The following is a 72,089-nucleotide window of genomic DNA, read 5'->3' as shown; positions in this document are numbered from 1 at the left end:
GAATCATAGGATATTGACGTCTGAAAAACGTTGTTGCAGGTTATTTCTCGTTATAGTATGGTTATAACGACTCACATAGGGAGTTAACAATCTTTCAAGTTTACAGGGAAAATTATACTTTGAAAAGGGGTTTTATCTTTTTAAAACTATAAACACGTTATAAGTATAAAACACGCTCAGACTCTCGGTCCTGGGATTTAGGACTACATGTCTTTTATAAGGAAAATATTGGATTATCTTTGGAAACACATTTCTATTAAAACTACGTTTCATCTAGAATTGTTAGACTTCAGCTATAATTGCTAAGTGTACATGTTAGAGTTATATATGAGTTTAGCCGCAATCGACTTAGAATTGGTTGGCCCCCCTTACTTCATGTTCCTTGTTTGGTTGTGGACCTAGGGAAGAACCATTATATTCGACGGTTTATTTAACTTAAATTTTATATAACTTATATACGCTGGGTGATTATAGAAGGAATCTACGGGTCTTTCTAGGGTACATTATCGCACAACATAGGAGCGTTCATTTCACACTTAATAAAGAAAATATTGAATTTTCTGGAATCATACTCTATCTCTCTTACAAGGAAAACGGCTTCTTTCTCAAATAAAACTCTTGTATTATCAGGAAATCAGTGACACAGGAAATCAACAGCATTTTGAGGATGGGACGTTAAATCGTCAAACAGTTCATTTTGTCATCATAATGTAATTGATTTTGAAACATGTAACATATACTATTGTGTAATCTTTTCAATTATATTTATGATGGTTGTATTTACTTTGAGCACTATTATACTCGTTGTTGTGATACTATACATGAAGTCCTCCACCCCCGGACGTTTCCGCCATCCTTGGTTTGGGGGTGTGACAAATTGGTATCAGAGCATTGTTTATAGTGAACTAAGTATATCGAACCACATAAGATATACAAACTATAAACGCATTGGGACTAAAGTCTCTGATTAAACATTTTCAAATAACTATACTTTTAGAAATAAATAGTTTCTTGTTAAAAGTATTCATGCATGTATACATACTAAGGTCAGCATCATACTAGAACAAAACAAAAGTGGTGATTGTTGAACGACACAAGTAATCTTGGGGATGTATAGTCAGGTCTGGGAATGACATAGCCTGATCAACTATGTCTATCCCAGAAGTGATTAGAATATGCCCGGGAATGGTTATGGTGTTGCAACAAGTCTAAAAACTTACCAACTCTATTTACAATACTATAGGAGTATTTGGTGATACTATAACCAACTTATGTGAAAACTAAAGACGCCTATTAGTAGGTCTATAATGACTGAGTGCATACGCTAAGGTTATACGTAATTAACGATATTATAGACTCAGAATCTATGACTATTGCTCTACTTCTTGTTCCTTGTTTGGTTGTGGACTTAGAGTAGAGTGTTTTATTCGAAGGTCTATTCTATCTCATATTATGTATAATCGGTATGCACTATGTGATTATAGACGTGACTAATAAGGATCACCCCCTATAAGTAATTATAGGATTAGACGTCTATTAATTATCTCTTCTACCCCTATTCTCGCACGAGCAACGTGACGGGAGCTCAACTACCAAGAGACCCTATTCTTCCTAACCAGGAAAATGGTGGTTGGATTAGAGAGAAATTCGAAGAGGATCCTGAAGAAATAATAGAGGAAGACCCCGAAGACAATTTGGAAGAGGAGCGAGAGGAAGAGAAACCGAAGGAAAACAAAGGAAAAGAAGAAATGGGAGAAGACCCCGACGAGGCTTCCATGGTCCGACGCCTCGAAAAGCCGTAGATTTACAAAGACGGAGTTAGGAACAAGGTTAACACCCTCCCTATGACATGGATGAGGCTTCTACAACCTCAACAGAGGAGGATTGGTAGACAGGGCTCTCCTTGTCATAATACGCCGCATCACTCACTTATGTGTACAAACACGAGCAACGGTCAGCCGAAATCATGGAGGTTGGCGCGACCACGAAGATCACCGCAATTCGCCTTCATGGAGGCCACAAATGGAACAAAGAACACATCAAAGCCTTTAGAAGGAAGTGACCGCAACTCGAGCCGAGATTAGGGAGTATCAGGAACGTTAAACAGCGTTAGAGAAAACGCGTGGTAAAATCAGGACATCAAATAACAGAAGCCAGGGCAGAGGATAGGGCAATGCAGACTTTCATCTCTTTATTCTATGGCCCACGAAACATCACCCGCCACGAGTAGTGTGTACACTACTGCCATACCATTACAGACTCAAACTCCTGGCGTGCGTTTGAACACTGCCCCGTCATATACATAAATTCGACCTTCAAATGTAGAGACTACACTATTCAAGGGGTCGTGCCTCCGTCAAAGTTTTTCCTTACATTAACGAAATATAGACCTAATATAAGGTCAATCTTTTCTGAACTCAATGTACTAGATTATATCAATGAAATTGGCATGCATTTTGTTTCACTAGGAGTTTACCACATATTTCATAACCTGGTATTACAAACGATTTGCTTATGGTGACTCTACGATTGCTTAATGTAGACCTCAAGATTATGTGTAATTAAGAGACGATCGAATTAGAAATGATGAGTCTGCCTCAGGTCCTGTTCCTTGTTTGGTTGTGGACCTAGGGCAGACTCATTAAGTTCAACGCCCTATTGGACCTTAATTATACACAACTGGTATATGCCAAGTGATCTTAGGAGTGGATCAGGCGTGGAACAAAGATTATAAGATTACATTCGAGTCATTACTACTAAATTCATAAGTTTATTTATATAGACCTCTACTATGAATTGTTTGCCACATTCGAAAAATTAGGAAATACTATACTTGAAAACTAATAACGTAGTTTTACGATGCCCGACTAATAACCCTTACTAAAAGACTTATACTCATTTCATCTTTGAAATTCTATAATAGAAAGATGCCGCCTCGTAGGTCTGCTAGACGCACTGGCGGAATGCAAACAAATCCACCACCGCCGCCTCCCCAATATGATCCTGTTATGTTCCAAGGTGCGGTCACGGCCGTGGTAACAGCTGCTATGTCCCAAATCAGCACTGATGATGCCAGGAGGACAGGGAGAGGTACTAATAACTCCACTCAAGGAGATAGCCAAGGGCCTTCGAGAGAGTGCTCCGTTAAGGACTTCACCAATGGAAAACCCGATTCGTTCAATGGTAGCGGGGGAGTCATCGATTTGATGCAGTGGTTCGAGAAGACCAAATCTGTCTTCGAGATCTGTGCGTGCTCCGAAGCGAACAAAGTCAAATTCGCTGCTCGCACTTTCTCCGGCCGGGCCCTTACTTGGTGGAACAGCCACGTTAAGTCACTGACGCTTACAGTGGCTAACTCGATAAGCTGGGAGGACTTGAAGGCAATGATGCTGAAAGAGTATTGCCCCAGAGACGAAGTGCAAAAGCTAGAGCAAGAACTGTGGGACCTCAAGATGACAGGCTCTGACCTTGCAACCTATACCGTCCGATTCTGTGATCTAGCACTCCTTTGTCCCGCTATGGTCACCCCGGAAGACAAAAAGTTGGAGCGATACCTCTGGGTATTGTTCCCCCAAATTTAAGATAGTGTGTTGGCCTCAAGACCAACTACCTTTGACAGTGCCAAGGAATTGGCACAACAACTCATCGACCATAGTGCCAGCCATGACACTACGACAGCCACCCTTGATCAAGCAAGAAGAGGAAACAACAAAAGGAAGTTCTGGAACAACAAGAAGGACCAACCAGCCCAGGACTTCACTAAGAAGCAACAAATCGTTGCTGTTCATGCTGCCACAACCCACACCACGCCAGCACCCATAAATCGATACGCTGGAACCCTTCCGAAATGCAACAAGTGTAACTTCCATCACACTGGGGTTTGCCGGGAGATGCATTGCAAAAATTTCAACAGGAAGGGGCACACTGTCCGTTTCTATAAGGCACCGGTGCAACCTATCAACCAGGTCCCTGGTACTAGAGTAAGCCCAGCCTGTTACGAGTGCGGCGAAACAGGACACTTTAAAAGAGACTGCCCAAGAGCAAGGAATGCTGGTGATGGTGGAAGGGTGCTTATGATCACCGCAGGAGAGACCACCCCGGAACCGCTCGTAAATATCGGTACATGCTTCTAACAACAACGTTTAAATTTTTTTTTTTTTTTAAACTAGTGTCAATTTAAAGTATATCAACCATAAATCTCGAGAACACGGCAAAACCCGAATAAGTCTTATCTCCTATATAAAAACACAGGGTTTTTACTAGTAAATCTATGATGGCTAGTGTAAACTTTATGGTCATATATCATTAAGATTCTATGGACTTAGAGTGTGTAATTCCGCCTTATTTCCTGTTCCTTGTTTGGTTGTGGGCTTAAGGCGGGGTCACTCATCCGAATGCCCTTGCAATCTTAATGATATACGACTAGTTTACACCAAGCGATTATAAAAGATCTGGTTGGACTTATATTGCAAATTTCGTCATTAATTGTCGAAGCACTCGTAATACTAGTACTCGCTAACTACATTATAAAATATTCGTAGTAGTAATAGCAAGAATAAGACGGAGAGCATAAAGGCATATTCATAGAACACACCATCACCCCGAAACAATCACTTGTAGTTTTTAATCAACCTAACACCAGTTACATTAAGATGTCCAAACGTCGTCAATTAACGTAAGATGGCTTGGTCCTCACCATATCAATTCCATGTGCTATGAAAAGTACCCACATCTTTTCCCCAAACTCTCGTAGTCCCAGTAAAAACGATAATTTCGGGACGAAATTCCTTCTAACGGTGGGATGATGTGACAACCGTCAATTTCTGGTCAAATCAAAGTCAAATAAAGTCAACAAGTCAAACCGGTCAACTCAATTAACTTTGTATATTAGGGTTTACATTATGTTACTACTATACGACTCGCTATTTTAATAAGAAGTTATCACTTGGAAAATCCATATGTTCAGAATTCTCAAACCCTAATCAGGATAGGTGATGAAACTACTTGGTAAAACATTATTTCGTACCCCTCGAGGGCGTATAACATTCATAACGAGGCTTAACGAGGTTTACAAACCTTGCATAGCGAAGCTAAACAACCAAAAAGGTCTCATACGAAGTCTCTCCTAGATCTCTCTCGCTCTATCTCTCTCTACCTCAAATCTCTCCCAAATATCTCTAAGTATGAGAAATCTCTCCAAGAATGTGAAATCTCTCCCAAATCTCTCAAAGTATGTGAAATCTCTCCCAAATCCCTCTAAGTATGAGAAATCTCTCGAAGAAAGTGAAATCTCTCCCAAATCTCTCTAAGTATGAGAAATCTCTCCAAGAATGTGAAATCTCTCCCAAATCTCTCTAAGTATGAGAAATCTCTCTTAAAATCTCTCTCAACTTTTTTATGATCACTCAGGGCATCCCGACCCTTAATTTAGTCGAAAACAACACGAAACGGGAAGATAAACGGAAAAACAACCATTTAGAGTCGAAACCTCTTAGGAACCGAACCCTCTTAAGAGCCGAAACCTCTTAGGAACCGAACCCTCTTAAGATCCAAAACCTCTTAGGAACCGAAATTGCTTAGAACCGAACTGCTATTTGAACCGAGACCCCCATTAGAATCGAAGTCACCTTCGGGTTCGGCTCCTTGCACGCCTCTCGGTCCATTTCGCTCCTGCATAGTTCGGTCTATTTCGCTTCTTCCCCCCCCCCCCCACCTTCGGTCCTAGTCTTGCAACCGAACCCATCTCGGACCGAGCCTGCCTTCGGCTGTTCAGCACCATGGACCGAACCTCGCCTCCTGACTTCGGCTGCTCGCAGCTTCTTCCCGGTTTTTGACTCAAACTTCGTTTTAAGCCCGTTTTTCATGATTTTAACGCGGGATTTTCACCCAAACTCGTATTTTAACATAAGAAACCGTAAATATTCATATTTTAATTATATTTTGGGGAAAATCTTTGTCCAAGAATAAAATCTATTAAGTTAGATTTTTTGATAGAGTGTTGACTTTATCTAGAGTATGACACAAGTTAACACCCATACCCTCATAGGACAACCCTCAGTCACTATTCCTCTCTACCTAGTGTACTATTTGTCCTTTGAAACCCCTCCTCCAGCTGCATAGCCTCATCAAAAGCTGGAAACACCCATATCACTCCCCACTTTACTCACTCTCTCTCTCCAAAAAGCAAACACCCTTCTCTCTCACTTTCCCTCTCTAGAACTCGAGATTGCAAGGCTGTTCTTGAGCTTTTCACTTCAGTCTTGGTAAGTATATTCATCCTGCATTCAAATACTCTACACTCCTTCACTCAAATCATGAATATCTTATACAAATATCGTCATATTTGTGCTTAGGATCTTCGAATCTTCAAGTATCTCACAAGTGTTCTTGACTTGGAAACCTTTCTTCTTCCACCTTCATCTCAGGGAATAACTCAAGGTGAGTTCATACCCCTACATTTTCATGTTTTCTTCAAGTTTTAGGGGGGGAATACAAGTTAAAAATACCAAAAACTTAACTAAACTCAAACAACAGCATTCATCAGAAAAGTTGAGTATTATTCACGGACTGTTTTGACAATCGTAAACTTAATATATTTCAAAACTGTTTAACATTCAAATAGCTTAGGTTCATAACTTTAAAATGACTACTTGCACATCTCCATACGATGTTTCTACAATTTATGGTTATTTTTACAAAACTGCCTATCATTTCAGAAACGAATTCGGACCAGTCTGTGAATATGAACGTTTTCACACAAGTTAAAGACTTCTAAAAATCATAATAAAAATTATGAATAAACTAGACACATTTTATGAACTCTCAGAGTTTACGGATTCAGTTTTCGACTTCGTATGAGTTTTCTATGATATTTTTAAAATAGTGCAGAAAGGTTAAAAACTAGTTACATAGCTTACAATATTAACAACACTTTGTAGTATGTTGAGCAAAGTGCATAACCATAAGTTCTAAATGTTGAATGTATTTCTTGTTATTTTATCATCATAAACAGAAATTTAGTCATTCATGATAAGGATTCTTCATTCATTTCGAACACATATAATAAACTACAATAAACATAGTTTATGGATTTTACGATAGAACCATACTACATGAAAAAGGTTTTACTCTAAAAAAAATTAGTTTTTCATATAGTACTTGATAAACTATAATAGTAATAGTTTATGGATTCCTATCACTAATTTATTTTCATAAAAGGTGATTTCACTTCCACCACGGAAGGGGTTTAATACTCAAACTATATGTAAACTAGTTAATGTAAGTTGTGAGACAATTCCTCCATCGTACTCTTAGAGTGCGGGTTCAAATTCCTGTAAGTTATAACCGGAGTCTCTTGTAGGGAGAGCGTGATAATTGTGTATAGATCTGTATTGGGATTGACACCCCACACCTCGCTGCTAGCTACAGCCGGACCGGCAGGTCTACGGGTGACAAGAATCATAGGATGTTGACGTCTGAAAAACATTGTTGCAGGTTATTTCTCGTTATAGTATGGTTATAACGACTCACATAGGAAGTTAACAATCTTTCAAGTTTATAGGGAAAATTCTACTTTTAAAAGGGGTTTTATCTTTTTAAAACTACAAACACGTTATAAGTATAAAACACGCTCAGACTCTCGGTCCTGGGATTTAGGACTACATGTCTTTTATAACGAAAATATTGGATTATCTTTGGAAACGCATTTCTATTAAAAAGTACGTTTCATCCAGAATTGTTAGACTTCAGCTATAATTGCTAAGTGTACATGTTAGAGTTATATATGAGTTTAGCCGCAATCGACTTAGAATTGGTGGGCCCGCCTTACTTCCTGTTCCTTGTTTGGTTGTGGAGCTAGGGCAGACCCATTATATTCGACGGTTTATTTAACTTAAATTTTATATAACTTATATACGCTGGGTGATTATAGGATGAATCTACGAGTCTTTCTAGGGTACATTATCGCATAACATAGGAGCTTTCATTTCACACTTAATAAAGAAAATATTTAATTTTCTGGAATCATACTCTATTGCTCTTACAAGGAAAACACCTTCTTTCTCAAATAAAACTCTTATGAACTCACCAACTTAATTGTTGACACTTTTTCAAAACTACTTGTATTCTCAGGAAATCAGTGAAACAGGAAATCAACAGCATTTTAAGGATGGGACGTTAAATCGTCAAACAGTTTATTTTGTCATCATAATGTAATTGATTTTGAAGCATGTAAACATATACTATTGTGTAACCTTTTCAATTATATTTATGATGGTTGTATTTACTTTGAGCACTATTATACTCGTTGTTGTGATACTATACATGAAGTCCTCCACCCCCGGACGTTTCCGTCATCCTTGGTTTGGGGGTGTGACAATGTATGTCATCATATCCATGTAAATTTGTCATAACCATAATCACAAGACAAGGTTAGTGACAAATCCAAACTCATATGGACTGAACTTGTTTAATCTTAATTTCTTGCCTCCTGGCAGCTCAATAGCCTACCATTGCTTCCAGGTTGTTATGCACACAATTGAGAACTCATAGAACTCACAAGCATAGTCAACTTTTAACTGGAATAGACATAGAAATTAGAATATGTCAACACGATAGGTTACAAAACTCAAGTCGTGGGCTAGTGATTAACAATACTCTTGATTAGTTCTAGAAACTATCTCAAGGTCTTTTAAGACTCCCACTGACCTCTTGACATATAAGATTTTCTTTTTCAAGAGCCATAAAACAAATATTCAAGAGTTAGTGCGGATTCTTACCAAGTTAAACACTTTATACAATTGGTCTTCGTTGGTCTTTGTTTTATCCAAAACATCACAACTTACCAATTTCAAATGTACCAGAGTAGAAAACATTTTACTCTACATTTGACAAGTGTTTTAAACCTTTTTAAGATTATGTCACTCAAGGCTCAATCTTGGAGTATGATTCTAATATTTGATTTTGGAACGAAGTATGATTGATCTTTTGATTTAACCATTTCAACAATTCACGATTCCTCTTCTTAGCCATAAAATGCACTAGGATGTCCTCAGAGGATCAATTGTGATATGGTTTCATAATCACTAAGATAATCATAAACCAAGATACTAAAGTACTCTCCCTTCTCTTCAGATTGGAGAAACTTGTATCTTTCTGCCTAATTTGATTCTTCTCATTCGTTCTGCCTTGCATTGAAACTTTTCCAATGTTTCAGAATTACACTTAAACCATATTTACTAAACTTTAGTAAATCATAACGAATAATCTTGTCATTCCTTGTGGTGGATTTGACCAGCGCACAACCAAGTGTACCCAATCCTTTAGTCCTTCACTGTACTCACATTTACATGTGAACAAGGACTTAGTCTTAATTTCCCAAAGATGAAAATTCTCATTCATCAAACAATACAAGTTTCATGATTCCAAGTTTCTATCCAACTGAAACTTGGGTGATGAGAATCTTTCCTTATTTGGTAAATTATGACACTACCACAAAGGAAAGAATCAAATCCATTTTCCAATATTGCTATCAATGGAATCATATAAACAACAATTTTCCACTAATGCCATTGTAAGGATACTTAAAATAAATAAAATCAAAATTTTTTTTTATTTTAAAACTTGCAGAAAAACTTATTCTTACAACGCAAAAACATATGAAAAAACATGTTGTTATCTATTCCTAAGCAATAAATCGTAACTCTTAAGCAGCAGCTCAAAATTCTGATCACCGAACCATGCGATCGAAATCCATCTCTTCGCGATCAGAATCAGCTTACTCTTTCTTTGAGCTTCCTTACTTTTCCTTGATTCTTCAAAACATCAAAATGTAATTACATTACATCATGTTAGATAGTGGACTTTACCTGAAGTAGAGTCAAACTTTTTGACTTTACTATCTTTTAGATATCTCAGGTACTCAGGGCAGCTTCGCTTCCAATATTCCTTCTCTTGGCAAAAAAACATATGGACTCTTTGGAAATGGTACACGAGACTATCTCAGACTTTAGCCTTTCTCTTTACCATTGGGTCAAATGACTTGACCATGGTCGATCCCTTTCCATTGGGAAGAGAAAGCTTTTTCTGGACTTCTAATGTTACCATTGTAAATGTCCATGGAAGTTTGGGAAGTGGACCTTCAAATCAAATTTTCTTTAGCAGTGCTCCAAATCATTGTTGATTCAGTAGCAACAAGCAAATAGGTAAGATCGATAAGGTTCATGTCGTGATATGTCATCAGGAAGTGACTAAAGAATCCAGTCAACAGCCAGCTTCCTCGAGACTTCGACACCCAACTCTCCCGGCCTGTCAATGTGTGACTAGATCTCCAAGACCCGAGCACATATAGACTTTACTTGCCAATAGGGATTGAGTGACCTTGAACTTTTCAAGTCTTGAAACTTGTGGGATAGGGAGAGTAATTGAAGGAGGTGGGGGAAGTGAAGTATGATTTGCAGTCCCATTAATGCACAACAAAGGGATCAATCTTTCACCTTGATTGCCATGTGGGATATCATCTTCACTAGGAAGCTTGTTCCTAAAGATTTGGGAAGACCATATTTGTCTGAAATAGACATCTATTAGGGATAATTTCAAGTTAAGTTGATTTAAATCCTTAATATAACATCCAATATGAAATATTAAGGCTAGGATCCAACATAATATTTTATAATTTGGAAGAGGGATGTCGTAACCCAAGTTACAAAATATTTGAAGGTAGGTAAATGACGATTTACCAATTTCCACCATGAAAAAACGAAATTGTTCATTAAGTTTTAATCGGATTGAAACTCCCAAATCCTTTGAGATTAATTGACTATTCAATGGCATGTTTAAATCTCGATTGTGGCCTTCAAGTTTGTGACTGGGATGCCGAGGATCACAAACAAGGAGTGAATAACCATGCAAATTAACTTGGTACACTTAATGTTACAACCACCTAATCAATGTGCCGGTTAACCACACACACTCCATTGATCTATCGATAACATCAAGCTACCCTTTGCCACACATTGTCAGTCCCAGATTAGTGTATCGGTTAACCACACACGCTCCACTAACGACTTAACTAGGTGCAAAGTGCAATTTCATGGGTTAGCACCAAATTCACATTTTCCTAAGATAAGATTAAGAATTTATAAGTGTTTAGTTACTTAGTATTTATCATTATACTTTTAATGAAAATTATAGTCCTTGTCCTACCCGTTCGGCTAACGACCCTCCACCAGTCAAGGAAGCGGTGGGTGAGAGTGGACACCCATTAAACTACCATTTTATAGGCAGTAACCTTGTACCCCCTTATAGATCGGCTTCGTGAGTGAGGCCTACTAACGGTAAGACTGACTTTATTCTTATACATAATAGTATAAGAGTTGAATTTTAAACTTTTAAAATTCTAGGGTTTTTGTTTGAAATTAAAGTATCAATGTGTGTGAGACTCTATAAATTCCAAAACTTGAGGGCAAGTTTTGAAACTATTCAAAACCTTTCATATTCATAACATATGAGCTTAATGTTGAGGACAAGTTATGGAGTTCATAAAACTATTTATGGAGTTCATAAGTTATGGACTCTTGAAAATCCATAAGTTGAGGACAAGTTATGGAGTTCATAAAACTATTTATGGGAAAAGACTCTTCAAGTTTATAACCTATGGCTTTAATAACTTTTTAAAGGAAAAACTTTTGGTTTTCCATAACTTGAGGACAAGTTATGGAATCTATTAAAGGCCATTTGGATCATCTAATAAACAAACAAACATGTCAAGAAAAACTATGATCTAGATTAAACTCATATGAACAAGGCAATTCAAATCAAACAATTTTCATGTAATTAGCCTAACCATACTAATAAAAAAACATGAAACTTTTAACAATTATCTTTGGAATTGGATTAGCATGATCATTACCACATCAAAAACAAATTTATAAGTTCAAAAACAGCTTAGGGTAATGATCCTAGACAAATTCCAGCCTTAAAACTCGAAAATATGCTATCAGGGGCTCCAACTCGTCGAGTGTATGAACAAACTCGGTGAGTTGGATGAGTTTGTGAGTGGACTCGGCGAGTCCATCAGTGGACTCGGCGAGTTCACTATCCAGAATGCACAAAAACGAGTTTTTTCAGCCTTTTCAAGCAAGTAGCATCAAGCATAATTGAAAACAACCCTAGGCTCTAATACCACTGTTAGATTTTGAGCATTCTAACACTCCTAAGGTGTTCATGAAACCCTAAATACCTTGGAACTATGTTTTCTCTATTATACATGCAAACTTGAAGTTTCCAAGGTATTACCCTAACTAGCATATAATCATATGTATTTGTATTACAAAAACTAGATAGAATACATACCTTTTCTTGTAGTTGATTACTTGGAGCTTTAAGAGCCTAGCACCAATAATGTGAATGCCTCAAGTGGAATCACAAATCACCATCAACAACTTGGAAGACTTGAGAGAAAGCGAGTTGCTTCACAAAATCGGCCAAGCTTCTTACACACACACTAGTGCCCATTTTATAAGCCAAGGACTCCTTTATATAGTATACATGATTAGGGTAAACCCTAATACCCATGACTTTCCACATTACTTAGGATCCATGGGTTAAAAGCTCTATGGACTATCCATGGACTTCCATGTAGGCTTAGCCCATCCTAAATATCATTAGCCCATACTATATGAGTCCATATTTAACTAGTCTCTTTTGATCACTAAATTAATTCCAAATTAATTCTTGATCAATACTAATTAAATAATATGATTTTATATTAATATATTAGAACTTATAATATATTAATAAATCATAAATATCCTTTTCTCATAAGTCTATCCATACAAATTGTCCCGGTGAAGTGCAACCCAAATGGACCATGGTGGGTCGGGTCAAGTACATAACAATTATAGTTTTGGACTTAGACACTAATCCAACAACCTCCCCCTCAAAGTAAGAATCACGGTAGACAACATTCAAAGGAACATCAGGCACAATCATATTGTGGCATGAATCCAAGATCAAGAAACCCTTCATAGTCGTCGGTCTCTGATTGATCACCAGTGTCTTGAATGGGCTGATCATCAATTGTTTCATCAGCATCTGAAACAATTTCCTTTTGAAGGTCAGCTTCAGCTCTTCCAGTTTCAGACATCTCAGGCGGAGATGGAGTTGGTGGAATCACTACCATTTCTATTTACTGATCAGGACTCCCTTGATTATTTTCCCCTTTTTTGGCAACATCAGATTGGGGAGGAGAGCCAGGATGTGGTGAAGGAGTGCGAGGAGGAGGATGATATGGTAGAGGTGGTGGTGGAGAAAGATTTGATGAGGTAGGTGGAGGTGGATGAGAATTATCACATGGAGAGTTTGGTGGGGTGGCATCGACAACCATATCATCAACATCATCATCACCCAGGGCCATAAGTTACTTCAGTGTAGCCACATCCTTTTCAACTTTAGTCAACCTTTGTCCCAGTGATTTAGTTATCTACACTATTAGAAAGAGTTAAGAAAGCATAGCAGTTTCAAAGTTGGACTTGGATACTTCCTGATCATCCTGATGAAAAGCAATAGTCTTGATATGATTTGGCATATGAGGAACAATCTCAGCTTGAGGAGAAGGAGATGCTGACTCATCTTGGATCATTGGCTCAGCAGTTTCCGTAAAAGGAGGGGTTGATCCACATCGTAGAGCATCATCTGGAGAGGGAGTGGATGAGGGAGTAGATGGGAATCAAATATGCTTGTTCATCCTTGGAAGAGAGTTCATTCCCTTAGCAAATTATTTTCCCTTATCAACGGCTAATTCTTCTTCATCTTTATTAGTGTCTTCTTCCTCATCATCCCCTTCGTTATTATCCTCATCATTCTCTTCTTCAGAGTCAGAGGATTCACCAACATAGGGTTTGTCAATCCACTTTTACATCTTCTCAATAATACGCAAGTCACCTTCAGATGGAGCGGCATTAATAATCTTTGAGAAGAGGGCAAGAATTGGAATAATAATCCCATGACTTTCAACATAGCCTTCCTCACGAGATAAGATCAGTCCAAGCCAACGTGAATAGGGAACATGCATTGGATTTTTGTTCCCAGTGATGCAATCAATCATCTGATCAAGGAAAAGTTAAGCAAAATCCAGTCTTTTGTTGTACACAAAAGAGAACAAAATCCTTTGCTCAAAGAGATTTAGTTAATCCAAACTTCCAGTCTTATATCCAAGATATTTTCCAATAAAACCTCTTAAATACTTCCAACCAACATTAAAACACTGACGGAGAGGGTTTTTGTATGGATCACGAATGACGCCCTGAAGTTTGAAATTATACCCTAATTTATCACGAATGGACTTACAACTTTCTTCCGAGGGAGTTTCAGAGTAATTTGCAAATCGAGGAAGAAGAATAGTAGTTCGAAAAGCTTCCACATCAATAGTAATCCTATATTAACCATCTCCAATGGTTCCAGTAATTGTTCGAGCATCAGAATCAACATAACATGAATAGTAGAACTCACATACTTGTTTAGGGTAGAATAGGTTTGGGAAGTCACATGATGCATATCTAAGAGGATAGCTTCTGACATAATCGACAAAATCTTTGAATCCTGAGTTGGTGAACTGTTTTGGGATGTTGTCGTAGAATGAAACATTGGTTGCTTAAATGTTGATGGGAGAGTCAGGGGTATGAGGACCTTTGATGACATTAGTGTTGGGGGCAAACTCGTAGATAGATTTCGACAGAGTGAGAGCCTGAGGAGGATGATGGTTGGGAAAGCCTTTTTAGAGAGAAAGGAATTCAATTGCTTGAATAGCTTCTAAAAGTGACCTAAGACAGGAATCGCCAATTTATACCAAAAAAGTTTCTTCCTTTTTATGTAATCATGACTGAAGAGATCTTCTCCGTAAAAATCTCATATCCCAAGATAATGATGGACCTTTTAGACGTCATCCAAAACGTTACCTTTGAGATAAGAAATTTACATCAGTTACATGTCATCAACGACAATAAATATTAGTGGAAGCAATCAACATATCAGGTTTTCAGCTTGTAAACTAGTAAGATTGTGATGTCTCCTGATAGTATAGGTTTGAAGTACCCTTCACTAACATAGTATTGAGAGATCACATTAGTGTGTGGTTTCATACCCTGACTCATTGATCAATTCTATTAGAAGAAAAGGGAAAGAGTGGTATGATGCATGTAATACATTCCGGTATGAAATGTATCCATCAACAAAGAATTTTCGAATTCTCATCAGCGTCTGGTGTCATACGCTGAATCATAAAATTCAAAAGAAGAATTTATGGAAAAAATGGTTTGATGCATGCGATAAGCTATCGTGTTTTAGCTTAATCATTGGCATAGATTTTTCAAGCTCTCATCAGCGTATGGTACATTATGTTGAATCATAAAGCTTTAAAGAATAATATACGGGCAATAATGGGTTAGTGCGTGTGATAGCCTACGGTACATAGACTAACCATCGACACAGAGTTTCAAACTTTTATCATTGTGTGGTATATCACAGTGTATCATCAAGTTTTATTTAGAAGAAATGAAGGAAATAATGGTTTGTTTCAATCATGCTTAGGTGGAATTAGCGCGAATCATAAACAAATATAACCCATCATCAAGAAATGTTTTAATTCTTGCATCATAGAGTTTTAGTTGCAGTCTAGAATCAAAGATTCTCCGTTAACTCATAGTTGTACCATGTCATACCTCAGCCTAGGAGGTCGAGCACATGAATAACCCTTTTTCATTTAAGGACGAGACAAGTATCTCTTACGCTGATAACTGTGCAATCAGTGTAAGCAATTGGGTTATGCTTAATGTTTCAGCAGAACATGACTTGATACATACAACAAGCATGCTTCCAGGAACAATGTCAGGTAAGATAGTTAACAAAGAATAAACACCCAAACCTTTCTATCAATTTTTTATTTGGACCAGACAATCTCACTTAGAAAGTTTAGACAATACTAGATAGCCAGCATAAGGGGGTGACTCAATGTTCTCAGCAGATGGTCTCGTTGATGAGAGACTTAGAGAGATTTAGTCACATATATCAGCATGCTTCTCGGGACTATGATTTGTCAAAAGTTACATACTAGGCTTAGAAAAGCCTCCATCAGATCCTTTAAAAAATGGTTGTTAGGGTGCAAAGTCATGCTTGGATGTCATGTGTGATTACTCCTTTGTATGTGTGTAATGAGTTGTCTTTCCTTTATAATGAAGTGAGTGACACTCATTTTATGCAAGGAACATTTTATAAAAATATTAGTTTAGAGAGAGAATTATTGGAAACCCATTTGTACTCTTTCTAAAAACTAATGAGAGCTTAAACGAGATTTATTTACTCTTGTGTTCTTCATGTTCATGATTCTTGTATGATTCACTAAATCATTTCATCTTCCGCATTCGTCAACATTATCAACACCATAACAATTGGTATCAGAGCGGGTGTTCTTGATTTTCTCAAGAATTGATCCATGATGACATTTTTGATTTGGTGATTCTTCATTGGTTTTTTATCTTCGTGTTTAGATAGTTTTTGGATTCTAGAAATCGAATTGTTCCTTGATTAAGTTCATGATTCGATTTTCTACACTAGAATTCAAGTGATTTTTGCTTTCTCTCTCTAGAAAACCCATTCATAATCACTTTCTCTCTCTAGAAAAACACAAGATCTTATCTATTAATCAAAGAGGGGGTACTTACAGTATGATTCTTGGGTGGTGATCATTGAAGATGTTAAATACAAAGTCAACAAATATCAATTCTTTGGATTGTTGTTGAAAGGCAGGTTGATTTCATGGGAAACTTTGGTTTCTTATGGAGGTTTGAAGTATGATCATGGAAGATTGATATTTCAACCACTTTCAAAGATTGAATGCTTGTTTGGACTTTCCTGTCTCAAGTTATTTAGTAGTCAAAATAAAAAGGAAGGAGAAGAAAGAGATTTGCTTAATAAGAAATACATTTCTCTTATTAAATACCCAAATGATCTTCATGTTCTTATGTTTGTTGAATTTCAAGACTATGGAGTTCAATGTGATGTTCTTGATGTTCTTGAAGTTCATGACAAGAAGATTCAAGTTGATTCTCATGAAGATGAAATAGTTTTTTGCTCAATTGGAGTTCAAACCGATGATATTTTGTGTTCTTGTGATTCGTTTGAAGGAATGATTCCTTATCGAAAGCCATTAATCCAAGAAATTCACAAATATCAAACTCCAAAAGATTTGATTTAAACTTGCAAAGTTGAAGTCGTCAAGAATGTAGTTGTTCTTGAATTCAAATCTTCAAGATGTAAAAAGATAGAAAGAAAAAGAAGAAGAAGATCAAACGTAAGAACAAGTGGGTTTATTCACAAAAATGTCAAATGTTGTTGTGAAGCCGAAATCCATGAAGCAAATTTGGATTCCAAAGAAACAATATCCAAATGTTGCAACGAACTTGAATTCAAAACCCAAAGGTGTTGATGGTTCTTATGAAGATGGTGTTAGATCGTTGAAGAACACGAAGAACGAGTTGTACAACACGCATCATGGGTGGTACAATGCTCAAATTGGAGATTTTCTTGTCCCAACAAAAGAACCAAGATCTTCAAAATTTGATTCGTTCGTTGCAAATGGAACTCGGATCGTCAAAAAGGTATCACAAATTCTCAAATGGATTCCAAAACGTTCATGATTTCAATTCGTGTTTTGCGTTTTACATTTTTGATCGCTTTGTCTCCTTGGATCAAATCCGTTTCAACCCCATTGTTGATCCAATTATTTTTGTTTAGCTCCAAACCAAAATAAAAATCTTATTCTAACATTGTTTTAATCAATTTTTGTTATTGTTTCAAAATTATCATTAGCAAAATATTTCGAAATTCAATACTGTTCATCTTCACTTCACTTAATGCCCAATTATTCAAAATGTTAATTGTTCAATAAGCATATTTTAGCAAATCAGATACTGTTCGTTTACCTAGCTCAATTCGAATCAAAGGAATTTTGATACTCGTCATTATTTGAGATCCGATGATGAACAGTCTACACAAAAGTCAAAATCAACTCTTGTTCGTTTCTGGTTTCGAATGAAACATATGTCTTTGAAATCGATTTTGATTTTGGTATTGCTTTTAAGTTGTTTTAGATTTGAGAGACAAAAGTAGATTGTGTTACAAGTTCTTAGAGTCGTATTTGGTCCAAAGTCGTATTGTATGAGTTCGACTAATTCTTCAGTTTGTTGTTTGAAATCGATATTTTTTGATGATATTGTTCAAGCTCGATTTTTGATTGATTTGCATATGTTTGAATCGATGATGGATTGAACTATGTTTTGTGGAGTCGAACTGATTGCATTTTGGAAGAAAAAGAGTCAACATTGAAAGTCAAAGTTCGGTTCTTATGAATCCAGAATTCGAAATCGAAAGAGAATCCGATGGGTTCTCAATGAGTTCTGGGTTTGCTATTTGATTTCAATGATTTGTGGAATCGAACTTGTTAAGGTCGATAGTCGATATTTAACATCCTTATTCGACTGGTATAACGTTTTTGGGTTTATTTGTCTATGTCAATGATTATTGACTGGAGAACGAAGGTTGTGATTCGATTTGGGATTAATTGCTTTGATGTCGAACATGTGAGGCTGAGAACGAAGAATTTATTGGGAAGGTGATTTCGATTTGTGAGAGTTGAATGAGATGCTTTACTATCGATTTCGAATGGTTACATGTCAAGGGTCGAGGTTGAGTAACTAAAAGCGAAGTCTGTGATTTTGAAATCAAATGGGAATATAAAAGTGTAGAGTCGATGGTCACTTGTTTGCTTTTGGGAAGGAGTTCGATGGCTATTTATTGATTTCGAAGGCTTGGGTCAGTCGATCGTCGACATCGAATGGTATTGATTCGATTTGGAATTGAATTTAAATGTCGATTTTGGTTGATGGATTGATTTCGAAGGCTGAGAATTGATGGATTTCAAAATTGGTGTCTTACTTTTGGGAAGGGTAGACTTGATTACGAAGGCTATGTATTAGATGGTCGAATACCTTGGTAACAAAAACGAACTGAGAATAAAACTTGTTTGGAGTCGAGCTTAGGAGTCGATAGTCGAAGTCGACGAGTGTGATCAAAAGCGAAGGTCATAGTTGAACTCATCAGGAAAGAGAAGTGGCAGTTGCATTGACTTCGCTATGTGAAGTACTTCCGTTCATCTCTGGGTAGCGAAGTGGGGAAAAAAACAAATATCTTCAATTTGAGTCCCTGAACTTCTAACGAAATGGCAGAAAAGGTCCAAATTCGAAATGATGTAAAAATTTTGTGAAGAATAAAGAAGTTTCGCATTTAGTCCCTGATGTTTCGAAATGTTGGCAGAAACTACTCAACTTCTAATTTGGGATAAAATTTTTGAGAAATGGTGAAATTTTCATTTCAGGCCCCTGTAGTTAATGCGAATTGACACTTTATTCCCAGTTTCACAATTGGGGTAAAGTTTCGCATCTTAGACTGTTTTTGGCACAACGGGTCCCTACAGAATTTTGATATTGGCAGTTTTTACGATGGTTTTTGAAATTCTTGCAACTCTCACCCAAAAGTCGGAAATTTTCACAAAAATTGGAAATTTTTCATGACTTTTTCGTGATTGTTTTTTCATGCAAGTTTTTCCCAGTTTCATTTTTGTCACACGTCAAGGGGGAGTTTTGTAACGATTATTCATCGGGCGCTTCTCAACCTTAGTGGGTTTTATAATCATTTTTTGATTATAAAAAGGGGGAGAATGAAGAGTAGGTATTCGAAGCTTCTCGAGTATTCATTTGCAGATTTGAAGACCGGTATTACTTCAAGGGGGAGTTGGTCTTGATCACGCAAGCTCGTAGGATATTGAAGTCGGGACATCCAATCCTAACTTTGAGGGGGAGAATGTTAGGGTGCAAAGTCACGCTTGGATGTCATGTGTGCTTACTCCTTTGTATGTGTATAATGAGTTGTCTTTCCTTTATAAGGAAGTGAGAGACATTTATTTTATGTAAGGAACATTTTATGAGAGATTAGTTTAGAGAGAGAATTTGAAAACCCATTTGTACTCTTTCTAAAAACTAATGAGAGTTTAAACGAGATTTATTCACTCTTGTGTTCTTCATGTTCATTATTCTTGTATGATTCACTAAATCAATTCATATTCCGTATTCGTCATCATGATCAACACCACTACAATGGTACAAAATAATAAATAATATAAGAATACAAAAAAAGAGTTAGTCAAACAAGGAAATATTCTAAAAGGTGATATTTTTGCAGCTTTTTCAGAAGCATGATAAAGACTCAACCCATCAAATCCATTGAAATGAATGGTCATAAATGAACTTCCATTTTTCGAGATATCTACCCCTTGAATTCTGGCTATAAAAGAGAGAAAACAAGATCAAATATATCAAACCAGAAGGACAATTCATAGTAAACAAAGAGGTAGAATGCCTTTAATCGTTAAGATTCTACATATTGATTGCAAGCTTCATGTTCATCAAGAACGAAAGAAGAACATGAACCAGTCGTTGTAACCAACGAGTTAGAGGGATCCAATCTTTGTAACCTTCAACTTATAAGAGTCACCAAAACAATACTCAAAGGCTCCATTCATTGTGATCCATGTAGAAAGAGAAGGTGGGATCGATGTCTTGTTGAAGACGCCTTTAGATATTTGAGGTGATGGAGTGGTAGTGACAGCGTCAATTGAAATTAGACATGTTATGTCACCTAACTTCACTTCATCCCACTGCATCCGAAATAGGTTGTTCAAGACTGAAGAGATATGTGTCCAAAAGAATACTTAGTGACACAGTTATCCCCCATCTGGTCTCATCAACAGGATGCAACTGATAAATCAGCGTGAGCATCAGCATAAGGGAGTGAGTGGTTGACGCTGAAGAAAAGATGCAGAGACATCGTCATTTAGCTCCACAAGGAATCTGATGTATTCAAGGAGTGACACGCTGATCTAAACAATCAAGATCAATGTCAAGATGGAGACAGTAGGTCCTGGCACATATACAGGGAAAGAGAAGAACGAACATTGGCAATTCTAGTAGAAAAATGTATATGTACGATGTATACTCCTTTGGTAAAATAAAAGTTAAAAAGAATTTTTTGAAGCAGAAAGTTGAAGAAAATAAAAAAAATAGCAGCTTATGATTATCAATTTAAAAGTAGCAAAGTATACAGCAAATCTTAGTAGCAACATCTAAACTAACAAAATCAAACCATATAAATGTTGTTGTCTTTGAGTGCAATACGCACAATTTTGTTTTCGGAATCGAAAACCTTTCCCACTTGAAAATCAAAAAGTACTTTATAACCAGCGTCACAAAGTTGAGTGATGGAAATGAGATTTCTCTTTAGGCCTTTGACATAGAACACTTCCTTCAGCTTGAACGCCCTACACTCAAAAGTTCCAACTCCAATGAAAGTTTCTTCATTGTTATCGCCAAAAACCACCTTGGGACCATCTTTCTTCACAAAGTCTTTTAAGAGGGCCTGGAGACTGGTCATGTGTCTGGAGTACCCACTGTTTGAGTACCAAGTATGTTTTAGATGTAGACTTGATTCTTGGCAACATGATAAGTATCAGCGTCACACATGTCATCAGGGGAATCATTGATAAGAGCCATTAGACCCTTAACGTTTAGCCCCTGATCTTCAGATGTCTCCTCTTCTTCAGCCTATTCTTCACGATCCTCTTGTTTTGCAAGGAAAAATCTTTTCAGAGAGATGTTTTACTTCTTCATATGGGCCACCAACTTCTTGTACAAAAATTCATAGTTCTTAGGAATTTGAGCTTCTTTCTTCTCTTTGCAATCCTTGGAAAAATTGTCAAGCTACCATATTTAAAACAATTACATGAGTTTCTCTTCTCTAAAGAGGATCTCCTTGTTAAACTGCTTCCATTAAACTAAGCTCGTCAAACTCTATTTGATCTACTTTCTTCATAACGTTTACAATAAGATCATCGCTGGAAACAAGTTCATCAGTGAGATCTTCATCACTTTCTTCATCTAGATCTGACTTATCTGAGTCGCTGATGTGCTTCATTGCTTCCTTTCGAGAAACCAATGCTACAAACTTTTCCTTGCTTGATTCCTTCATGATATCTTTATGAAGTTATTTGGTCTCTTCATAATTTTGCAGATTTCCAAATAAGAAGTTCAGGTCCTTGGCATCGATTTTTTCAGTACTCTTAAGGACATCAGCATGATGTTCCTAGCTTTTCCTGAGAGATTCGAGAAACTTCAGAACCAACTGAGATGAATGCTTGACGATTCCCAGCCTGCACATATCATTAACTAAGCAGTTAAACCAATTGAAGGTTTGGGTAAGCAACTCACCATGTTGAGCAAAGAAATGCTCATATCTCTGATTAAGGTTATTGATGGTTTTGGCCTGGACTTCTACAGTGCCTTCATAAGCCACTGTCAGCGTGTCCATCATTTCTTGAGCTGACTCCTAATTTTATACAAGACGATACACGTGATAGGGAAGAGAGTTTCAAATTGCAACCCTCTCTTTCACATCAAGAGTAAGAAATATATTGTCATTGTTATCATAACTCGTCTTTGGCTTTTGCTTTAAGGTGCCAATAGGATCATTATTGACCATAGCTCGATACATAGAAACATGAGGACCTTTTTCAACAATCTTGCACATCTCATAGTCCATGGTTTCAAGAACAACCATGGCCTTTGTTTTCCACATAGAAAAATTGTGTGCTCATCGAAGGGGGAATTTTGTTAAGACCAAAGGATTTGGGATTACTGGAAGTCGACATGATTACTTGAGTGTATCAAAAACCTACTCTGAGACCAAATCGATCGGATACACTTCAAGTATAAAGGACAAAAACAAACTAATCTAAGCAAACAAAGAACTGAAAATAAATGACGCAAAGAGTTCTCCAAATTGTCTTTCACAAAGAAAGGGTTTTCATCACGAAGAAGACAGGTTGTCACAACTATGGTCACAAAGAAGAACTCTCTACATTAGGGTTTACCCTAATGTAGATTATATACTCGTCTAAGAACAAATCCTCATCACAAGGATATCGGATCTACTATCTATTCTATAATTATCTATATCATTACCTTATATACAAAAAGATTACATAGAATAACTACACTAAGCGCTGAAGCTGATAGACTTGATACGTTGGCACTAGCGATGATGTAGATGTTGACGCTGACAGATAGCTTGTAGAGTGTTTGACTCATCAGATCATAAAGTATGACCTTACATTGTTCAATAGTCGAACAAAAGAAGCCAATTCTAGAACCATCCAATGGTGGATAGTTTTGGAGGCTCTTTTAACGTTTTTCGAAGCCTCCTGGATGTAGATAAAGAAAGGATTTGAATTGGGATTAAATATTTTCTTTAATTAATTCAAATCTAGGTTTGATTACAAGTTACCTAAACTATAAATAGGACCCCTTGGGTCATTATTTTCGTTCATGACCTTGCTATGAAGAATAGGAACGAAATTTCTAGCCCTCTACTCTTTTTCCTTTTCATTATAGGGTTTCTAGGTTCTTGGGTGTGAGCCATTAGAGGCATTAGATTTATGGTGCTTGCTTTCCAAGGTATTCAAGAGGGGATTTTGTTTGGTTATTTACTATAATAGCCAAAAGGTATGTAAACCCTAACTGTATGTTTATTTCGATTATTATAGAGTTCTTTTAGGGTTCTTGATGTTCATAGTTTATTGGTATCAGATCCATAGTTTTCTAATTGATTGTGCATAATAGTGAATAGATCAAAATTAGGTTTTATAGAAATTAAACCCTAAAGGCTTGAATTTTCGCATAAGGTCAGGGTTCTTGAAACCCTAGCCTCCACCCTTATTTTCGAAACTCCTAGGTTACCCTTAGGGGTTTTTAGTTCCCTTAATTATTTTTTTAATATACTTAAAATAGAATAATTAAAATTGGATAACCCATACCCTAATTTTCGAAAATCATATAGGGTTTTAGATTAGGATTAAATATGAATTATTTAATTAGTTTTTTAATAGTAAATATATATTTAATCCATAAATGATTTAAATTACTTTAATTAATAGTTAATTAAAAGATAAAGATTAAATCATATATGGTTTAAATTTAATTAAATCAAAACGTTTAATTTAGATAATTAAAAGTTTAAACCTTGTATTTTGAAAAGTTTTAAAATATATATATATATATATATATATATATATATATATATATATATATATATATATATATATATATATATATATATATATATATATATATATATTAAGAGTTAATTAATATATGCAAGAATAAGTCGGTCGAATCGCTAGTATGCCTTATTCATGAAGCCATACTATAAGGGAGATATAAGGATGCGGCCTATAAAATGGCCGTTGAATGGGTGTCTACTATCACCCACCGTTCCCTTATTTGGTGGAGGGTCGTTAACAGAATGGGTTCGATAGGACATAATCTCATTAAAAGTATGATGATATAAAACTGCGAGAACCTTCGTTAAAAATCTCACTCTAGTTACTTTAGAAAAAATGTGAAAAGTATGATAATCCATGAAAACGCACCTCATGCTTTATATGTCATTAGTGGAGCATGTGTGGTTAACAAGCACACTAATAGGGACTATAAAGAGATATGATGGCGCATCTAGTAAATTATCATTGCTAATGGAGAGTGTGTGGTTAACCGACACATCAGATTGAGATGATAAAAGACCTCAAGGTTACCAAGCGGCATTGCATGGTTATTCACATCTCGTTTGTGATCATCGACATCCCAATCACAAAAGTGACAGCATAATATGTGATTAAACATGCCAGTGATAAGATTCAATGAATCTCAAAAGATGTAGGAGTTTAATAAGACTGAAATTAGTAAAAGCTTTACCTACCTAAAATAGATTCGAATTTGTTTACGACATCCCTCTTCAAAGTTCGAATCAAAAATACGGATCATAGACCAAATTTAAATTTATGGGTTAATAATTAAGAATTAAAATCAACTAACTTGAATTTTATTTACTTCTAATTTTAAATGTCTTATGAAGATAGAAATGTTCTTCCTCAATCTTCTGGAGATGGTCTTCCAATTTCAAGTCAAGGTGAAAATTGTTTCCCTTCCTTAGGAAATCATGGAACTAGACATCATCTTTCTTCAACTATTCCACCTCATCCTCATGTGACTCTCCGAACATCACGTTTTCCTCAAGTTGAAAAACATGAGACTACTCAATCCTTGTTGGCATGTAAACATCAATATGGAAACGCTATGTGTGTGCATGTTCTGAAAATCAAATCGTACATTGAAAAGTTGGATAGTGTTATATGTGACTCAAGCATTTGGATCATGTTCATGGAGCATTTAGAGCACTTGGAACTAAATGGAGCACCTCGGGTTCATGGAGCATGTGAAAAAGGAACAGATCATCTGAAAAAGAAATGGATCGTCTAACAAAGGAACAGATCAAGTGCCAAAGGGACGGATCAAACAGAAGGGGGTTTGGAGTACCTGGAAGAGGTTTGGACAACTTAGGAGTGATATGGAGCAACAAGGGGACCTTTCGTCCGCCTTCTAGACCCTCAAAATGGCAGAGTAGAGGTTACTTCTCAATTAAGGATCAATGAAAATCGTGTTCTTCCTTCTGGTTGGCCAAAAATCGTTTTTTATAAGCGTTGGAACCGACTTACGTACGCGGGGCGTAATAAGGTAATCTTCATAATTTGGATTCGGAGACCTAGCCCATATGATGGGCTTAAAAAAACTATGTTGGGCGTAGTGCTGAACTTCCGTGAACGCTGGGCGTGAGTCCCACTATGCTAGGTGTAGTGGGTTGCCTTCAACCACCTTATTCCTTTTTGCATTCCAAGCCCAATTTCCGTCTCCTTTTGCTTATTTTCCGGTCTAGAAACAATATACCTACAAAATATAGATTTAAACATTATAAGTACCTTTTAGTTCTAAATAGCAATAATTAATGCTTAAATATTAAGATATATATATATATATATATATATATATATATATATATATATATATATATATATATATATATATATATATATATATATATATATATATATATATCAATGACCAATCACATGCATTCACCATCCCTTTTACCTCCTCTCTCTTCTTGGTGATGAAACAACACATTTTAGATTGGAGGGTATACCCATCATTCCCTACTCACTCACCCTTCTCTCACCAAAAGGCAAGAAGTTATCACATTTCACGTTTATTTTATTTTTAAATAAAAATAATTTAATTTTATGCTTTATAATTCAAAAAATAAATATAATTCCTTAAAATGATTAATAATTACAAAACTTAATTAAAATAGAAATACTTCATTACTTATAGTAAAAAGTACATAAAAAATAACCAAGATTAAAAAAACCTAGAAAACAACCAACATTAAAAAAACAACCTACATTTAAAAAAACGACCTACGTTAAAAAAAACAATGGGGAAATATTTTTTCATGATCTTCTCCTTCATCTTGAAAACCAGCTTAATGGTCGGTCCCTAAAGATGATTGATTTTTTTTCCATCAAGAATTTTATATTGTAAGTTTCTTGCCTTTCGACGTGCTCCTTCCTTTTTTCGGCTTCTTGTTCTTTTGTTTCGTCTGCGTCCTTGCTGAAATTTGATGCATTGGAAGAAGACCCTTTCCCCTTCCTTTTTTCTTTGTCCCGACCCATTGTTCGGACAATTTCTTCTAGCTCAAGTTCATCATCCACATTTAAATCTAGCCTGACCCGAGCATCAGTAGAAGTTGTGTATCCAAGATTGTGTCAAAACTAGCTCTTCTTATGGAGTCCATGCTTGAGGCTTCTTCTTTGTCTTCTCTTGCACCGATTGTTTTCCTTTGAAACGTTGTGAGGTGCGGCGTGAGTTTCCCGTACAACTTTGTCGTCTAACTGATCAAGGCTTGGGCTATGGGGTTGAGAGTGAAAGGGTAAGGTTTGGCTTTAGGTTTGATATTGATATAATGGAGTTTGGCTTCGGGGTTGAGTTGGATAAACTTGTTCGGGAAAAATTCCAAAGTTGTTGAACATATTTGGACTAACATTTGGTGTTTGCACGACGTAGTATTTCCTAACATTTTGTTATTAAAATTGTGGAGGAGATTGAATTGGGGCATCAAGTTGCGGACGATAAACCACTTAGGATGGATCGAAGGAAAAAATGTTTTTATTTAGGGTACTTGCACTCGAAACATTGGTTTTTCTTCTATCAGATTTTGGGGTTGCATAGTTGGGATTGTTGTGGTTCATTTTTTAAGAAATAGATAGCAGATAATAGAAGAATGTGTGATTTTGAAGGTGAAAGTAGTGGGATATTTATAGGTATGTAAAACGGTAAATACATGTGTGTGTGCGTATGTGTCTATATATATATATATATATATATATATATATATATATATATATATATATATATATATATATATATATATATATATATATATGTAGGGTTCAAAGTATTCCATGGATTATGACAATGGGCCCCGTTGATGATGTGTAGGTTATTAGGCCCAAGACTTGTTTTATTCCCTATAAATAGTCATGTAATATTCATTATTAGTGTTAAGAGTGAGGCAAGATGTAGCCGCCAATCATAATGAGGTTTCTTAGGTAGAATAGATTTACACTAATATTTTCTTATAGTGTAATTTCCTCATGTTATTGAATAAAATATTTTGTTCATCAAATTGTTCTTGAGGTTTGATCGAACAAGTGCCATCAGAGCGGGTTCTTGTAGATCTCAACGATTATTACAAGAATCGATCAGATATGACAAAAAAAATTTGTGAATCTCACATTGTTCTTCAAGTTTTGTAGGTTTTCTGAAAAGAAAAAGTGAAATATCTTGTTTTATTGCAAAACCCATCTCAGATCTGTTATTTTCTATTCATTCTTTCACTTAATTTGTTCTTGATTCATGTTTTGGAAGAGAAATAGAAGAAGAATTTTGTGTTTATTCTCATATTTGTGTTCAGATCTACTTTATCTCTCTAGAAACCATCTTAGATCCATTTTCTCTTTCTAGAAACCATCTTAGTTCTGTTTTCTCTCTCTAGAAATCATCATAAATTTGTTTTATCTCTCTAGAAACCATATCAGATCTGTTTTCTCTCTCTAGAAATCTTATCATATCTATTTTCTCTCTCTTCGAATTTTGATTCTTGTTGAAGATTTAATGGCGAATTGGAGGGTATTAAAACCCATGAAAGACCTTGGATTAAAGGTTATAAATCCAAAGTTTCGTCTTAAAGAAGGATATTGGTTTTGGGATGTTCCTCGTCAATCTATGTTGAAAAATGACATTGAGATGTATAATCTCTATGTTGATGAGAAGATTGGTGATCTCACACGAATTTCTTGTGGTGGATTGGAAAATAATCGTTTGGATGAAGATAAAGATTTGTTAAAGCATTTTTCATTATCAGAGAATATTTACATCTGAAGAAAATACAACAGAAGTTAGAGAAAGAAAGAAAAGAAAAAGAAGATGCACTTGGTGTTCTTGATAAAGTTCATGAAGTTCTTCAAGTTTTTGAAGAAAAAATGACTCCAGATGTTCTTGTTGATGGGGAGTCAAAAGTTTCAAGTCTTTTAGAAGTGTCACAATCTGAATCTAGTTGTTCTGAAGATAAACTTCAAAGCAAATCTTCTGAAATAGTTAAAACAAAGGTATTTTGTTCTATTGGAACTCAAACATATGATTTTTCAGGTTCTGATGATGTTTTTGAAGTAATGGTTCCTTATAGAAAGCCTATTATCAAAGATGTTCAAATGTACGAAACTCAAAAAGTTTGTGCACCAAAGGCTTGTAATGTTCAGATACCAAAATATGATGATGTTGTTCAAATCCGAAAATCATATTTGAAGCCTCAAAATCTGAAAAGAAAGAATACGAAGAAGAAGAAGGAGAAGAGTAAAGTAAAGAAGGTTTGGATGCAAAAAAATACAAGTCCCTCACGCTTGTGGAAAAGTTCAAAAAGTTGAAGCCAAGCATGTTCAAAGAAAATTCAATTCTCATTTTTCTTCAAATGAAGATGATAGAATTCGGAGGAAAGAGAAAAGTGTATTTAGTTGGTTTAATGAAATTTTTAGAAATTTTTGTTTTCCAACTAAAAACCAGATATTGTTCTCAGAAGATGATCGTTTTTCTTCAAAAAAATGGGTGTGCAAGAAACCAACTTCAATTTTGAATCTAAAATGGGTCCAAAAGGTTTTATAAATGTATAGTTAAAAAATAATAATAAAAAAGGGACAAAAGCTGACGAAAATTCAAGTAAAATGGTGAAATCTTATTGAAGAAATCAATTTTATTGATTTTTTATGGTTGGAAATGACAAAAAGGTGAAAAGTTGAAAAGATGGGCTGAAAAGGGACATTTTTTGCAAAAAGGGGTACAATTTTGACATGTTGTCGTAAACAGTGGATGCTAGCTGTCAAATGTACCTTTAACAGTGGATGCAGTGTTACCATTTCTCTCCCCTGACTTTCAGCAAAGTGACAGTTTCAGCCCAATATTCTGAAATGTTCACAAATTCAATGGCTGATGAACAATTTTGGATTTTTCATGAACATATTTTTTTTGTGAACAGTAAATTATGGATTCCAACAAGTCTTGGCGGTTCGGAAGGTCGTATTTCACAATAATGTCAAATTTTTTCGACTTTTTTGGATTTTAAACTTCATTGTTTATTCTATTTTGTCGAGGGGGAGAATAGTAATTGTTTATCCAATTCAAGATCATTCTCAATACCATTTGAAGGTTTTATAATCTCGTTTTTTATTGTAAAAAGGGGAGAATTTGATATGGCTATTCGAAATTGGATTGTGACTTTCCAAATTTGAAGATTTTTGATGTAGCTTGTGGTAGCGATATGGAGGTAGCTTTTACGGAGAAGTTCTCGTTGAACTCTTCTAAAGCTTTAACAGAGAAGTTCACATCAAACTATTGTAAAGCAATTAAATATATATCTTACTTTTAGTGATTTCTCAATCAAGCGACGTTACGAATCTTAAACTTGTTATGTTACATGATATTTTTTGGTGGCTTATATCATTAGCTTATTTGAAGATCATTGTGACTTGGAGGGGAGTTCTTCAAAGAGAAGAAGTGATTTACTTTCTTAATTCCAAAATGGGTTTTTATGGTGGGTTTGGCTTTCTTGAAGATCTTTGGGATTACATTAGAAGATAAAGTTTAAAAACATTACTTCAATGCTTGGTTTCGTATTTATATATCCTAGAACCCGGTTTGAAGACTATTGAAGAATCAAGATTCGTGGATCGCTTTTGATATTCCTCGTCACGAGATCCTTTCTTATTTGCTAGATGCTGGTTTAGGAAGTTGAAGCATTGTCATAATCCGTTCCATTCTTTGTGGGGGAGAAATTAAAGTTCAAAGTATTCCATGGATTATGACAATGGGCCCCCTTGATGATGTGTAGGTTATTAGGCCCAATACTTGTTTTATTCCCTATAACTAGTCATGTAATATTCATTATTAGGGTTAAGAGTGAGGCAAGATGTAGCAGCCAATCATAATGAGGTTTCTTAGGTAGAATAGATTTACTTTAATCTTTTCTTATAGTGTAATTTCCTCATGTTCTTGAATAAAATATTTTGTTCATCAATCACATCTTCTTTATCGTATTCGTTCTTATATTCCGCATTATAATCATCAAATCGTTCTTAAGGTTTGACCCAACAATATTAATATATATATATATATATATATATATATATATATATATATATGGGGTTAAGTTCAAATGAGAACACTAAATAAAATTAGAACGTGAGAACATCATTTTTATGCTATTATTCTGTTTTGAATTTAATGTGTATAGCAATGTAGTAATTATAATGTGAATATGAACATATAAGTATTCGTATATTCAATTTTATGTTGCTATTTTACTATAAAATTTACATATGTATAGTAATTTAGTAAATTTTAATGTGTGATTGTTTATATATTTGTTAATGAATATATTCATAATGTTGTATAGATAAAATTTTCATATGAATATTAATGTGTGATTGTTCATATATTTCTTGATGGGAAAGTGTCATATTAGCCCATCAAACTTTTTGTGTTTGTTTTAAAAGGTCACTAAACTTTTTTTTTTGCACATTAAAGGAATAAACTCTCATTTCTCTGTTTTAAAATACCCTTATGTTACCTTTTACCTGGTTGAAAGGTATTATAGATGCCACGATGGAAAATGTCAGTGCTAGGTCATTTAATGAAATGGCCACGTGTAGTACATTTATATTAATTTGTTTTAAATAAATCGTTTGCGTTATACAATCTCCTCCCCCTCATTGAAGAAACCCCTCCTCATTGAAGAAAACCCTCGTCCTACCATAGTAACTGAAGATCCATGGCTATATTACTCTCAATCAAAGTTCATTTCCAAGGTGTGTTCATCAACCAACCGTTTTGCTGTTCTGATGGTGCTCATCATGTGTTTGAGAACATCGATTTTGCTGGTATGCCATATAATGAGTTTGTGGGTTTTCTTGAATGATTCACACAAGAGAAGTGTGAGAAACTTTATTATTGTCAACCCGATTTACAAATCCCAGAAGGTTTAACCTTGATTTGTAATGAACTTCAATATCAGGAATTTATAGACATTTCTTATCGATGTGGAGTACAAGTTCCTGTTTATATGGACCATTTTGGTACTACTGTGCACGTAAAAAAGGCAAATGGAAATGAAAATGAGGATAATTGTTCTGTGAAGTCAACATGTCAATTGAAGGGGAAGAAGGTATTGACCTAACTGACTTCATGAGTCCACAAAAGAGCAACATGGAAGGTGTAACCTATGAAGGAGTAAGTCAGGAAAATGGAAATGAAGATGCCACAGAAGGTGATCCAAAATATGATGACGATGAGAATATCCCAGATGTGAAAGGAAACCAAATGTTTAATGAAGACATATCTTGGAAGAAGCAGATTCCAATTCTAGGTATGAGGTTTACCAACCTTACACAATCAAAATTCATGCTTTGTAATTATGCTGTAGCAAATGGGTATCAATTGTACTTTGAAAAAATGACAATAAAAGGTTATTGGTTAAGTGTAGTGATGGTCAATGCACATTTAGGCTGTGGGCATCATCGATGAGTGAGGAGCATATTGAGTTTTATGTACTATAACACTCCTATGGTTCACATACAACCCTAATAGCTTTTGGATCTAAGTTTTCTCTAGTTATATGTACAAAAAAATTTCCAAAACTTGAAAACTACAACTAACATACACTATTGGTAATTGAAACATAAAAGTAAGTTAGAAGAATACCTCTTAATTGTAGCTTGTAGGAATTGGTCTTTCAAGAGCCTAGCACCTCAAGTGTGATGCCTCAAATGTCTTATAACAAACCAAGAACAAGAGGAGGAACTTGAGAGAGAGGTCTGGAGACACAAAAATCTTCTAGAGCTTCTTAGAATCACAAGTGTATGATTTTTGGCTTAGGGGTTACATTTATATAGTGTAGAATCCAAGAGTTAAACCCTAATCCACTTCATTGGGCCTTAATCCAATAATCCATATGATAAGCCCTTTGGACTAACTCTTCATGGAGTCTTACATGAACTTAGTCCATTACTAATCAATATGGATCATTAGCCCAAACTATATATATCACTGATTTACACAATCAGTCCCCTTTAATTTAATTAGTCTCTTTTGATCACTAAATTAATTCCAATTTAATTCTTGATCAGTACTAATTAAATAATATGATTTCTCAATTAATATATTATTAATAAAGCACATTAACCTCTTTCTCAAATATCCATCCTATCAAATGATTCCAGAGTGTTACAACCCAAATGGACCATGCTTGTATCGGGTCAAGTACATACCAATTATAGTTATGAGCTTAGACACCTAATCCAACAGAGCTCTCATTCCAAATCAAGTCCCTTATCATTGAGCATAATTGTGCAGGAAATTTTAAGTCAGGGTCAATTTTTAATTTCAGAAGGATTGGAAGTCATTTCACCAGGGAAGTTCTTGAGAATCAGAAATTCAATGTTAGGATGTTAAAAGAGGAAGTAAAGACTAAATTTGGCATAGACGTTAGTATGGGACAATGTAGGAGAGCCAAGCAACATGCAATGTCTCTTTTTGAAGGTACCATAGTTGAAAATTATGCAAATTTGTGGTCCTATGGTGAGGAGATAAAAAGGTTTAATCTAGGGTTAACAGTCAAGTTCTCTGTGAACTCTATGCCAGATGGGAAAACTTACTTTTGGAGGATATATATACATATATATATATATATATATATATATATATATATATATATATATATATATATATATATATATTCATGCACTAAAGGAGGGTTGGAGAAGTGGTTGTAGAAGGATAATAAACTTAGATGGGTGTTTTCTAAAAGGAATGTGTACTGGTCAGTTATTATGTGTTGTTGGTAGGGATGGTAACAATCATATATACCCAATAGCTTGGGCTGTAGTTTGTGTTGAAAATAAAGACAACTGAAATGGTTGTTAGAAAACTTGCAAGAAGATCTGCATCTTGAAGGTGGGTTTGGTAACACATTGATGTCAGATCAACATAAGGTATGTTTTTGTTCATAATGTCGTGGCTTATTTGATTCAAATGTGATCTACTTCTAAATGTTCTGATGATGTAAATGCAGGGAATAATTAAAGCAATGAAGAATTTATTTCCAGAGATAGAACATAGGCAATGTGCCAGGCATGTTCTTTCCAACTTCAAGAAGAAATTCCCTGGGGCTTAATATGAGAAATTATTTTGGAAGGCTTGTAAGGCATCAACTGAACCTCTAGGTTTGAAGACTTATATGATATTACCGTCTCACGATCACTCGAGATAAATTCCATGAAGTGATACAACTGAGCGTGGGTTTAATCTAATACTCATAACTTATGAGCACTCATGAATGTTGTTGCAACTTTTGCTATGTCCAGCCACCTTAGACATCTACAAGACCAATTCATGGCAGTCTTGATTCATACCTACTTCCAAAGTACGACTGACTATGGAGAGTTTGAATAAAGTAATTATTCTGGAAGTCAAAACATGCAAAGTTGAAACAATAGTAAACAATTGACACAAGATAGCAACACCTTACTTATAAATAAACAACAACTTTTATTGAATCATCAAATGTCAATTACATTTTACAAGTTTCATAAATAGCTATCTAATCTATAAAACTAATATCGTCCTTCAGCCCGATGCACCTCCCATGCTGCAAATGCCTAACCCTAGTCAGTCCCTTCGTGAGGGGATCTGTTCGGTTCTCTTCTGACGATACCCTCTTTGCTACGAGGAGTCCTTCTTCTATCTTGTGTATTATGAAGTGATATTTTCTGTCAATGTGTCTGGATCTACCATGATCTCTTGGTTCCTTGGCTAAGGCAACCGCACTATTGCTGTCATAGAAAATCTCCATAGGCTCCTTTATAGCTGGTACAACTCCAAGGTCTCCGATGAAGTTCCTCAACCATATCGCCTCCTTCGCTGCTTCGCTTGCTGTTATGTACTCTGATTCACATGTGGAATCAGCTTCTATCTCCTGCTTGGAACTTTTCCAAGTAATTGCTCCTCCTTTCATGGTAAAGACCCAGCCCGACTGAGAGCGGAAATTATCCCTATCAGTCTGAAAGCTAGCGTCACTATACCCCACTACTCTCAATTTATCACTCCCACCAAGGGTATGGACCCAGTCCTTAGTCCTCCGCAGGTACTTGAGAATGTTTTTCACCACAGTCCAGTGAGCCTTGCCAGGATTCCCCTGATATCTGCTGACCATGCTCAAAGCAAAGGCCACATCAGGGCAGGTAAAACTCATAGCATACATGATCGAGCCAACATCGGACGCATATGGTAATCGACTCATCTCAGCTATCTCAGCCTCTGTACTCGCACTCTGAGCCTTGCTCAGTTTTGCATTACATTGGATCGGTAAATCACCTTTCTTAGAATTCTGCATGTTGAACCTTTTCAACACCTTGTCCAAGTAGGTGCTCTGACTAAGTCCAATTAGTCTTTTACTCCTTTCTCTCAATATCCTTTTCCCTAGGATATAGGCAGCTTCTCCAAGGTCCTTCATAGTGAAACACTTCCCAAGCCAGGACTTAATCTCCTGCAAAGTTGGGATGTCATTTCCTATGAGTAGTATGTCATCCACATACAGTACAAAAAAGCTAACTATACTACCACCAGCTCTGACATATACACAGGACTCATCTTCGCTTCTCAAAAAACTAAACTCTTTGACTTTCTCATCAACACAAAGATTCCAGCTGCGAGATGCTTGTTTCAATCAATAAATGGATCTCTCAAGCTTGCACACTCTATCCGGGTACTATGCATTGAGAAAACCCTCTGGCTGACTCATGTAAATATCCTCAGCCAACTTTCCATTAAGGAAAGCAGTTTTGACATCCATTTTCCATATTTCATAATCATGAAATGCAGCAATGGCTAGCATAACCCTAATCGACTTAATCTTCGCTACTGGTGAGAAAGTTTCATCATAGTCAACTCCCTGATTTTGAGTGAAGCCCTTCGCAACCAGTCGCGCCTTATAAGTGTGCACTTTCCCATCCATATCGGTCTTCTTCTTGAAGATCCATTTGCACCCGACTGTCTTACGACCCGATACATTGTTAACCAAGTTCCAAACTTTATTGTCATACATGGACTGAATGTCGCTGTCCATAGCCTCTTTCCATTTAGCAGACTCGGGGCCTGCCATATCTTCCCTATAGCTGTTAGGTTCATCCAAATTTACCAGTGTACTATCATTGATAAATGTATCACCTTCCGAAGTAATATGGAAACCATAGTAATGCTCAGGTGCATTTCTAACTCTAGTGGAACGCCTCAGAGGTACAGACTCCTTAGTTGGTTCAACAGGAGTTTCCTCCTCAGGTTGATTGCTAGGGTTTGAGGTTCCTTCTCCACTTGACTCTTGAAGCTCTTCAGGGTCAATTTGCCTCCCACTGTTTCCTTGGATTATAAATTCTCTCTCGCGAAAGACTCATCTCCTTGCCACAAAGACCACATTATCACTGGGTCTGTAGAAGAGGTAACCAAAGGATTTTTTTGGGTAGCCGATGAAAATACATCGCTCACTTCGAGGTTCGAGCTTGTCGTGAGTCTCGCACCTCACGAAAGCCTCGCAATCCCAAATCTTGATGTGGTCTAAATTGGGAACTTTCCCAGTCCACATCTCGTGAGGTGTTTTGGCAACCTTCTTGGTAGGGACTAGATTAAGGATATGGGCGGCAGTCACCAAGGAATACCCCCAGAATGAGATTGGTAATGAAGCTGGACTCATCATGGAACGAACCATGTCCACCAAGGTTCGATTTCGCCTCTCAGCCACACCATTAAGATGTGGTGTCGTGGGAGGTGTCAATTGGGAAACAATTCCACATTCGTTAAGATAGTCAAGGAAATCTGTACTAAGATACTCTCCACCTCGATCGGATTGTAGCATCTTAATCTTCCAGCCTAACTGATTCTCCACTTCCTGTTTAAACTCTTTGAACTTGTCAAAGGTTTCTGACTTATGCTTGATTAAGTAGACATAACCATATCTACTGTAATCATCAGTAAAAATCACATAGAAGCGGTTAGCATCCTTTGTGGTGGTTCTGAAGCGTCCACACACATCTGTGTGTATGAGGTCCAACAAACCTTCACCCCGAGCACAAGAACCAGTGAAGGGTGACTTAGTCATTTTTCCAAGTAAACAAGATTCGCAACTATCATCTTACCTTAAGTCAAATTACTCCAAGACTCCAACTTTTTGGAGTTGGCCTATGCGCTTCTTGTTGACATGTCCAAGACGACAATGCCATAAGGATGCCTTATCTAAACTAGTGGAAGAATCGATATGCAACACATTGTTTCCTAAGTTGTCTACAACCGACACGGTTTTATATACACCATCACAAGGTAATGCTTTAAAATAAAGAACATTATTATAAAAGGCATTAATACCACCACATTTATTATCAAATGAAAAAGTAAACCATTGTTTTTACAAACCGTGAAAAGAAATAATATTTCTCGCCATTTCAGACGAGTAACAACACTTATTCAAATCTAACATTAACCCACTACTTAGCAAGAAAGAATAAACTCCAATTTTGGTGACATGTGAAGCTTTCCTATTCCCCATGATCAAGTTTATCTTTCCATGCTCCACATCCTCGCTTCTTCTTAGGCCCTGCAAATCAGAACATATATGAATACCACAACCTGTATCAAGGACCCAAGAATTAGTATGCGGTGAGTTATTAGACAATATAGTGTAAATACCTGCATGGGTAGGTTTGACCTTCCCATCCTTAACATCTTACATGTACTTGGGGCAGTTTCGTTTCTAGTGCCCCTTATCATGACAATAGAAGCATTCAGCTTCCTTTGGGTTGGAAGAAGGAGTGGTAGAACCAGCTTTAGTTCCACTCGAAGAGGAGCCATCAAGAGACTTTCCCTTGGTACCCTTTGAAGGGGTCTTCCTATGCTTCCTTTTACTTTGCCCGATTGCTAGAACAGGGGCGGTGTTAGGAGTAGGAGTAGTAACAACCGATTTACCTTTGAGACCACTTTCGGCGGTATTCAAAAGTCGTTGAAGCTTGCTGAGTTTGACCTCCTCCTTGTTCATATGATAGGTCATTCGAAACTGATCATAACAAGTAGGTAAGGAGTGCAGTATGATGTCAATAGCCAACTCCTCGGGGAAGTTCACATTCAACTTCAGCAAACGGTCCACAAACCTTTGCATTTTCTGCATGTGGCCCGTGATGGGTTCACCATCCTTCATTCGGGTTGTTATCATGGAAGAGATGATTTCATACCTCTCTTGACGAGCACTCTGATGGTATATGTCCATCAGGTCCATGTGCATCTCAAAAAGGTAAAAGTCCTCATAGGACTTTTGGAGTTCAACTGTCATTGTGGCCAACATGATACATGCCACCTTGGTGGCATCTCTCTCATGAGTCCTAAAGTCAGCGATCTCCTGTGGAGTAGCAGTAGATTTATCAATTTCTTTTAGCTCCTTGTCGAGGACATATTCCTTGTCCTCGTAATGCGTGACCATCCTGATGTTCCTGATCCAATCATTAAAGTTTGAACCATCAAAGATGACTCTCCCACAAAGGTTCATGAGAGAGAAGGAGCCTGTTGGGTTTGATCCAGAAGCAGTATTGTTGGAAGACATCTGAAAAGGAAGAAAGACAAGTTTAGATTAGATATAGAATCCTTAATAAGACACCCAAATGTAATATTAAAACTAGGACCCAACACAATATTTTATAACTTGGAAGAGGGATGCCGTAATCCAAGATATAAAATATCTGAAGGTAGGCGAATGACGATTCACCAATTTCCACCATGAAAAACGAAATAAATTATTAGGTTTTAATTGGATTGAAACTCCTAGATTCTTTTGAGATTCATTGAACTTTTCAATGGCATGTTTAAATCTCGATTGTGCCCTCTCAAGTTTGTGAGTGGGATGCCGAGGATCACAAACAAGGTGTGAATAACCATGCAAATTAACTTGGTACCCTTAACTTTATCACCTAATCGATGTGCCGGTTAACTACACGCGCTCCACCGATCTATGATAAACATTAAGTTACCCTTTGCCACATTTACTAGTCCATGTTAGTGTGTTGGTAAACCACACACGCTCCACTAACGACTTGGTAAGGTACAAAGTGTAATTTCATGGGTTAGCACCAAATTCACATTTTCCTAAAGTAACTAAGATTGGGAATTTATAAAAGGTTTAGTTACTTTATCATTATAATTTTAATGATAATTATAGTCCTTGTCCTACCCGTTCGGCTAACGACCCTCCACCATTCAAGGAAGTGGTGGCTGAGAGTGGACACCCATTAAGCTGCCATTTTACAGGCAACAACCTTATACTTCCCTTATAGACCGACTTCGTGAATGAAGCCTACTAACGGTAAGACTGACGTCATCTTATACATACATATATATATATATATATATATATATATATATATATATATATATATTATTAACTTATAATAGTATAAAGTATAAGGGTTGAATTTTAACTTTTAAAACAATAGGGTTTGGATTTAAAGTGTGTGTGAGACTTTACAAATTCCAAGACTTGAGGGCAAGTTTTGAAACTATTCAAGACTTTTCATTTCTATAACTTATGAGTTTTAATGGTTTTTTTTAAAAAAAAAAAAAGACTTTTGGAACTCCATAACTTGAGGACAAGTTATGGAGTCCATTAATTGGCATTTAGATCAAGAATTACACTAACAAACAATTTGCAAATAATTCCTATGATCTACTAAAAGTCATAAGCATGAACATTCATATCAATAATTTCAAAAATCATATAAACATATATAAAACTTGAAACTTTGATAATAACATTTGAAAATGGATTAGCATAATCATTACCACATCAAAAACAGATTTTATAAGACCACAACAGTTTAGGGTAATGATTCTAGTCCATTTCCAACAACAAAACTCGAAATTATGCATCATGGGCCTCCTACTCCCTAAGTGCAAGAACCTACTCGACGAGTAGGATGATAATTCACTTGGACTCGTCGAGTCCCCCCATGGACTCGGCGAGTTCACCGAACAGTGAGCAGAGTTTCGACATTTTTCAGCAATTTGCATCAAGTATAATGAAAACAAGCCTTGGCTCTGATACTACTGATGGGTTTTGAGCATTTTAACACTCCTATGGTGTACATGCAACCCTAGAAACCTTGGATCTATGTTTTCTCTAATATACATGCAAGTTTGATTTTTCCAAGGTTCTCAACCTAACTAGCATGTAATGGGGTACTTGTAATATAAAACCTTAGTAGAATAACATACCTTTTCTTGGGGTTGATTTCTTGGAGCTTCAAGAGCCTAACACCAATAATGTGGATGCCTCAAGTGGAATCACAAATCACCAAACCAACTTGGAAGCCTTGAGAGAATAATATGCACTTGTAGAAATCGGCCCACCTTTGTTCTCACACACACTAGTGCCATTTCATGTGCCAAAGACCTCTTCATATAGTATGGTGGATTAGGATTACATCCATGTAAACCCTAATACCCATGACCTTTCATTTCCATAGGATCCATGGGTTAAAAGCTCCATTGACTATCCATGGACTTCCATGCAAGCTTAGCCCATCCTAAATGAACATTGTCCCATTCTATATATATAAGAGTCCATATTTAATTAGTCTCTTTTCATCACTAAATTAATTCCAAATTAATTCTTGATCAATACTAATTAACTAATATGATTTCATATTAATATATTATGACTTATAATATATTAATAAATCATAAATATACTATTCTCAAAAGATTATCCATAAAAATTGTTTCGGGGAAGTGCAACCCAAATGGACCATGTCGGGTCGGGTCAACTACATACCAAATATAGTTACGGACTTAGACACCTTATCCAATAAGAGATTCAAATGATTAGCCTTGCTGCTTATGTGCATCTTATGGGAAGGAATCTAAACTCATGGTGAAGAGCATTTTTTCAAATAGGAAGGGGTCTGATGCAGTTGAGAATGGGTTGTCTGAAAGCTTTAACAGTGTTATCTTGGATTCTAGGAAGAAGCCAATTATTACAATGTTGGAGGATATTAGACTATATGTGAGTTAGGGGATGTGTGGTTTGAGGCAGAAAGGAAGTGGATGGGGACATTTAGATGTATGTCCAAATATAAGGCTTGCCATAAATGAATTGAAGATCCAACAAAGGTACTTTATTATTCTCTGAAACTCTTGTTCACCATAGTAGTTATTGCTAACAGTGTTTATTTGTAGGTATTGGCAAGTGTTTCCTAGTGGCCTGAATACCTTTGAATCAAGAAACTTAGGAGAGTCTTATGGTGTTGATTTGGAAAAGAAAACATGTACTTGTAGGATTTGGAAACTGAATGGGTATGGTTGTGTACACTCAGTGGCAACCATTTGTTATGTAAATAGAGATGCAGAGGCATTTGTTGATCCTTTATATCGTGCTTGCATATAAATGAACACCTACAAGTACTCAATAGGAATCATGAATGGGAGTGCAATGTGGCCCCCAACAGACTACATACCACCTTTGCCACCATTGGAAAGGAAGATGCCAGGGAGACCCAATATTAAGATAAAGAGGGACAGTACTGAGGTTAGTGGATCACACAGAGTATCCAAGTCAGGAAAAAAGATTGTCTGTGGTGTTTGTAAAAAGGCAGGCCACAATAAGTCAACATGTGATGCAGTGTCAAAGACCCAAAAAAGTAAGGTCAAAAAGAGGAAGGCTGAAGGTGAAGGTGAAACTAGTGCATTGAAGAAAGTGAAGGGTGAAGCTAGTGCATTGAAGAAAGGGAAGGGTCAAGTGCAAAAGGGAAATGGTGTAAATAAGGGAAAGGGTGAAGGTGAAGGTGGAAGTGGAATTGGTTTCAAAACGGAACAAGGTGAATGTGGGTCAACAAGTGTTGTGAATAAGAAAAATGGTACAAAAGGTTGAAGGCAAAAACGGTGAAGGTGATACTTCAATCAAACCAATGGATTTGGATTAAAGGAGTTTTCTTTATGGAGTATGTTAGTTACGGTTAGATGTCTTTATTTCATGTTTGTTATGGTCTTGTTAAGATTGTTAGTGTGTCTTTAAACACCAACTTATGACATTAATGAAGGCATGGATGTTTGTTTTTCGTTTGTAACATGAATGTTAGTTTTTTTGGTTTAAAACATAACATGAATGTTAGTTTTGTGATTGTAACATGAATGTTTGTTTATGATTGTACTTCCAAGGAAATTCATATAACAATGTACTTCCACATAACAATGTACTTCGACTACAACTAAGGTTATTGTGTTAGTTTGTGATTGTAACTTGAATTTTTGTTTATGATTGTACTTCGATGGTAATTCTACATAACAAAGTACTTTCATATAACAATGTACTTCCACATAACAATGTACTTCCACATGAAAAAATTAATATACACACTTAACATAACAAACGGTACTTCGTCTACATTACTAAATATTAGAATAACATCATATGCAGAACAATGGTTAACAAAGTACTTTCATATAACAATGTACTTCCACATAACAATGTACTTGGACTACAACTGAGATTATTGTGTTACGAAAAACCCCAAAAAGATGGTTCTAAAAACCCTAAAATCGTCAACAAGCACCACTGATCAAAATAACCAACAACACATACCCTAATACATACATATTATACTAGCAGATGACGAAATTAGACAAAAACAAACAACCTTTGACAACCCAATAACCCAAAAAACGCTAATTGTCATCGTGCTACATACGAACTAAACTACACCCCCCAAAATCCCCACCCAGCGCATTCGACACAAACATAAACCCCGATTAACGACATCACTGCAACTCCAACTGCACCCATCATGGTCACTATCCTTTTCAAGTAGCGTATTTCCTCCCTAAACTCGCCAAGCTGTTGTCGCAGTTCATCTCTCATTTCCTCAATCTGCACTTGGGTTTCCATGGCGTGAAGCTCGTAATCAGTTGGTACGTCCAGGTCCGAAACTCTGAAACCGACATACGAAAAACATTGTTCTGAGGCCATCTTCTTGATTTATAAGTGGGAAAAAAGAAAACTCGGTGGTATTAAGGGGACCAATTTATAAGGGTATCCCTTCAATTTATAAGGGGGACCATTAACGATGACTAGGCAATCTAGGGGACCAAGATTACAACGGTAATAATCCACGGTGGAGACCCATGTCACGAAAATATGGGTTATACCTTTTACAATCGGTAAAAAGATGTAATTAAACGGTCATATGAGTGTTTATTCCTTTAATGTGCAAAAAATAGTTTAGTGAACTTTTAAAACAAACACAATAAGTTTGATGGGCAAATATGACATTTTCCCTTTCTTGATTAATAATGTCACAAAATTCATAGCATAATAATAACATAAAGTAGTGTTCTCACGTTCTCACTTTATTTAGTGTTCTCATTTGAACCGTCCTCTCTCTCTCTCTCTCTCTCTCTCTATATATATATATATATATATATATATATATATATATATATATATATATATATATATATATATATATATATATATAGGTTGAATCGATTAGGATCACTAAATTTTTTCGGATCATTAGGATCAGTGTTTGAACCCTTATTTTAGAGTTTATCTTATATCGAAATAAATAAATAAAAATATGTTAATTCATGATTTGTTTAACCTCTTTCCATTTTGATATTCGAAAAAAAATATGTAACATGTGCATCACGTGCACATTATTTGGAAAAGCGATTTTTAGTGATTTTGTATCGAAAAAAAATAACTAATAATATGTAAATTCATCATGTTTAACTGCTATCCTTACTTCTATTCAATTTTTTTTACATGTAACATAAAATGTGCACCATACGCGCATAAGTAGAAAAAAGTATTTTTTATTTTTTTCTCAAAAAATTACCTTCTATAGCCCAACCCTAGGGGTGTATTTTAACCCATGTGAATGTTATCATCCAACCATAGTCTTACAATCACTATCGTTGGTACAGCCCAACTTTTATCTTTCCTGCCATGATCCAACCATGGTATTCCATGCCAGTCTCAAAGACAAGCAAGTGATGTGATCCAACCATATTCTTTCATACAAGTGTTGTGATCCAACCACGGTCTTTCATGCAAGAGTCACAAAGACAATCTAGACACCTACGTAGTATAGTGAGATGACTCACCTCACACACGCAGTCGGACAATCACAGTTCGAAGTTGATAAACTGATGCTACAATCCACCTAACGAGATATCCAAGATCAAGCCTTAGTTTATATTCCAAAACTAGCAATTTCACCAAAAGTCAACCAGCTCGAAAAGTCTACGGTCAAAGTAAATGACAGTTGCCCTCTACGTCGTGGCCTATCCATGGTCACATCATGACAATATCAAGATAGAACAGTCGTGGATCCGTTCCTTCGCAATGTCGTGGCAACCAACTCGTCATGTCATGGCCAATATACGAGGACAACTTAATGGATAAGCTCTCAATCCGTTCAACCCTAAACTCATACTTTCGAGAGGGCTTCTTAGGACCTTAAAGGTCCATAAAAATCCAAACTCTTGAATCTATATGCCCAAGAATCATTATGGAGTGATATTGCTAATAATATATGATCCTATAGGGTCACACCATTATCAAGTTGACGCATTTTGTATATTTATTATTAATATGATTATTAATAAATAATATCGATTCTTGTATTTTAATTAGGGAATAATAATTGTTTTATGAAAATAATAATTATAAGAGAGTATAACTAGTTATAAGACAAAGTTTATATTTTATAAACTTTGAGTTTATAAAAATTGAAGAATCTTTCTTATTTTAAAGGGTATGGACGAAATTAATAAATTATTATGGAGGTTGCTTGTCAACCTCCATACCTTGCCCCATGCTTCTTGAAAAGAGAAGAGTTGCTTTATATTATTTTAATGTAAAGCCCTTACCTTGCATCGAGTATATAAGAGTGCCTTATGCATGAGAAATGAGAAAGTTTTTGGTCTTCTTTCTCTCTAAAAACTGTGAGTATGAAGAGCTCTCTTCTTTTGAAGTTTGGTGATTTACTTTGGTGATTAGAATCTGTCACACCCCAAAACCGAGAACGGCGGAATACGTTTTGGGGTGGAGGACGTCATGTACAGTATCATCACAAAGCATAATAGTAAAGACAAGCAACAACATCCATTGCATTAATATAATAATTGTAATACAAGCGTGTTCTATACAGTTTGTTAGACACCAAAAGTATAATCAAAATAAATAGGAGTCTTGTATATGCTCCATCTTCTCAAAAGCTGCATTTGTACCTGTCTACTGACGACCTGAGAATACAAGTTATTTTGAAAGCGAGTATCAGCATAAAGCTGGTGAGCTAATAAGTATTTAGTGTCATTGCTTGTATAAAAATGTTTACAACAATATGGTATAATAACTGGTTTCAATGTTTGAAAATAGTATACTCCCTAGAAAACCCTATGTTTTCCAGTAAAAAGTAGCCTTCTACCAAGACTCAATTGTTTGTATATTTGTTCTTTCATAAATGTAGAGATTTTCCCAGTGAAACTATTGTTATGAAAATATAGTTTTTGACTGTTGGGTTATGAGCATTCTAACACTCCTAAGTGTACATGCAACCCTAAATACCTTGGATCTATGTTTTCTCTATTATACATACAATTATGAACATCCAAGGTATTATCCTAATCTAGCATACAGAATATAAAATATAACAAGATAGAATACATACCTCTTTGATATAGAATGTCTTCATGAAGCTTGAGGGCCTAGTGCCCCAAGTGTGACACCTCAAATGGTTCACACAACACCAAATACACTTGGAATAACTTGAGAGAAACTTGAACACTCCTTGAAATTGTCTATTCCTCACACTCACACCTTAGTACCCGATTTCTTGAGCCATGGGATTCTTTTATATGGTGGCTATTAGGGTTACACCATGTAACTCATAACTTTACCCATTCCTTATGCTCCATGGATTTTAACCTCCATGGAGTATCCATGGGTCACCCCATTGACTTAGTCCAACATAAGGAATCTTGGATCACAAGCCCACATATATAAGAATGAATGATTTACACAATCAACCCATATATTTAATTAGTCTCCTTTTGATCACTTAATTAATTCCAAATTAATTCTTGATCAATACTAATTAAATAACCTTATTAATATATTTGAACTTATAATATATTAACCAACCTTAAGTGTTATTTCTCTCATTATAGTCTATCCAAATGCATGATGCCATGCAACCCAAATGGACCATGCCGGGTCGGGTCAAGTCTTACCAATTATAGTTATGGACTTAGACATTAATCCAACAGTCTCCCACTTGGATAAGTCTAAAACTATTATTGCGTATGACTTCAGGAACCGATCAGCAATCGTAGCTCTCAAAAGCTTCTGTCGAACTCTGACCTTGTCGATGAACTCTGACGTTTGTCAATGACTTGTCCATTAGATAAGGGATCATATATTCCTCCATTCTAGATATCATATGGACTGAGACATGGATTATCAATCATTCTCTCTATCCATTTGTTGTTTCCCGATTTCCGATTCATGATGACTGACTGATTGAACAAATCAAATCAGTCCTGGCTTGGCCAAGCACTCACATGTATCATCTTTAAATCATCGAGGGGCCAACAGATATCGCTTTTATCCCGAAGGTAAAAGGAATGGATAAACTTCGACTCATATGGCTTGTTCTACTACTTGTTGAATCATACACAAAGGCACGTTTTATAACATCGAGTTACCAATGCGTTTTCGTGCAATCAATGTATAACCAACTCATAGTAACAACTCATATCTCTAGGTTTGAAGAATATAAGATATTATCGTCTCATGATCACTCGTGATAAAATCCATGAAGTGATTCAAATGAGTGCGGGTTGAATCCAATACTCAGAACTTATGAGCACTCATGAGTGTTGTAGCACCACTTTGTCCACCAACTTGGACCTCTACAAACCAACCCATGACAGTCTTGATTCATATCTACTTCCAACATATGACCGACTGTGGATGGTTTGAATAACTTAATCATTCAGGAAGAGCGACTTAGTTATTCTGGAAGTCAAAACTTGCAAAGTGAAACACAAGAATAAATGAATCAAATATGGTATCAAACCCTATGAATATAAATAAACACTTTTATTTATCACCATACTGATTACTCATTATTCATTGTTTCGGTTTTATCAACTTTATACTTGAATTTAAAACAATAGTTGTCCCATGCTATATGTTTTCTAAACACTAGTCATGCCATACACCAAGTATGCATACTATGTTTGTCTATGATCTTTACTTTGTAAAATAGATCAATTGAACATCACTCCAATGATCCTCTTTTCACAGTCCCAAATCCTTACTGCAAATGCAAGAATTCCAAATTCATGCCATTTACTGAAATCTGTTAGATTCTAAACTTATATGCATTGATCCTCTTAATGATTATGCACAAAGTCCGAAAGACTTGACAACAATCATTACAGAGCATTCCAAAGGAGATCAGCTCCTTGGAAACATCCTTCTTTCATTAAGTTTCCTAATCTTACACAGATTGAATAATTTCTAACTTTGAAACATTTCCATATTCCATTTTGACTATCACTTCTGAACAAGAGTTGCCTCCTTACAGATTATGTCAATATGGTCCTTCCAGAATTAACATTATACTTCCAACTGTCCTTGAGCAACCAATCTTTGGTAAACCTTAGATTGTCCTCGACAATTGCTTAATCATTTTAGTCATATCCAATTCTAGACCTTTTCCCTTCATAATGCCCCAGGCATTTGGAAAATTTTAGAAAGGATGAATATAGCACATGTAATCGATCCTATATCCGTAGCATATGGGACACGATTCATGATGTCTCACATAAAGACTAAACCAGTCTTTTGCTATAATATTTCCATTTCAATTTGCCAAGTTCTCAAAATTCAGATTATGAAAAGGGATGCCGCAATCATAATCGAATTTTAGAACGCAAATAATGGACCCATATATAGAATTTCCTTATGTTGATCCATTCCAACATGAAATTCATATATATATCCTTGATTAAATACGATTAAAATCTCAATCTAAGCTTTTAGAATTGAAATGAAGTATAATTTCCTCTCCCTTAATTATAGCAAAACAACTTTTTCAACCCCTGCAACCTCACGAATTGAAACTTTTGTTTTCTATAATTAACATTGCTAACTTGCAACCTTTGTCATAATTATCATGCTCCCACTAACATGATGATTATTAGCATAACACTTATGCTCCCACTAGCTTTGACATGTACTCAGAAATCAGCTGACTTTCTTACCAAAGTTCAGATTTCTGATACTAGATTGTTTTGATAAAACTTTATCAAAATCATACACCTCTCTTAGATAGCTCACATGTGTGTCTAAACAATTTTAGAACTATGAAAAGGGATGTCGTAATCATAGTCTCAATTGTTTAGACCTTTGCCACTTCTCACAAGTCCATGTTAGTGTGTCGGTAAACCACACACGCTCCACTAACGAATTTGAGAATGCGAATATCATAATTGCTATCTAGCTAAAATCTACTTAGTGAAAGTGTTTCCTCACCATCATTTTCATGAATCGGAGAGAAACCTTATGACCCTTAGATTTTATGGTGTATGTGTTCTTATCCATGTGAATCGTCAAAACCATGGTCACAAGACAAGGTTAGTGACAAATCCTAACTCATATGGATTGAACTTGTGCAATCTTAACTTCTTGCCACCTGGCAGCTCAAGGGCCTGCCATTGCTTCCAAGTAGCTATGCAAACAATTGAGAACATGTAGAACTCAAATGTATAGCCAACTTAACTAGAATGGGCACAGAAATGTCAACACGATAGGTTATAAACCTCTAGTTGTGTGCTAGTGATGAAATACAGGTTTTTATTCTTGATTACTTCTTGAAACCCTTTCAGGATCTTTTAGACTCCCACTGTCTCCTTGACCTATAAGACTTTCTTGCCAAATATTCAAGAGATAGTGTGGATTCTAAGCAAGACAGACACTCAACACAATTGGCCTTAGTTGATCTTTATTTTATCCAAAACATCACAAATTACTAATTTCAAATGTACAAGAGTAGAAAACTTTTACTCTTACATTTGACAAGTGTTTTTAAACATCTTTTAAGACATGTCACTCAAGTTACAATCTTAGAGTATAACTCTAAGAATTGTTTTTGGAACGATGTATGAATCATCTTCTTGCTTTAACCACTTCAACAATTCATAACTCCTCTTCTTAACTATCAGAATGCACTTAGAGGATGAATTGTGATAAGGTCTCAAAATCATTAAGATGATCTTAAAACATGATACTAAAGTACTCTCCCATCTTTTCAGATTTGAGAAACTTTTATCCTTCTGCCTAATTTGATTCTTCTCATTCGTTCTGTCATACATGGAAACTTTTCCAATGTCTCAGAATTATACTTAAGCTTGTAAGTATAATCATATTTACTAAGCCTTAGTAAATCATGACGAATAGTCTTATCGATCTTTTATGGTGGACTTGATCATTGCACAAGAATATGTACTCGATCCCTTAGTCCTTCACTTGACTCACATATACATGTGAACAAGGAACTAGTCTTAATTTTCCAAAGTTGAAAATTCTCATTCATCATACTATACAACTTGCATGATTCCAAGTTTCTATCCAACTGAAACTTGGGTGATGAGAATCTTTCCTTATTTGGTAAATTTGGACACTACCACAAATGAAAGAATCAAATTCATATTTTCACTCTTGCTCTTAATGGAATCTTATAAGCAACAAAGATTTTCACAAATGCCATTGTAAGGATATTTTAAAATAAATAAAATCAAAAATTTTCCTTTTATTTTAAAAACTTTGCGGAAAAAACTATCCTTACAGTGCAAAAGCACATGAAAACTTTGTTGTTGTCTATTCCTAAGCAATATATCATAACTCCTAAGAAGTAGCTCAAGAATCCGATCTTCAAACTATGCGATAGAAATCCATCTACGCGATCAGATTCAACATATTCTTTCTTTAAGTTTCTTCACTTTTCTTTGATTCTTCAAACATCAACATGTGACCCAGTCACATCATGTAATAAGAATATCCAAGTAGGAACTTAATAGAGTTAGACAATGGACATTACCTAAAGTAGAGTCAAACTTATTGACTTTAACATCCTTAGGTAAATTTGGCAGCTTCGCAACCAATGCCCCTTCCTTTGGCAATGGACCCTTGATAATGGGACTATCTAAGACTTAGCCTCTCTCTTTACCATTTGGTCAACCGAGTTGACTATGGCCGATCCCTTTCCATTGGGAAGAGAGAGCTTTACTGGATATCCAATGTCATCATTGTCAATGTCCATAAAGTTTTAGGAAGTTGATCTTAGCAAATAGATAAGATCATTAAGGGTCTTGTCATAGTCTGTTTCATAGGAGTCCCAAAGGAACTAACTATGTGACTTAGAAAGTAGTTGAGCCACCAACTTTCTCAAGACTTTGACACCCAACTCTCCCGGCTTGTCAATATGTGACTACATCTCCAAGATGTGATCACACATAGACCTTTGCTTGCCAATAGGGCTTGAGTGACCTTAAACTTTTCAAGAACTTGTGGGTTAGGGAGAATAATTAGAGGAGGTGGAGGAAGTGCAGTTCCAAGAGATTTGGGATGATCATAGATGTCTAGACCAGACATCTTTTTCGGAGATATTCAAGATAGTTGATTTAAAGTCGTTAATATGACACCCAATATGAAATATTAAGGCTAGGACCCAACAAACTATTTTATAACTTAGAAGAGGGATGCCGTAATCCAAGCTATAAAATATTTGAAGGTAGGTGAATGACGATTCACCAATTTCCACCATGAAAAACGAAATAATTTATTAGGTTTTAATTGGATTTGAAAGTCCTAGATCTTTGAGATTCATTGAACTGTTCAAAGGCATGTTTCAATCTCGAGTGTGCCCTTCAGGTTTTGTGACTGGGATGCCGAGGATCACAAAACAAGGTGTGAATAACCATGCAAATATACTTGGTACCCTTAATATTTACCCCTTAATCAGTGTGCCGGTTAACCACACACGCTCCACCGATACTATGATAAATATTAAGTTACCATTTGCCTACCTTGTTAAGTTTAGGTTAGTGTGCCGGTTAACCACACACGCTCCACTAACGACTTAAGCAAAGTGCAAAGTGTAATTTCATGGGTTAGCACCAAATTCACATTTTCCTAAGTAACTAAGATTGGGTATTAATAAGAGTTTAGTTACTTAGTATTTATCATTAATACTTTTAATGAAAGGAGAATTATAGTCCTTGTCCTACCCGTTCGGCTAACGACCCTCTACCAGTCAAGGAAGCGGTGGGTGAGAGTGGACACCCATTAAACTGCCATTTTATAGGCAGTAACCTTATACCCCCCTTATAGACCGGCTTCGTGAATGAGGCCTACTAACGGTAAGACTGACTTTACTCTTATACATATATATAAATATTATTAACTTATAATATTATAAAGTATAAGGGTTGAATTTTAACTTTTAAAATTCTAAGGGCTAACTTGGAATTAAAGTATTCATAAGTGAAAACTTTTCAAATTCCAAAACTTGAGGGCAAGTTTTGAAACTATTCAAAACTAATTAATTCCATAACTTATGAATTTAAAGTAGTTTTAATTAAAAAAAAACTCTTCAAGTTCCATAACTTGAGGACAAGTTATGGAAGACTTTAAACTAATTAATAAAAAAAATAACTTTTTTTTATTGTAACTTATGGAACTAATTAAGGTTACACTTTTTTTTAATTTAATGAAGAGACTCTTGAACCTCCATAACTTGAGGACAAGTTATGGAGTCATAAAACCATTTAATTAGAACTAGACTCTTCATTTTGTAACCTTTGCCAACTTTTATGAGTTTTATGATTCTTAAATGTGACTTTTCATATAACTTGAGGACAAGTTACAAAAACACACTTTGGAATCAACTCTTAGATTAAAATGGATTGAAAACAACTATTTCACACAACTTTTCTATTAATCTAAGAACCTCATAAGAACAAGATAATTCAAATCATCAATCTTCAAGAAATTAGCATGAACATACAAACTAATACAAATCTTGAAATTATGACAATTATCTTAGAAATTGGATTAGCATGAACATTACCACATCAAAAACAAGTTTATAAGTCCAAAAACATCTTAGGGTAATGTTCCTAGTCCAATTCCAGCCAAAACAATCGAATATATGCATCCAACTCGATTTTTCAGCTACTTTTGCAAGTATAACAAGAAAACAAGCCTAGGCTCTGATACCACTGTTGGGTTATGAGCATTCTAACACTCCTAAGTGTACATGCAACCCTAAATACCTTGGATCTATGTTTTCTCTATTATACATACAATTATGAACATCCAAGGTATTATCCTAATGTAGCATACAAAATAATAAATATAACAAGATAGAATACATACCTCTTTGATGTAGAATGTCTTCATGAAGCTTGAGTGCCTAGTGCCCCAAGTGTGACACCTCAAATGGTTCACACAACACCAAATACACTTGGAATAACTTGAGAGAAACTTGAACACTCCTTGAAATCATCTAGCCCTCACACTCACACCTTAGTACCCGATTTCTTGAGCCATGGGATTCTTTTATATGGTGGCTATTAGGGTTACACCATGTAACTCATAACTTTACCCACTCCTTATGCTCCATGGATCTTAACCTCCATGGAGTATCCATGGGTCACCCCATGGACTTAGTCCAACATAAGGAATCTTGGATCACAAGCCCACATATATAAGAATGAATGATTTACACAATCAACCCATATATTTAATTAGTCTCCTTTTGATCACTTAATTAATTCCAAATTAATTCTTGATCAATACTAATTAAATAACCTTATTAATATATTAGAACTTATAATATATTAACCAACCTTAAGTGTTATTTCTCTCATTATAGTCTATCCAAATGCATGATGCCATGCAACCCAAATGGACCATGTCGGGTCGGGTCAAGTCTTACCAATTATAGTTATGGACTTAGACATCAATCCAACATTGACCTCATTAATGTAAAGAAATGGGAAAATAATGTTTTACCCCAACAGTGTCACTGCCGGCTGAATGTAATGAAAATGCAGACTCTAGGTGGTATTAAATGTACAATACACCTCGGGGAGTCTGTTTTGCCTTTAATTCTTAAAGTGTTAATTAAAGGTCTGAATGTGAACTCGTATGTAACCATGCTGATTGACGATCGAATAACTGATGACCCTCCAGGTCACACGTAATATGGTGACATTTTGTCACCCCTAGGCCTAGTCGGCTCGGACTGTAGCTAGCAGTCGGGATGTGGGAGTGTCTGTCCCGTATAGATCTATACACATAATGCCCGCTCTCCCTCCACGAGACTCTGGTTACACGGTGATAGCACAATTGAAGCGTCGTATCGAGAAGTAGTATGTCACATTCTGTTTTAGTATATTCTCTTGTATATTGTATAATGTATTTTCTGGTATAATGTATAGAGTGTTCTCTTGGATAGCATATAGTATTCTCTTTGTATAGTATTTATCATGTATTGACACATAACTGTACTGACTCTGGTAGATGTCATTGTGATAGGAGTAATGAGTAATATTCCTTAACTATACCTATTATAGTTAAATAGTAATGTTGGTTGCATGCCTTTGTTACACAAAGGTACTGAACTGAAGTGAAGACTTTTATATCCAACACAAATATATATGATATATAACTAAGAATTCAATGACAGTCGGACAAATAACAGAATGCCCTAAGTCCACAACCAAACAAGGAACAGGAAATAAGGTGAGCTATCAGTCCTAAGTCCTTCAAGTCTTACTTATATAAATATATTAGTATAGATATGGTTTTGAAGATAAAACAAGTTTAAAAGAGTTTGAAAACAATTTTAGCATTTAAAGAATTTGATAAAAGGTTCGAAACACTTGAAAACCCAAAGTTTGAGGGAAATCTGAAAGTAGCAATAAATTGTGTAGTCTATTCTAGTTATTAAGCACATGTGATTGATACAATAACTATAACAGTTCAACGTGTATTCCACCCATAAAAGCATTTAAAATCATTTAAAAGGTTGATTTAGGGGTATGAACTCACCTGTAGTGAGTGGATTTGATGGAAGTGTTGGGTAGGATGCTAGGTGTCAAGTGAGGACTTGAGCACACACACGGATCCTATGTAACATGTAGTGATACACAAATGTATCTAATTAGTTATTTAATCACTAATTAAGTAAGTAAAGACACTCTAATGCATGAAAACACTTGCTTCAAGTGCTAGGAGTGCTAAGGGTTGCATCTAAGGAGAGTATGGCCTCACTATGGAGTTTACACCTCAAATGGTAGCCCCTATGTGTGTTTACGGTTTCTGGACCATTTCCCCCATGAGTTTACGGCCGTAAACTCATGGGAATGGTGCATTTGTGTGTTTTAGGGTCTCATGCTTCACAAAGAAGTGTCCTAGGGTTGAAACAAAGGCCTAGGAAGTGGTTAGGGCTCGAAATGGCACACTTTGGGAGTTTACGGTCCTTGGACCACTCCTTGGGAGTTTACGGTCGTAAACCCTAGAGTTTACGGCCGTAAACTCTGGGCCACTTCATTCTTTTCGTGTTTTGTGGTTCTTAGTTCATGCATGACAGTTTCTAGCCTCTTGTTCAAGCATTAGAAGGTGTTAGGGGCATCAAAACACCCTTTAGGAGTGTTTACGGTTTTGGGAGATCCCCAAACCGTAAAGCCATATGTTCTTGAGGGTTTTGATGATTTTCCAATGGATTAACATGTATACTAAGCAAATAACTAGCTAGGAGGAGTGTACTTACTTATATGAAGCTTGTAAGAGTGTTTAGGACCCAAGAACACTAGTGTGTGTTCTTGGTGTTCTTGGTGTTTTGAAGAATACTTGAAGATCTATGTAAAAACCAAGAATACATGGATGAAATGATGTATAAACACTAGCGTAAGTGTTGTATGAAAGAATCTAGGAAGGAAACACTTACATTTTGGCGGATTTGAAGAAATGAAATTATGATACTTGAGAGAAAAAGCTTGGTGTTCTTGAGGTGGGAAGTGGAGAATGAGGAAAAAGTGTGTAAACTCATGCTATATGCATGAGTTTTCGGAAAAATGGTGTTTACGGCCAAAACACCTCTTGTTTGGCCGTAAACACCTAGCTAAGGTGTTGGTTGTTTTGTTTGCAACACCTCACTAATAACGTCACTTCCTTTTAACGGTAGAGATTATACAAATTAAAATTTCGGGTTGTCACATCATCCCCCCGTTACAGGGAATTTCGTCCCGAAAATAGAGTTCAGACAACTAAGTTATTACAAAATAACTAAGTAAAAAGATGAGGATATTTAAGTCTCATTTGATCCTCGCGCTCCCATGTGAATTCCAGTCCTCGCTTGGCGCTCCAGCGAACCTTCACGATTGGGATGCGGCTTTGTTTCGTTCGTTTGACCTCACGGTCCATAATCTCTACAGGTTCTTCCACGAAGTTGAGGCTCTCGTCGATCTCGATCTCGTCGAGTGGGATTACAAGAGTCTCGTCGGATAGGCACTTTTTCAAGTTTGAGACATTGGAAGGTAGGATGTACATTATTGAGTTCGCGGGGTAGGTTGAGTGTGTAAGCTACGGGGTCGATCCTAGCGAGGATCTCGAAAGGCCCTATGTATCTTGGATTCAGCTTTCCACGCTTTCCGAAGTGTATCAAGCCTTTCCAGGGTGAGACTTTCAAAAGGACTCGGTCTCCAACCTGGAATTCCAAAGGTTTCCTTTGTTTGTCTGCGTAGCTTTTCTGTCGGTCTCTAGAGGCTTTCAATCGTTCACGAATCTGAACGATCTTCTCTGTCGTTTCCCGAATGATTTTCGGACCCGTGACAGTGCTGTCAGGAACTCGTCCTTTAGCTAATTGAGTGTCACCCACCTCAGCCCAGCACAGAGGGGACCTGCACTTCCGGCCGTAGAGGGCTTCAAATGGAGCAGCCTTGATGCTCGTGTGATAACTGTTGTTGTAGGAAAACTCGACAAGGGGTAAGTGGGTATCCCATGCCTTACCAAAGTCGATCACACAGGCTCGCAGCATATCTTCTTGTGTTGGATAGTTCTCTCACTTTGTCCGTCGGTCTGTGGGTGGTAGGTTGTACTCATGTCCAGCCTCGTTACTAAGGAGCTTTGTCATGACTGCCAGAACCTCGAAGTGAATCTACTATCTCTATCTGAGATAATAGATATAGGAACACCATGCAGCCGTACGATCTCCCCAATGTATGTTCTCGTGAGCTTCTCCATCTTTTCGGTTTCTTTGATTGGTAGGAAGTGTGTGGACTTGGTCAATCTGTCGACGATGACCCATATGGTATCAAGTCCACCTACTGTCTTGGGTAACTTGGTTATGAAGTCCATAGTGATCTGCTCCCACTTCCACTCAGGTATCTCCGGTTGCTGAAGTAGGCCTGATGGTTTCTGGTATTCGACCTCGACCTTAGCGTAAGTAAGGCATTTACTCACGAAGGTAGCGATCTCCGCTTTCATGTTAGGCCACCAGTATGATTTCTTGAGATCCAGATACATCTTATCTGAACCTGGATGGACGGAATATCGAGTATTGTGCGCTTCCTTCATGACCAAGTCTCTGAAGCCACCGTGGTTTGGTGTCCAGATCCGGTCCATTAGATATAAGGCTCTGTCACCTTTGGCTTCCAGGTTCTTATCCATTCCTCGCAGGGATTCTTCCGCTACATTTTCAGGTTTCAAAGCTTCGAGTTGAGCCTCCTTAATTTGTGCGGATAGATGCGAATGGATAGTCATTGTTAGTGACTTGACTCTTCGACCAGAATATTTTTTCCGACTTAGGGCGTCTGCTACTACGTTGGCTTTACCCAGATGATAACGAATTTCGCGATTCGAGAGAAGTTTTGAATGAACCTGCGGTAGTAGCCAGCGAGGCCTAGAAATTGACGAATTTCTATAGGCGTCTTTGGTGCTGACCAGTTCTCAATGGCTTTAATTTTGGAAGGGTCCACATGGATTCCTTCTTCGCTCACCACATGCCCTAAGAATTCAACTCTGCGGATCCAAAATTCGCACTTAGAGAACTTCGTGTATAGCTTCTCCGATCGTAAGGTTTCCAGGACTTGTCGTAGATGCTTGCTATGCTCTTCCTTACTTCAAGAGTAGATAAGTATGTCATCAATGAAGACGATGACGAACTGATCCAAGTAAGGACGGCATACCCTATTCATCAAGTCCATGAATACTGGTGGCGCATTGGTCAGTCCGAACGACATTACTACGAACTCGTAGTGTCCGTAACGAGTTCGGAAGGCTGTCTTCGGAACATCCTCCTCAAGCACTCGCAATTGGTGATACCCGTACCTCAGATCAATCTTGGAAAAGTAACTTGCCCCTTGCAGTTGGTCAAATAAATCGTCTATGCGAGGAAGAGGGTAGCGATTTTTTATCGTAAGTTTATTGAGTTCCCTGTAATCGATGCACATACAGAACGATAAGTCTTTCTTCTTCACGAACAAGACTGGTGCTCCCCAGGGTGAGAAGCTCGGTCTTATAAAGCCCTTGCTGAGCAGTTCGTTAAGTTGACCGGACAGTTCTTGCATCTCAGCAGGCACTAGACGATAGGGCGATTTGGCTACGGGGGTAGCTCCTGGAATTAAGTCGATTCGGAACTCGACTTGACGTTGCGGAGGTAAGCCCGGTAGTTCTTCCGGAAAGACGTCGGGGAAGTCGCGCACTAAGGGGAAGTCTTTTAGGTCTTTTGTTTTCTGGCTCGTATCGACGATGTGTGCAAGGAACGCGCGATATTCCTTACGCAAATATTTCTGGGCTTGAATACTTGAGATGATGTGAAGGCTCGTACTGGGTTTGTCTCCGTAGATCAACAAGGTTTCGTTATTTGGTAGGTTCAGACGGATTGCTTTGTCGAAACACAGAATATCGGTACGATGGAGACTCAACCAGTCCATGCCCACAATGACATCGAAGCTCTTGATTGCTACTGGTATGAGGTCGATTGGAAACGAATGGTTATCTAGTGTGAGGGTACAACCTATGTAGATTTCATTAGAACTCTCTGTCTTTCCGTTAGCCATTTCTACGACGAAGGTTTCTTTTAGTGGTTGCGGTGATTGTTTAAGTAAGTGTTTAAAGTTTTGGTTTACGAAACTCCTTTCTGCCCCACTATCAAATAGGATACAAGCATAAGAGTTATCGAGAAGGAACGTACTCGTGACTACTGTGGGGTCTGCTACTGCTTCATTGTGGCCAATAGCAAGTACTCTCCCTGCTCCTCCCGCGTTCCCAGCCTTCCGACAGTTTCTTTTGAAATTCCCTACTTCACCACAGCCATAGCAGGCCTGACTTACTCCCGAACTGGGGACCTGGGAAATGGGTTTGGGTGGTGTTTTGCAAAACCGGGCGGTATGGCCCTTCTGGTCGCAGTTAGTGCAGTGCATTTCACGGCAGGGGCCGTGATGATGGAAAGAGCACTTGGTGCACTTGGGTAGGTTCCCTGCATATGTTTTGGCTGGTACAGGGGTAGTAGGAGTAGTGGCAGCATGGACAGCCATAGTCTGCTGGTTCTTGGAAGAGGATTGAGTTGACTTGCCCTTCTTTCGGTCCCACCGCTTCCTCTTGTTGTCGGATGTCTTGGTCGGTGCAGTGGCAACCGTTGTGGTTGTTGATGGAGTGTAAGGAACTTCATGATCAATCAACCTTTGGGCCAATTCCTTGGCACTGTCAAAGGTCGTAGGGTGTGATGCTAGAACGTTCCCTCGATACGGGGTTACTAAACCCCAGATGTATCGTTCAATTTTCTTGCCCTCAGTGGGAACCATGTTAGGACATAGAGTTACCAGGTCGCAGAACCTGGCCGTATAAGCCACTACGTCGGTCCCCTTCATCTTGAGGTTCCAGAGTTCCTCCTCGAGTTTCTGAATTTCACCCCTAGGGCAGCACTCCCTTGTCAGAAGGTCTTTCAGTGTGTCCCAGCCCATGGCGTTGGCTATTACTAAAGAGAGTGATTTGACATGGCCGTTTCACCATGTCAAGGCCCTTTCGGTGAAAGTGCAAGCTGCGAACTTTATCTTGCTCTCTTCGGGGCACGAGCACATCTCGAAGATGGCTTCAGTTCTTTCGATCCATTGGGATAGTGCAATGATCCCTCCGGTCCCATTGAAGAATGTTGGTTTGCAGCTCATGAAATCCTTATAGGTACACCCCTGTGTACGTGGGTGGATTTCACCATGTATAGAGTTGGTGCCCATTCCGGCTCCACTTGCATCGCCAGAATTTATTTGGGCCATAGCTGCGGTCACAGCTGCGGTTACAGCTGCCTGAAACATCACTGCATCAAACTGTTGTGGAGGAGGTGGTGGTGGTGGTGTTTGACTTGCAGGCGTGTTTCTGCTCGGACGCTTGCGAGGAGGCATCTTTTATCGAAAATTTTAAAAGATGATGACAACAGTGAGAATCAATTGTAAGTATGATGAGAGTGTTTCATGGACTAAATCGCCATAGTCCAACTGTCAGATAGAGTCGTAACAAATAGAGTAGGGAAACATAAGAGTATAGACTTTCCCATGGAGAAATCAACTGCCAATGTTACTGGTATTAATGATGTAAAATGAGTTCGGGAAAATGACCTAACAACAAGTCTTACATCAAACCATAAGGGAAAATGTTGGCAGTTTAGAAGCCGAGTTAGAGTATTTCCAAAGTTAGGAATGTTTACAGACAAGTGCTCTACCGAGCATAGAAAAGAAAAGGCTATTCCTTAATCAAAAGAGAATGATGAATTGACATCTCCTACTGGCGACGGGTATCCCTTGGGCGAACCCTAAGACCAGCCAGTTGGCGTGCAACTTCCTGAAGATGTCGCTCATGCGCCCTCTGACGCACTCGGAGTTCCATGACTTCAGCTCGGGATGCAGCTAGTTGTTGCTGCAGAGCCTCATTGGTCCTCCTAGTCCTATCCATAGCTTCTTCGAGTTGGCGGATACGGACAGCGTTAAGGTTAGAGTTGGCGTCAATTTCCACAACTCTGCCGATGGTTGCATGACTTTGTTCGACGTTCCTAGCAATCCTACGGACCATGATGGGCAAGACTCGGTCAGCTGAACCTCCCTCGCTTATGTTGTAAAAGCTCCGGTCTCTGTTGAAAGCAAAAGGCTGACCCTGTTCATCACTCCATCGATTCAAGGTTGTTGCCCACATGGGAGTGGGACCTTGAAATGTCGGACGGGGGTTGGGGTTTGGAGCTACTGGGGGTATGTTGTTGACTTCTGGTTCAGAGTCGGAGCTATCCGAAAAGCCTTCTGCACGGTGATCATCCAAAGGGATCGAGTGATCATCTTCTAGCTCTTCATCAAGCCATCCTCCAATGCCTTGGTTGGGATAGTATGGATCGCCAGGGAGATGAAAGCCAGCTATGCTATCTACGGGAGAACGGGGAAAGAATAGTTAATAGACGTACTAATCTAAGATACTTATAAGATGATCGTTATTAGTTGATTCAATACTTGCATAGTACATACCAATTACATGAAACCGAAACAGGATAGACCTTCGAATAAGTGACCCTAACTCTAAATCCACAACCAAACAAGGAACAAGAAGTAAAGCAAAGATCACAGATTCTAAGTCTATAGCGCCTTAGTCACATGTAACTTTGGCGTACCCACTTAGCAACTATTGTCCTACTAGTAACGACCTTTTTAGTTCTCACATATGTAATTCATAGTAATGCAGAATACTCCTATAGTATTCTTGTTCTAATGTTCTTGTAGTAGTGTGGGTAAGTTTTTAGACTTGTTGCAACACCACAACCAATCTTAGGCACATGCTAGTCACTCCTCGGGAAATGTAGTTGATCAGGCTACATCTCCCCAGATTTGACTATATGTCTCTAAGCCTAATTGTGCTGTCAAACAATCTTAATACTTTTGTTCTGTTCTAGTATGATACTGACCTTGGTATAAATAGATGTATATATATACTTAGTTAAATATTTTATAATTTAAAAGTATATATTCTTGGTCAGAGTGTTTTTATCCCGATGTGTTTATAGTTCGTATATCTTTTATGGGTTGATATACTTGATTCACTATAAACAATGCTCTGATACCAATCTGTCACACCCCAAAACCGAGAACGGCGGAATACGTTCTGGGGTGGAGGACGTCATGTACAGTATCATCACAAAGCATAATAGTAAAGACAAGCAACAACATCCATTGCATTAATATAATAATTGTAATACAAGCGTGTTATGTACAGTTTGTTAGACACCAAAAGTATAATCAAAATAAATAGGAGTCTTGTATATGCTCCATCTTCTCAAAAGCTGCATTTGTACCTGTCTACTGACGACCTGAGAATACAAATTATTTTGAAAGCGAGTATCAGCATAAAGCTAGTGAGCTCATAAGTATTTAGTGTCATTGCTTGTATAAAAATGTTTACAACAATGTGGTATAATAATTGGTTTCAATGTTTGAAAATAGTATACTCCCTAGAAAACCCTATGTTTTCCAGTAAAAAGTAGCCTTCTACCAAGACTCAATTGTTTGTATATTTGTTCTTTCATAAATGTTGTGATTTTCCCAGTGAAACTATTGTTATGAAAATATAGTTTTTGACCTCATTAATGTAAAGAAATGGGAAAATAATGTTTTACCCCAGCAGTGTCACTGCCGGCTGAATGTAATGAAAATGCAGACTCCAGGTGGTATTAAATGTACAATACACCTCGGGGAGTCTGTTTTGCCTTTAATTCTTAAAGTGTTAATTAAAGGTCTGAATGTGAACTCGTATGTAACCATGCTGATTGACGATCGAATAACTGATGACCCTCCAGGTCACACGTAGTATGGTGACATTTTTTCACCCCTGGGCCTAGTCGGCTCGGACTGTAGCTAGCAGTCGGGATGTGGGAGTGTCTGTCCCGTATAGATCTATACACATAATGCCCGCTCTCCCTCCAGGAGACTCTGGTTACACGGTGATAGCATAATTGAAGCGTCGTATCGAGAAGTAGTATGTCACATTCTGTTTTAGTATATTCTCTTGTATATTGTATAATGTATTTTCTGGTATAATGTATAGAGTGTTCTCTTGGATAGCATATAGTATTCTCTTTGTATAGTATTTATCATGTATTGACTCATAACTGTACTGACTCTGATAGATGTCATTGTGATAGGAGTAATGAGTAATATTCCTTAACTATACCTATTATAGTTAAATAGTAATGTTGGTTGCATGCCTTTGTTACACAAAGGTACTGAACTGAAGTGAAGACTTTTATATCCAACACAAATATATATGATATATAACTAAGAATTCAATGACAGTCGGACAATTAACAGAATGCCCTAAGTCCACAACCAAACAAGGAACAGGAAATAAGGTGAGCTATCAGTCCTAAGTCCTTCAAGTCTTACTTATATAAATATATTAGTATAGATATGGTTTTGAAGATAAAACAAGTTTAAAAGAGTTTGAAAACAGTTTTAGCATTTAAAGAATTTGATAAAAGGTTCGAAACACTTGAAACCCCAAAGTTTGAGGGAAATCTGAAAGTAGCAATAAATTGTGTAGTCTGTTCTAGTTATTAAGCACATGTGATTGATACAATAACTATAACAGTTCAACTTGTATTCCCCCCATAAAAGCATTTAAAATCATTTAAAAGGTTGATTTAGGGGTATGAACTCACCTGTAGTGAGTGGATTTGATGGAAGTGCTGGGTAGGATGCTAGGTGTCAAGTGAGGACTTGAGCACACACACGGATCCTATGTAACATGTAGTGATACACAAATGTATCTAATTAGTTATTTAATCACTAATTAAGTAAGTAAAGACACTCTAATGCATGAAAACACTTGCTTCAAGTGCTAGGAGTGCTAAGGGTTGCATCTAAGGAGAGTATGGCCTCAATATGGAGTTTACACCTCAAATGGTAGCCCCTATGTGTGTTTACGGTTTCTGGACCATTTCCCCCATGAGTTTACGGCCGTAAACTCATGGGAATGGTGAATTTGTGTGTTTTAGGGTCTCATGCTTCACAAAGAAGTGTCATAGGGTTGAAACAAAGGCCTAGGAAGTGGTTAGGGCTCGAAATGGCACACTTTGGGAGTTTACGGTCCTTGGACCACTCCTTGGGAGTTTACGGTCGTAAACCCTAGAATCTACGGCCGTAAACTCTGGGCCACTTCATTCTTTTCGTGTTTTGTGGTTCTTAGTTCATGCATGACAGTTTCTAGCCTCTTGTTCAAGCATTAGAAGGTGTTATGGTCATCAAAACACCCTTTAGGGGTGTTTACGGTTTTGGGAGATCCCCAAACCGTAAACCCATATGTTCTTGAGGGTTTTGATGATTTTCCAATGGATTAACATGTATACTAAGCAAATAACTAGCTAGGAGGAGTGTACTTACTTATATGAAGCTTGTAAGAGTGTTTAGGACCCAAGAACACTAGTGTGTGTTCTTGGTGTTCTTGGTGTTTTGAAGAATACTTGAAGATCTAAGTAAAAACCAAGAATACATGGATGAAATGATGTATAAACACTAGATTAAGTGTTGTATGAAAGAATCTAGGAAGGAAACACTTACATTTTGGCGGATTTGAAGAAATGAAATTATGATACTTGAGAGAAAAAGCTTGGTGTTCTTGAGGTGGGAAGTGGAAAATGAGGAAAAAGTGTGTAAACTCATGCTATATGCATGAGTTTTCGGAAAAATGGTGTTTACGGCCCAAACACCTCTTGTTTGGCCGTAAACACCTAGCCAAGGTGTTGGTTGTTTTGTTTGCTACACCTCACTAATAACGTCACTTCCTTTTATTAAATCGTTTGACGAAATATAAAATAAAACACCCAAACGGACTTAAATCCGGCCAAAAATATACTGAAATGTTTTTGAATATTATATGAAGTGTTTAACGGTAGAGATTATACAAATGAAAATTTCGGGTTGTCGCATCATCCCCCCGTTAGAGGGAATTTCGTCCCGAAATTAGAGTTCAGACAACTAAGTTATTACAAAATAACTAAGTAAAAAGATGAGGATATTTAAGTCTCATTTGATCCTCGCGCTCCCATGTGAATTCCGGTCCTCGCTTGGCGCTCCAGCGAACCTTCACGATTGGGATGCGACTTTGTTTCGTTCGTTTGACCTCACGGTCCATAATCTCTACAGGTTCTTCCACGAAGTTGAGGCTCTCGTCGATCTCGATCTCGTCGAGTGGGATTACAAGAGTCTCGTCGGATATACACATTTTCAAGTTTGAGACGTGGAAGGTAGGATGTACATTACTGAGTTCGCGGGGTAGGTTGAGTTTGTAAGCTACGGGGCCGATCCTAGCAAGGATCTCGGAAGGCCCTATGTCTCTTGGATTTAGCTTTCCACGCTTTCCGAAGCGTATCAAGCGTTTCCAGGGTGAGACTTTCAAAAGGACTCGGTCTCCCACCTGGAATTCCAAAGGTTTCCTTCGTTTGTCTGCGTAGCTTTTCTGTCGGTCTCTAGAGGCTTTCAATCGTTCACGAATCTGAACGATCTTCTCTGTCGTTTCCCGAATGATTTTCGGACCCGTGACAGTGCTATCAGGAACTCGTCCTTTAGCTAATTGAGTGTCACCCACCTCAGCCCAGCACAGAGGGGACCTGCACTTCCGGCCGTAGAGGGCTTCAAATGGAGCAGCCTTGATGCTCGTGTGATAACTGTTGTTGTAGGAAAACTCGACAAGGGGTAAGTGGGTATCCCATGCCTTACCAAAGTCGATCACACAGGCTCGCAGCATATCTTCTAGTGTTGGATAGTTCTCTCACTTTGTCCGTCGGTCTGTGGGTGGTAGGTTGTACTCATGTCCAGCCTCGTTCCTAAGGAGCTTTGTAATGACTGCCAGAACCTCGAAGTGAATCTACTATCTCTATCTGAGATAATAGATATAGGAACACCATGCAGCCGTACGATCTCCCCAATGTATGTTCTCGTGAGCTTCTCCATCTTTTCGGTTTCTTTGATTGGTAGGAAGTGTGTGGACTTGGTCAATCTGTCGACGATGACCCATATGGTATCAAGTCCACCTGCTGTCTTGGGTAACTTGGTTATGAAGTCCATAGTGATCTGCTCCCACTTCCACTCAGTTATCTCCGGTTGCTGAAGTAGGCCTGATGGTTTCTGGTATTCGACCTTGACCATAGCGTAATTAAGGCATTTACTCACGAAGGTAGCGATCTCCGCTTTCATGTTAGGCCACCAGTATGATTTCTTGAGATCCAGATACATCTTATCTGAACCTGGATGGACGGAATATCGAGTATTGTGCGCTTCCTTCATGACCAAGTCTCTGAAGCCACCGTGCTTCGGTGTCCAGATCCGGTCCATGAGATATAAAGCTCCATCACCCTTGGCTTCCAGGTTCTTATCCATTCCTCGCAGGGATTCTTCCGCTACATTTTCAGGTTTCAAAGCTTCGAGCTGAGCCTCCTTAATTTGTGCGGATAGATGCGAATGGATAGTCATTGTTAGTGACTTGGCTCTTCGACCAGAATATTCTTTCCGACTTAAGGCGTCTGCTACTACGTTGGCTTTACCCGGATGATAACGAATTTCGCATTCGTAGTCATTGAGTAGCTCGACCCACCGTCGTTGTCTCATGTTGACGCATTTTGTATATATATTATTAATATGATTATTAATAAATAATATCGATTCTTGTATTTTAATTAGGGAATAATTATGGTTTTATGAAAATAATAATTATAAGAGAGTATAACTAGTTATTATTTTCATATGGTATTGACTAATAACTCATGCACAACCTTTTGGACTAGTTGGATTCTTTTGTCTTTTACCTAAAGACAAAGTTTATATTTTATAAACTTTGAGTTTATAAAAATTGAAGAATCTTTCTTATTTTAAAGGGTATGGACGAAATTAATAAATTACTATGGAGGTTGCTTGTCAACCTCCATACCTTGCCCCATGCTTCTTGAAAAGAGAAGAGTTGCTTTATATTATTTTAATGTAAATCCCTTACCTTGCATCGAGTATATAAGAGTGCCTTATGCGTGAGAAATGAGAAAGTTTTTGGTCTTCTTTCTCTCTAAAAACCGTGAGTATGAAGAGCTCTCTTCTTTTCAAGTTTGGTGATTTACTTTGGTGATTAGAATCCCTCTTGAGTTGTCTCCTTTAGTGCTTATTTGAGTTAAGCACTTAAAGGCTTAAGACGCTCAAAAATACAAGAAGGAACTAGCATTCCAAGTGCCTTAATCTTGATGGTGGATACTTGTAGAGAAGATCATGTTCTTTGATCTTTACATCTTCATCAACACCCCAAAACCATGTGGGTTCAAAGGCTTCAAATGTTATCTCTAAAACATCATGTGGTTGTTTTTGTTTCACTCTAACCTCTATAAATGGATCCATGATGGTTTGGTTTTGTTATGAACTAAAAATAAACTTGTTATTTTTATAGTCTTCCGTTGCCGGTTTTTGTGAAAAACAAACTTATATTTCGTATCAAAACCCAACAGTGGTATCAGAACCATATTTAATATGTTAGAATGATTTTTTATGTTTGATAATCTTTGGTTTTTTGGAAAACAAGCATGGATTTCTTTTGGCTAAGAAAAATCCATATTTGTCTTCTTTGGCAACTTCTTGGTTAAATTTGTTTACTTTTATATATAACCATTTTTCATGCATTTTGGTTATATAAAAGTTGCCTTAGAAAAAACAAAGAGTTGTTTGTTATAATATTTGATATGTTGTTGTGTATAAACAAGCCATTTGGACCTTTGTGTTGTATTTGGTTGATATTTATTTATTCATAAGATGTAATAGATAAATAGGTAATTTTTCATTTGTTGATTTGTTGTAATAAATTAGTTAGACTAGTTGTATTCCTTTTAAATGTAACAAGATGAAGAAATGACCTCCTTGAAGATGACTTAACCATTTAAGAACATAATCCCAACCACAAGCTTCTACTTTTGGTTTCGGGCTTAATTATAGTCTTAATGGTTTAAGTGTTGCAACTTTCACAACATGAAGATTTGAAGTCATTTTGTAAGCAAGAGTTGACTTGGCAACCGGGAGCTTGAAGACCTTTTGAGGTGTCTCTTAGGTCCTTTCGGAAAGACTTAATAATTCTTGTGATGGCTCACAAAAACTATTACTAGACATGGCTTGGTTTATACACATTATAATGCATGCTTGTGATGTTTATTTTATGTTAAATGTATGTTATGTTTTATGCATAAAATTGGTTTTAACATGTCAAATAACATTTTTTCATATGATAATATCATTTGGAGTTTGAGTAAAAAATATTTAAAAGATAACATATGATGTTTATAAATTGATATTTATAAAAACGTTTTACCGGTTACCGGTTAAAACTCAATTTTTGTTGAAAATAGTTTTATTGTAAAACTTATAAATACCCAACTTTAAAATATTTGAAATGGTTTAAAAGATGTTTAAACTTTATATAAACTCCATGTCTTTATAATAAATAAGGAGTTTTTATTAAAAAGACTAAAATCGGTTTATAGCGTTATAACGACAAATAATAAAACTAGTGATTATTTTTTTGCGTCGAAACTTAATATATGATATTGGTGTTTTAAACATAACGCAACATGGTGATATTATGTTTTATGCATGATAAATGAGAAACATAAGTATCATCACCCAAGTTTTTGTTTATTAAAATATGACTTTTATCATAAGATGCATAAAATTGAGTTTATAATATAAAATGAGTTTATTCTACAAATTCAAGAAGTCAAAAGTTTTTTGATTGTTAAAATGAGATTTAAAACAGTGATTTTATAACTCATCCAAAACTCCAAGTCTTAAGTATAAAATATAGTTTTATTAAGACTATTACCGGTTCTTAAAACCGATCTACGACTAAACTTTAAATACCGGATTTTAGTTTATAATTGATCGCGGTTAATGGAAAATAAAATGAAGTTTTATTTGACACCTAAAGAACCTCATAACAAGTTATCTGAATTTTACAAAATGGTACATGAATTATTGGATGCATGCAATATTCATGAGACCATGTTTTTATAAACTATAAATGTAAAACATATATAAAACATTTTCTAAAAATGCAAGTCATTGCCATCCTTTTGAAGAACACTCGTTATCATTTGAGGGTTTTAGTGTCACGGGGTCACCTAGTCACTAGGATTGGATTTTGATGTCCGGGGTAGTTTTATAGTTTCTTGTTTCTAAAGGGTCACCTTGTTGCTGGTTAGTTACAATGCTACAAGTTGTTTCAAGTAGGATGACTTGATCGGAATCTTATGTGATAAAGGTCACTTAAGCATGAGAGGTCCGAGGCATAGATGGGATAAACATGCCAAGCTAAGAAATAGTTGTTTAGGATCACATAATCTAGGAATTAAATATCGTATGCAATTGCTAATCGCTACCTACCAAGTTTGATTAAGTTTATGTGATAAAGGTCACCTAACCATTTACTTGTTTCGTTACATGGATCCTAGACTTTAATAAATTAATGTTTTAAGAAACAATAAAAGGTATTAAATTTTAAAGACTAAATATTAAAAAATACTAAATGAAACTTTGTTAAATTTTGTTGATAACTTTTAATAATTTTACGCTCTACAAAACCTCTCTCTTGTTGAGTTTCAGGAGACAGTAACATTTGATGGTTATAATTTCAATAACTGGTATAATATCTTGAGGTTCTACCTTTAAGATAAATAGAATTTATATATACTGAAAGATCCCATACCTGAATAACCTTTGCAACCAATTAGTCTGATCATGATACTTTGATGGAAGTATTATTGTAATGATATTGATGTGTCTCACATTATACTGAAGAAATTAACCATGACTTCTAGAAAGTCTTGGATAATTATGAAACATATCAGATGTCAAACAAGAAAAGCATATATTCAATCAGAACACTAGAAATAGCTTCAAGTCTGTTCAAGGATTAAATAAAAGGAAGTCTAAGAGATTGTGCACTCATATAGGCTTATAGTTCAGTTAATGGAAATACAACATAAACCCAGAAATCAAGAAAGGACCAAATGATTAGTGTTGTTTCTATTGTGGAAGAAACTAGACACTAAAGGAGGAATTGCTCGTCTCAACTCATCGAGCTGAAGAAGTCTGACTTGGACAAGACTTCAGATATCTATAATACTATTTATTTTTTCCACCATTCACTTGAGTATGTAATACTTCATGTGACACTAATATATGATATTATGTGTTGATGATTGGAAGAAATAATCAACTCATTACAAACAAATGACATTTCGTGTTGAAGATATAAGAAGTGTTGTTATAGTCTTTTATTTAAATAATAGATGTATTGTACCTATCGTTATAGTGAAATGTAACAGTTATAATTTATGAATAAATCTAGATTTATTTATCGTTTAATGGATGTTCACATTCATGTTCTGAAACGATGTATTCTGTGTTAAAGAATATTTTCTCATAATGTTATTTATGAAGTAAATCTATAATCTTTCATTAAATTAATAGTTCTGATCATAACACCTATATAATCAAATGATATTTGATTAGAATTTATATTGTCATAATCATCATGACAATATAAATAATAAATACATATAACAACTTCAAAAGGATGGAATTTTTAAAGGAAAATGAGCATGATTCATTTGATATATGTGGATCTTATTTATATGGGAAGATGATCCACAAGTGTCTTTACCTATTAGCAGCTAAAGAACAAAAAGCTTGAAAAAGAATTATACATAAGTGATGTATGTAATTTTTTCAATCCATGAATAGATTTGGTGATAGATACTTAATCAATTTCACTGACGACTTTTATTCATTGTTGTTGAAACCTTTGATTTGCTCAAATTGTTTCATAGTGAAGACTGAAATACGAATTAATGAGACCATCATTAACCTTTCGTTGTGATAAAGAAAATGAGTTTTGTAAACCAAGTCTTCTTGGAACATCTTAGGATTTGTGGAATTGATTCACAACTCATTCCGACAAAAACACTCACTCGTCATTAGTATGGTTCTTGTGGCACAGGATCACCTGGTCACTTGAATCTATCTTTTGATATTCGAGGTATCCTTCGTATTCTCTAGTGGGATAGGGTCACCTGGCCACTAGCTGAATGCCGATAGTACAAGTTTTTAGCGAGGAAAAAACATTGACCTTGCAGTCTATTATATGATGTTTTAAAGGAACTATTTACTTTATAAATTTTTGGAATTATGCTCACTGCAACAAATATATATTGAATATATATGTCCAACCAAACAAGTGGATTAGATACTTATATTAGACTAAGGATGAAATGGTCTATCCTTATCTAAAAGGTATAGATTTATAGAGCTTATGTTAAACAATAAGCTTAACCACTATAGCATCTACTAACAACATTTATGTAGATTATCCTAAATGATTGTTTAGGATGAAGTTTATACTAATCCCACTAATTGTCATTCCATAAGACAAGTGATTAGAAAGTTCTTTTTCTAAGTGGGAGCTATATGGAACTTTAAGAGCTTAAGAACCATAAATTAAATGCATCATAGTTTGGAACTAGCACGTTTTCAACTGTTGTTGAATCTGCTCAATGCTTGATCAGAAACTAATAAAACACATAGAGATGCATTCATGTATGATTATCAAGTATGGACTTGATTAATCTTGCTCGATATATTGCGAATCTAAAGAGTAAGTGAGTTTTCAAAGGAGAAAACATACATGAATGAAAATATTTCCAAGATTTAAGCTAACATCTCAAAGTAAGAATATTCTTTCTTATAAGTTAATTACATGGTGTGATTTAATTATAAATCTAGATGACTCTTGTTTTTTCTACAAAGCTAGTGGGAGCGCAGTAACATTCATAATGTTATATGTAGTCGACATATTAATTCATGGAATAAGGATCTATATAGATAGATCATGGCAACTTAAAAGATTAAGTAAAATTGCCTTAATTCTCAAGGATCTTAAAGAGCTTAAGATAAAGGACTCTGATAGAGTTATCTTGTCATATACCACATGACATGATTTTGAGCGCTCCTCAAAATCCTAGTACAATGTTTTGAACTAGATTATATGATTGTATTCCATATGGTGTTGCAATTAGATTAATCATATATGTCATGATTATGCATAAAGGCCAAATAAGTCGTATGCTTAGAGCATGTCGAATGATACCAGCATAATCCGAGAACAAATCATTGTGTGACTTATAGGAACATTCTAAATTAATTGCGAGAACTAGAGAAATATTCCTAATCTACAGAGTATTTGAAAGAAAGCTATGTTTAAATTTTTTACACATGTGCTAAATTTTAAAATAGATTGAGATCACTCTCAATCACAATCGGGCGTGTCCTCATTATTAATGAAGAGAAAATTACATGGATTGTGGTTTCATGTAGATTTTAATTATAGTTACACATCAGAGTTAGAGTACATTGTGGTTTGGAGAAACACATACAAAGATGCTTAATGTATAGTTCATTATGACTATGAGTAATCCCATTACGCAAGTATTGGTATCTTAGTCATATTCAAGCATCTAATTCATCCTCAATTGTTTTTCTTTATATATGAGTTATATATATATAAATGAAAATTATTGTATTCACAAAGTTTACACAAATCAAGTTTGACAATTCTACTTGACAAAGCTCTATCATTAGCTATAGCATGAAAGTTAAGCTGGTGCTATAGGGCCTTGTCGATATAAGTAGATGTATTGATTGAAATTAAGTATTTGGATATTGGAACAATAAAGACAATACATATTGTAATGGGTTGAGATATTGGATATGATTCATTCATTTAATAATTGTTGTGTTCTATATTAGCATGTTTAAATCCTTAAATAACTAGGTTATTCTAAATGTCCATAGTCGTCCATAGCTGTGGGAACATCTATGAGGTAAGACTAATATGAGTGGATTGGTGGATTCTCATGGAGATGAGGATAGCAAGAGTTGCTACCAACTTCACATGTACTTGATTGGGAGAATAAGTATTGGACTTGTCCCGCATCAAAATCAATATATGGATCATAGTCAAGAGTGATGTTTTTATCAAGGTTGTATCTTTGTATTCTTAGACTTGAGATACATATTTGGGACTTGAAGTGTAGGAATTGTTGTGCTTTGACATGGTTTAATCATGTTCTGTAAAAGGCAGTCACAAGGGCCATCGTTGGATATGAAATGAACTACATTGATGGGCGTATGTAGTCGAGATGGAATTTGTCGCTTTTATTCGTT

Source organism: Lactuca virosa, chromosome 4, assembly GCF_052849685.1.
Source record: "Lactuca virosa cultivar CGN04683 chromosome 4, Lactuca_virosa_CGN04683_v6, whole genome shotgun sequence".
NCBI classification, from domain to species: domain Eukaryota; kingdom Viridiplantae; phylum Streptophyta; class Magnoliopsida; order Asterales; family Asteraceae; genus Lactuca; species Lactuca virosa.
This window is presented reverse-complemented; position numbering follows the sequence as displayed.